Below are 72,089 nucleotides of genomic sequence, written 5' to 3' on the forward strand. Positions count from 1 at the left end.
CTCATACCTAAGTATATGACTAGTATGCATGTTATGTGAATCACATGCTAGAGTAGATATAATGATAGCTTCAGGAATGGCATGATAGAATGGCCTGATTGTGATGCTTTGTAGCCTAGGAGGAATTAGATGATATGTTATATTGGAAATCTATGTTGGTAGAATTGATTGCTAAGTGTATGTTTATAAAATTATATACGATTAGGATCATATAGTCCTAGAATGACTGATTTAGCCTTATTTCCTGTTCCTCGTCTGCTTTTGGGATTAGGGTTGAATCATTTATTTGACATTTTATTTGATCCCGTATTGTGTATAATTTGCATGCATAAGGCAACCAACATTGTTGGTAGAAGTTCCTAAGCAAGTGAGTTGGAGGATGCCTTTTGTGATTTGTGGCCTATAGAGTGTTATTGCAAGAATGTTGCTCGCTCTGTGATTTTTGGGACTCTTATTGATTTGAGTTAACTATAAATGGATATCTTAAGTTACATGTTGCGAAAGTTAAATAATCTTAGAGTGGTTGATTTTGCCCTATTACTGTCACACCCCCGAACCAGACGGCGGAAACGTCCGAGGGCTTGATGTGACTTTCAACATTGTAGTATCATTACAGAGTATATAATTGAAACATAACATCATCATCATCACACACGTAATATAACAACATTCATTGTTTACATCGAGTATTGTATTTGAATATTACATGCCAAAATAGTCAGAGTATGATGAAACAAAATATCCATTAGTTTGTTTCGTTCATCCTGCTTCAACGGTTTCCTGAGAATACAAGTTAATTTAAAAAGGTCAACATAAAAATGTTGGTGAGTTCATAAGCATGTTTGTGAAAATGATTTGTATAACTTTGAAACCACCAAAAAATCCTATATTTTCTCAAAACTGTTTAGTACGTTTGTGTCAGATCTTGTATTAATGCATGTATGTTATTGTTTATTTGAATAAAAGGGTAAAGAGAACGTAGAGAGAATGTAAAGAGAATGTAAAGAGAATGTCCCCAGACAACCCGATGTTGTCTGTAAAAAAAAGAAAGCTGCCATACCAACCCCCGAGGTTGAGTACCAGTACGAGTGTGTTTCCGAGTAATCCAAGAGAAAAGAGAATGGTCTTCCGTAAACTTCATAACGTTAATTCCTCTAAGTGAGCCGTCATAACCATACTAAATAAAGACAATTTCGCCTGTCTTGGCGTTGTTGGACGCCGGTTTTCATTATAAGGTTTTCGTCACCCTAGACTGAGTTAGTCTAACTGTAGCGAACCGCTCAGGTGTGGGGTGTCATCCCCGTATAGATCTATACACAAATCCCCGCTCTCCCTCCGAGAGACTCTAGTTATAACTACAGGCTACAATCGTACACTTAATAGGTGCCAACCGACAAAACTCACTACATCCTTAATCGAATTTACGCGAAGAAAAGTATAAACTCATTCCAGGCCCAATGAACCATGTAAGTGAACCACTAAGGCATCGCTAAACATGTAAATCATTACAAGGCCCAAATGGAATGAGATTATATAATCATGGACCCGAAATATATATGAAAGGACAACTAATGACCATTTCACATGTAAGGTATTTAAAGGCCCAAATAGCACACAAATAGTATCCAAGGTCCGTCGCACATGTTAATGGGTCAATGAGGCCCAATAAACATATAAATAGTATACATGACCTATCAAACATATAAATGGGCCACTAAGGCCCAATAACCTAGAAAATGATCAAATTAATCCGTTTGTTAGTTTATCGTTGGTTTTGGTTCAAGTATTCACTAAAATAGCATAAAAGCCCACTTTTTGTAAAAATGACGTTTTTGGCCCAATAAGCCAAAAATTTACAATTAAGGCCCAATTTTTGTAAGAATAACACTTTAGTCTCCATTTTGTTCAAAACTTGTGTTGATGACTAGTTTGTGGTAAAAATAACATTGTAAACCCATTTTTTGTCAAAAATATCATTTTTGGCTTGATTTTTGTGAAAACACACATTTTTCTGGTTTTGGGCTTTTCTGACCTAGTTGTTGGAAAATTTGTAGAAAAATCACCGTAAGTCTAAATTTGGATCCGTAAATTCCGGACGTTTGGAAATTTTGTTTACTTTGTTCACAAATTTGCTCATAATTTTTAATGACTTCTAACAAGTGTGGAATTGCTCACCTTCACAGGCTGGTCCGAAATTATTTCAAATCTGATAGGCAGTTTTGTAAAATTCACCAAATATTGTAGAAAACTCGTATGAAAACGTGAGAGTAGTTATTTTAAAGGTAGAAAGCTGAACTTTTTGAATGTAAAACAGTTTTGAAAAATATTATCATTTAGGTGGTCAAAAATAGTTCGAGATTGGACCAAAACTTTTCTATGAAGGGCTGATTTTTGAGTTTAGTTTATAGATCTTGGAACACAACACTCATTTTTACTATTTTAAGTGTATAAATCCCAGATCTACTAGTTTACATGTATTATATGTGATAACAGATACTTTTCTCAAGGTTTTCATGTAGATCCAAGTGATAAACTTAATATTCTTAGCATATTTTTAGAATTACAAAGTAAATAGCACATAATCACCAAATAAGTCATGAAAAACACACATACTCATGCATATACACATAGATCTACATAAAGCAACTTGTATTCTCCCCCAAAACCAAGTAAAAATAGAAAATAGGGGGTATGAACTCACCTTTGCTTTGATGTTTCGGTTTGGTGAAGAAAAGAGAGAGATTTCGGCTCTAACAAGCCTTCCTTGAGTAGATCTCGAGTTCTATGAAGTTCTAGAGTATGGATCATGAAATAATGTGGGTTAAGAAGAGGTTTTTGATGAATTCAAGAAGTTAACCCATAGATCTAAATAAGAACTTACCCAAGATGATGATTCTTGGAGAAGATTTCTCTTGAAGCTACACCCAAAAACTCGAAATCTTGGAGGAAAAAGGAAGGTGATCTAGAGAGTATTTTGAAGATGTTTGAAAGGAGAAATGAGAGAAGTGTGGTGGGGGTTTCAGCCAAGGGTAGTAGAAGAGGGGGCGAAAGAGAAGAGATTGAGGTGATGTTTGCATGGATACCCACCATGCAAACATGAGGTGTCAATACTACATAAATCCTTCATTTCCCTTTTTTTGTCTAATAATTCCTTTGGGCCGAGAATTGGGCTATAAGGAATGAAAATGAATTGGTTTGGGCTCCTTTTTCTTGGCTTGTTCGAATTCCATAAGCCCAATATTATTTTTCGGCCCATTGGGCTCTTAAGGAGATTCACGTCCCAATATGGTATAAAAGAATAGATTTATGGCTTACTAGGTTTAATTGGATTAGCTATGGCCCAATAAGACCCATTAGGGTTAGAATGAATCATTCTAGGCCCAAATGGTCCAAAATGTTATAGATTTGTGAATTGGGTCCAATAAGAGAGTCGTAGTCCATAAAGAACTTGAACCGGCATTTCTAAAGTTCCCAACCCTTAGTTGAACATATTGTTGGATTAATGTCTAAGTCCATAACTATATTTGGTATGTACTTGACCCGACCCGGCATGGTCCATTTGGGTTGCACTTCACCGGCACAATTTATATGGATAGTCTTTTGAGAATAGTATATTTATGATTTATATTAATATATTATAAGTTCTAATATATTAATATGGAATCATATTATTTAATTAGTATTGATCAAGAATTAATTTAGAATTAATTAAGTGATCAAAAAGAACTAATTATATATGGACTCTTATATATATGGAATGGGCCAAGTTCATTTAGGTTGGGCTAAGCTTTCATGGATGGTCCATGGAGCTTTTAACCTATGGATCCTATGTAAATGAAAGATCATGGGTATTAGGGTTTACATGGATGTAACCCTAATCCTCCATAATATATAAAGGGGTCCTTGGCTAACAAAATGGGCACAAGTGTGTGAAAATAAGAGTGGGCCGATTTTAGTGTGCATAAATATTCTCTCAAGTTCTTCCAAGGTGTTTTGGTGATTTGTGATTCCATTTAAGGCTTCCACACTATTGGGGCTAAGCTCTTAAAGCTTGAAGACATCAAGCTACATCAAAAGGTATATCATCTAACTAGAACTTTGTAGTATAGGTGCTTCATAATATGCTAGTTAGGATGAAACCTTGGAATAGTTAATATTTGCATGTATAATAGAGAAAACATAGATCCAAGGTTTATAGGGTTGTATGTACACCATAGGAGTGTTAGAATGCTCAAAAGCCAACAGTGGTATCAGAGCCATGGGTTGTTTTCTGTTATATTGATGCAAATGTTTTATTTTCAAGTTGAAGAAAAAGGAAAAAAAAAACATGACGTTTGTCAAATTTTAAGATAATTACTTGTTTTGTGAAAAACGAATTATTTGTAAAATTTGAATCATTTGTTATATGAATTGAATTAGGTCAAATTTAGTAAAAGATAAAATGATATGATTATTTTATTAGTTTTAAAAGTTTGATCTAAATGTTTTAAGGAGTTACATATTTTGTCATAAAATTTTGGAGCTCAAAAGTTTTTTTTAAAGTTGTGATCTTAAGGGTTTTTGAAACTTCCATACGTTATGGATATGAAAGTTTTAAAAAAAAAAAAATTTTGATTCAAAGTTTTTATGGAGTGACAAAATTTGGTGTTAATGTTTTAAAGAATTCCATAACTTGTTCTTAAGTTATGGAACATGGAAAGTTTCATCATAAAACACCATTAATTCCATAAGTTATGGAATCCAAAGGTTTTCAAGAATTACAAAACTTTCCCTCAAGTTTTGGAATTTGAGAAAAGTTTTTTATGAAAAAAAGAATTGAATTCTAAAACCCTTGGGTTCATAACTTAAACAATTAATTAAATGGTTTTAATTTTGAGTTTAATAATTGGAATTATGATGTTTTGTTGAATAGTTCAAATTAACTCTTATGGACTTTATTAATAGTTAATTAAAGCGTTTAATTAAAAGAGTATTATTAATTCATAAATATATGGTTTGAGTTTAATTAAATTAAAAGTCTAGTTTAATTAATAGATTAAACCACCAAGTATTTCAAATGTCTAAAATACACCCTTATACTATTATAATATTAAAAGTTTAATATATTATATGTATAAGAGCAAGTCGTCCTACCATTAGTAGGCCTCATTCATGAAGCCGGTCTATAAGGGGGGTATAAGGTTACTGCCTATAAAATGGCAGTTTAATGGGTGTTCACTCTCACTCACCGCTTCCTTGACCGGTGGAGGGTCGTTAGCCGAACAGGTAGGACAAGGACTATAATTCTCCCTTCATTATAAGTATAATGATAAATACTAAGTAACTAAACACTTATAAATTCGCAATCTTAGTTACTTAGGAAAATGTGAATAAGGTGCTAATCCATGAAATTACACTTTGCACTTTGTTTAAGCTGTTAGTGGAGCGTGTGTGGTTAACCGGCACACTAACCTGGACTTAACAAGGTAGGCAAAGGGTAACTTAATGTTTATCATAGTATCGTTGGAGCGTGTGTGGTTAACCGGCACATCGATTGAGGGGTAAATATTAAGGGTACCAAGTATATTTGCATGGTTACTTCACACCTTGTTTTGTGATCCTCGGCATCCCAGTCACAAAACTTGAAGGGCACACTCGAGATTGAAACATGCCATTGAAAAGTTTAATGAATCTCAAAAGATCTAGGTGTTTCAAATCCAAGTAAAAACCTAATTAAATTATTTCGTTTTTCATGGTGGAAATTGGTAAATCGTCATTTACCTACCTTCAACTATTTTATAACTCGGATTACAGCATCCCTCTTCCAGTTATAAATATGTTGTTGGATCCTAGCCTTAATATTTCATATTGGGTATTATATTAAGGACTTTAGATCAACTATCTTGAATATCTCCCAAAAGATGTCTAGTTCAGACATCTATGATCTTCCCAAATCTCTTGGAACTTTACTTCCTCCACCTCCTCCAATTATTCTCCCTAACCCACAAGTTCAAGGTCACTCAAGCCCTAATGGCAAGCAAGGTCTATGTGTGATCACATCTTAGAGATGAAGTCACATATTGACAAGCCGGGAGAGTTGGGTGTCAAAGTCTTCAGAAAGTTGGATGTTCAATCACTTTCTAAGTCACATAGTGAGTTCCTTTGGGACTACTATGAAACAGACTATGACATGAACCTTAATGATCATATCTATTTGCTTGGTGCTGCTGAATCAGCAATGATCTGGAACGATAGTAAAGCAAATTTGATTAGAAGATCAACTTCCCAAAAACTTTATGGACAGTGACAATGGTGACACTGGAAATCCAGAAAAAGCATTCTCTTCCCAATGGAAAGGGATTGGCCATAGTCAACCCGGTTGACCAAATGGTAAAGAGAAAGGCTAAGTCTGAGATAGTCCCATTACCAAAGGGTCCATATGTTTATTTTGCCAAAGGAAGGGGCGTTGATTGCAAAGCTGCCAAATTTACCTAAGGATGTTAAAGTCAATAAGTTTGACTCTACATCAGGTAGAGCCCATTATCTAACTCTGTTAAGTTCTATTCTGAGATCCTCATTACATGATGTGACTGGGTCACATGTTGATGTTTTAAGAATCAAAGAATAGAGAGAAATCTTAAAGGAAGTATATGTTGATTCTGATCGCGAAGGTGGATTTCGATCGCATCAGAATTTTGAGCAGTTGCTTAAGAAGTTATGATATATTGCTAAGGAATAGATAACAACAATTTTCCATGTGGATTGTAAGGATAAGTTTTTCTACAAAGTTTTAAAATAAAAGAAAATTGTTTAATTTTATTTATTTGAAGTATCCTTACAATGGCATTTGTGGAAAATTGTTGCTTATATGATTCCACTGACAACAATATTGGAAAAGGGATTTGATTCTTTCATTTGTGGTAGTGTCTAAATTTACCAAATCAGGAAAGTTCCTCATCGCCCAAGTTTCAATTGGACCGAAACTTGGAATCATGCAAGTTGAATAGTATGATGAATGAGAACTTTCAAGCATTGGAAAATCAAGACTAATTACTTGTTCACATGGATGTGTGAGTCAAGTGAAGGACTAAAGGGATCGAGTACACATTCTTGTGCACTGGTCATGTCCACCACAAAGCTCGTTAAGACTATTTGATTTACTAAAGTTTAGTAAATATGGTTATACTTACAAGTTTAAGTATAATTCTGAAACATTGGAAAAGTCTCAATGTATGGCAGAACGAATAGGAAGAATCAAATTAGGCAGAAAGATAAAAGTTTCTCAAATCTGAAAAGATGGGAGAGTACTTTAGTATCATGTTTGTGATCATCTTAATGATTTAGAAATCATATCACAATTAGTCCTCTAAAGGTCATCTTAGTGCATTCTTATGACTAAGAAGAGGAGTCATGAATTGTTGAAATGGTTAGATCAGGAAGATGAGTCATACTTCGTTCCAAAACAATTCTTAGAGTCATACTCCAAGATTGTAACTTGAGTGACATATCTTAAAGAAAGGTTTAAAACACTTGTCAAATGTAAGAGTAAAAGTGTCCTACTCTTGTACATTTGAAATTGGTAAGTTGTGATGTTTTGGATAAAACAAAGACCAACTAAGGCCAATTGTGTGAAGTGTTTGTCTTGATAAAGAATCCGCACTATCTCTTGAATATTTGGCAAGATAGTCTTATATGTCAAGAGGATAGTGGGAGTCTTAAAGATCCTAAAAAGAATTTCAAGAACTAATGAAGAATAAAACCTGAGGTTCTTCACTAGCACACGACTTGAGGTTTATAACCTATCGTGTTGACATATTCTGTGCCCATTCCAGTTAAAGTTGGCTTTGCATAGGAGTTCTGAAAGTTCTCAATTGGTTGCATAACAACTTGGAAGCAATGACAGGCCCTGTACTGCCAGGTGGCAAGAAGTTAAGATTGCATAAGTTCAGTCCATATGAGTTTGGATTTGTCATTATCCTTGTCTTGTGACTATGGTTTTGACAATTCACATGGATAAGAACACATACACCATAAAATCTAAGGGTCATAAGGTTTCTCTCCGATTCATGAAAATGATGGTGAGGAAACACTTCCACCAAGTAGATTTGAAGCAGATGGAAAAAGGTCTAAACAATTGAGACTATGATTACGGCATCCCTTTTCATAGTTATGAAATTGTTTAGACACACATGCATGCTATCTAAGGAAAGGTGTATGATTTTGATAAAGTTTTCTCAAAGCATCTCGTATCAGAAATATGAACTTTGGTAAGAAAGTCAATAAAGTATTGATTTCTAGAAGTCCAGCTGATTTCTGAGTACATGTCAAAGCTAGTGGGAGCATAAGTGTTATGCCAATAATCATCATGTTAGTGGGAGCATGATAATTATTGTTAGTGTTGAAAGTTAGCAATGTTAATTATAGAAAACAAAAGTTTCAATTCGTGAGGCTGCAGGGATTGAAAAAGTTGTTTTGCTATAATTAAGGGAGAGGATATACTTTATTTCAGTTCTAAAGGCTTAGATTGAGAACTTAATCATCTTTAGTCAAGAATATATATATGAATTTCATGTTGGATTGGTTCAACTTAAGGAAATTCTATATATTGCGTTTTTAAATTCGATTATGATTATGGCATCCCTCTTCATAGTCAAATTTTGAAAACATGGCAAATAAAAATATTGTAGCAAAAGACTGGTCTAGAATCATGTCTTTATGTGAGACATCATGAATCGTGTACCATTTGCTTTGGGTACAGGATCGATTGCATGTGCTATAATATTTGTCATTTCTAAATTTTTCCAAATGCCTAGAGGCATTAAGAAGGGAAAAGGTCTAGAATTGGATATGACTAAAATGATTAAGCAATTGTCGAGGACAATCTGAGGTTTACCAAAGATTGGTTGCTCAGGGACAGTTGGAAGTATAGTGCTAATTCTGGAAGGACCATATTGACATATTCTGAAAAGAGGCATCTCTTATTCAGAAGTGATAGTCAAAATGAGAATATGGAGTTGTCTCCATAGGTGGAAGTTATCTGTGTAAGATTAGAAAACTTAATGCAAGAAGCATGTCCAAAGCAATGTACTTTGAATATGAGACTTAGTTTCCATGGAGTTGATCTCCATTGGAATACCTTATAATGACTGTTGACAAGTCTTTGTGACTTTGTACATATTCATTACAGGAGGGTCAGTGCATATAAGTTTAAAATCTAAACAGATTTCGATAAATGATAGGAATTTGAAATTCTCACATTTTTCGATAAGGATTTGGGAGCGTGAAATTAGAATCATTGAAATTATGTTCAATTGGTTTATTTCACAAAGTAAGGATCATAGACAAATATAGAGTGCATACTTGGTGTATGGCAAAACTATTGTTTAAGAAAAACATAGTGTACATGCTTGGAGCATGGGACAACTAGTGTTTTTAATTCAAGTATAAAGTTGATAAAACCGAAACAATGAATAATGAGTAATCAGTATGGTGATAAATAAAAGTGTTTATTTATATTCATAGGGTTTGATACCATATTTGATTCATTTATTCTTGTGTTTCACTTTGCATGTTTTGACTTCCAGAATAACTAAGTCGCTCTTCCTGAATGATTAAGTTATTCAATTCATCCACAGTCGGTCATATGTTGGAAGTAGATATGAATCAAGACTGTCATGGGTTGGTTTGTAGAAGTCCAAGTTGGTGGGCAAAGTGGTGCTACAACACTCATGAGTGCTCATAAGTTCTGAGTATTGGATTTAACCCGCGCTCATTTGAATCACTTCATGGATTTTATCATGAGTGATCATGAGACGATAATATCTTATATTCTTCAAACCTAGAGATATGAGTTGTTACTATGAGTTGGTTATACATTGATTGCACGAAAACGCATTTGGTAACTCGATGTTATAAAACGTGCATTTATGTACGATTCAACAAGTAGTAGAACAAGCCATATGAGTCGAAGTTTATCCATTCCTTTTACCTTCGGGATAAAAGCGATATCTGTGGGCCCCTCGATGATTTAGCGATGACACATGTGAGTGCTTGGCCAAGCCAGGACTGATTTGATTTGTTCAATCAGTCAGTCATCATAAATCGAAAATCAGGAAACAACAAATGGACAGAGAGAATGATTATAATCCATGTCTCAGTCCATATGATATCTAGAATGGAGGAATATATGATCCCTTATCTAATGGACAAGTCATTGACAAGGTCAGAGTTCGACAGCGGCTTTAAGAGCTACGATTCCCAGTTAGGTTTTGAAGTCATACTCAATAATAGTTTTAGACTTATCCAAGTGGGAGACTGTTGGATTAATGTCTAATTCCATAACTATATTTGGTATGTACTTGACCCGACCCGGCATGGTCCATTTGGGTTGCACTTCACCGGCACAATTTATATGGATAGTCTTTTGAGAATAATATATTTATGATTTATATTAATATATTATAAGTTCTAATATATTAATATGGAATCATATTATTTAATTAGTATTGATCAAGAATTAATTTAGAATTAATTAAGTGATCAAAAAGAACTAATTAAATATGGACTCTTATATATATGGAATGGGCCAAGTTCATTTAGGTTGGGCTAAGCTTTCATGGATGGTCCATGGAGCTTTTAACCCATGGATCCTATGTAAATGAAAGGTCATGGGTATTAGGGTTTACATGGATGTAACCCTAATCCTCCATAATATATAAAGGGGTCCTTGGCTCACAAAATGGGCACAAGTGTGTGAAAATAAGAGTGGGCCGATTTTAGTGTGCATAAATATTCTCTCAAGTTCTTCCAAGGTGTTTTGGTGATTTGTGATTCCATTTGAGGCTTCCACAATATTGGGGCTAAGCTCTTAAATCTTGAAGACATCAAGCTACATCAAAAGGTATGTCATCTAACTAGAACTTTGGAGTATAGGTGCTTCATAATATGCTAGTTAGGATGAAACCTTGGAATAGTTAATATTTGCATGTATAATAGAGAAAACATAGATCCAAGGTTTATAGGGTTGCATGTACACCATAGGAGTGTTAGAATGCTCAATACCCAACACATATGAGATGTATTTGGATGAGCATAGAGTATGATATTCTCTTAGAGTACAAGTTATTACACTAGGTGAATGATTACATGAGAGTAGAATTTTCTTAGCAAAAATGTTAGTTGTGACATCATCACCCCGTTAGAGGGAATTTCGTCCCGAAATTCTTTCGAAAGATAGGTTCATGAATGAGAGAATAGGTGAGGGTACTTCTGTTTTATCTGGTCCTTGCGTTCCCCTGTGAATTCCGGTCTACGCTTAACGTTCCATCGAATCTTCACAATCGGAATGCGACTTTGTTTAGTATGCTTCACTTCCCTGTCCATAACCTCAACCTGTTCTTCGACAAACAGAAGATTCTTGTTTATCTCGATCTCTTCCAAAGGAATGACAGGAGTCTCATATGATATGCATCTTTTCAGATTCGAGACGCGGAACACGGGGTGTACGTTGCTGAGTTTGGCAGGTAGCTGCAGCCTATAAGCCATTGGACCAATCCGGGCAAGAATCTCGAACGGTCCAATGTATCACGGGTTCAATTTTCCTCGTTTCGCATAGCAAATCATTCCCTTCCAAGGAGAGTCCTTTAATAACACGCGATCTCCGACTTGACATTCTAATGGCTTACGCCGCTTGTCAGCATAGCTCTTCTGTCGGTCTCGCGGTGCTTGAAGTCGATCTTTGATTTGGATTATCTTCTCTGTCATTTCGCGAATGGTTTCTGGTCCCATGAGAGTACTGGCGAGTGATCTGCACTTTCGACCATAAAGAGTCTCGAAAGGATCATCCTTGATGCTCGTGCGATAACTGTTATTGCGTGAGAATTCAATCAAGGGCAACCGGGTATCCCATGACTTGCTGAATTCAAACACTCAGGCTCAAAGCATTACTTCGAGTGGTTGAATGGTCCGTTTGCTTTGGCTATTGGTTTGAAGGTGGTAAGCAACGCTCCTATCTAGCTATGTTCCCATAGCCCTCTGAAGTGACTGTCAAAGTGTTGAAGGAATTCCGTTATCTCGATCCGAGATAGTAGATATCGATATTTCATGGAGTCTAACGATCTCCTTGATATAGATCCAAGCTAATCTTTCCGTCTTGTTTGATTTCTGTATTAACAGGAAATGGGCAGATTGGGTTAACCTATCGACGATCACCCGGATAGCGCCCAACTCAACTCTTATAACAATAAGCTTCATCCTTCGACTTCGAGAGTTTTATCCATCCATGTAGTGCTTTCTTCGCAATATTCTCCGGCTTTGATGCCTTCAAGGCTGGTCGTAGATGTTGACAGTGTTTTGTTCTTGCTTCGTGAGCAGATGAGTATGTTATCGATGAAAATAATTAAAAAGGTTGACTAGGAATGGTTGGGAGAACTCGGTTCGTAGGGTCCATGAATACCGTGGGGGCATTCGTTAGACCAGAGGGTATTACAATGAATTTGAATTGGCCGTATCGAGTTCGAAATGTAGTTTTTGGAATGTCCTCTTCTCGGACTCGGAGCTAATGATATCCGAATCTTAGCTCTATTTGGAGAAGTAACTAGCTCCTTAAAGCTGGTCAAATAGGATGTCAATCCGAGGAAGTGGGTATCGGTTTTTGATAGTGAGTTTATTCAATTCCCTAAAATCGCTACACATTCTGAAGGATCTATCTTCTTGACGAACAAGACTGGAGCTTCCCAGGGTGAGAAGCTTGGTCCGATGGATCCTTTGGTCAAAAAATTTCTTAATTGACTGGATAACTTCTGAATTTCGGCGGGAGTCAACCTATAGGGTGAATTGGCAATTGATGTGGTTCCCGGTATGAGGTCGATTCGAAACTCGACCTGTCTCTCTGGGGTGTTCTCGGAAGTTCTTTGGGAAATACATCCGAAAAATCGCATGCTACTGGAATACCTTGTATGCTTACTTCTTCCTTGGTCTTGTCCACAACATGAGCGAGGAAAACGTAGTTCTTCTGATGCAGGCACTTCTGTGCTTTGATGCACGAGATAGGACGAGGATTGGCGCCAAGTTTATCACCATGGATTATTAGAGTTTCGTGATTGGGAAGGTGAAGCCAAACGGCCCTCTCGCGACACATAGTATCAGCACGGTGGGGGCTTAACCCAACCATACCGATTATCACATCAAAACTCCTAATATTTACTGGTATTAAATTTATTTGAAATGAATGGTTGTTTAGTGTTAAGGTGTACTCTACATAAATATCCTAGGTTAATTCGGTTTTTCCCATTAGCCATATCCACCGTGAAGGCTTCGTTTATCTTTTGGGGTTGTTGTCTTAGTAAGTGCTCGAATTTGTTATTGATGAAGCTTCGCTCAGCTCCACTATCGAGTAAGATGCAAGCAAAAGAGTTGTTAAGTGGGAACGTACCAGTAACAACTGTCGGGTCTTCGACTGCTTCACCTTGACCCAAGGTCAGGACCCTTCCTGATCCTTCTGCTCCTTGATTGTTAGCCTTGGGGCAATTGCGCCTGAAGTGACCAATTCCTCCACACCCATAGCATGTGTGACTGGTCTCATCATTGGTGTTGTTGTTAAGGTTGTTGCGATTGTTGTTGTTTTTATTTGGCTGACGATTCTGTCGTGGATAAGTTCTACAGTATTTGGTGGTGTGACTCTTTCGGTTGCATTTTTACAATGCAACTCCCGGCAGGCTCCCTTATGATGGAAATTTCACTGGTTGCATTTTGGAAGGCTTCCAGCATATGGTCTCGCTGATGTTGATGTAATAGGGGTCATGGCCGCATGAACAGCAACAACATGTTGCTTCTTTGAGAACCCTTGAGTTGGCTGTCCCTTTCTCTTACTTCCAGACTTTCGCTTCCTGCTCTTAAGCTTGGGGTTTGGTGTGCCTTGATCAACTGTGACTTGTTGGTTTCCGTGCTCGTTCCTTCGGCTGGAGTTGTAGATACTATTTCCACCTCTATTAGTGTTGTTTGCGTTGAGTTGTGTCATAGCAGCGGTTACTGCCGCTGTTACAGCAGCTTGGAATGTAGCAGAATCCATCTGCAGGAGCGGTGTCTCGTGGGTGTATTTATGGTAAGCCAGATCGTAAGTAGTGATTGTCATTCCTGGTTGTACTCTATAAATTTCGCGTATTGTCGTATGATTCTAATTGTTTCCATCTACATCCCTATGATGTATTTATGGTAGTAGGTATTCGTGGATTTGGCATGAATATTAAGTCTAACCCTAGATTTCATAGATTATTTTGGTTTCTAGATCCTTGAGTATCTAGCGGTTTTAGGGCTTCGGTTGTGCATATAAGTGAATTCGTGCAATAACATGAAATAAGGAAAACACATAATTGCCTCATTAGTAAATACCATCATAGCACGCGAAAGAGAATCATAAAAAATGGTAGTGGGGGTGGGGGGGGGGGTAAGTTGATCCTAATCGTGGCGGAAAGTGTCTGGTGGTGGTTTTGATGAAGTGGATGCACCCTGAAGATGAGCTACTTGTCGCTCGGTGTCTCGTAGTCGTGCCTCCCGAACTAACTGCCTCGTTTGGGAGTCCTGGTCACTTCCTCAGTTTGTCTCTCAGTTCTCTCAACAATAGCTCGCATTTGGTCCATTTGATTGTGGGTGTCCTGATCTCGGTTGCCAATGTCTCGAGTGCGTCGGACCATGCCTGGGAGGGCCCGGTCAGCTGGTCCTATATGAATAAGATCGAAGAAACCTCGGTTCCTACCGTAATGTGGTCATATTCCCTGCTGGTGACTCCATCTCCAAATATCGTGTGCCCATGGGGCGTGGGGCCATCGGGGCCCTTACGATAATCCGGTACTCTGGCCATGTATGGAAGATTGATGACATCAGATTCTGCATCTGAGTCATCATCATCATCGCCCTCGAGCTCTTCCTCTTTGAGTTTCACTACTGGCTCGGCGGGTTCATCTGTAAGTTCTACTTCATGTTCCTCCTCTGGTTCTTCCTTTGAGTCTTCTTCTGAGTCAAGCCACCCTGCATTCCCCTGACTAGGGAAATATGGGTCTCCTGGCTAATGATGCCCGTCCATAGTGTATTGCACGAAGGGGTATACTTACTAGAAACAAATAGCACACCAAATACTCCTATAGTATTTAAATTTTGTTTAGGTTTGATTCTATAAGCTCTTTGGATGATTAAATGGTAAGTTTTTGATTCATTGTCCATCACAATTACTCCCGAACACATGTTGGTCATATTTTGAATGAATGTAGTTGATCAGGCTACATTCACCCCCAATACGACTACATAACTGTCCGGGTTTAATAGCTATGTTCAAATCCTCCAAAGACTTTTACTGTTCTTGTTGTGTTATTGATCTAAAATGCACACATAAGTATGTATTTTAATTATTATGTTCAGAGTAGTTTAGTCCCATTGTATTTATAGTTGCATACCCTGTATGATTAGATATGCTAGTTCACTATAAACAATGCTCTGATACCAATCTGTCACACCCCCGAACCAGACGGCGCAAACGTTCGGGGGCTTGATGTGACTTTCAACATTGTAGTATCATTACAGAGTATATAATTGAAACATAACATCATCATCATCACACATGTAATATAACAACATTCATTTTTTACATCGAGTATTGTATTTGAATATTACATGCCAAAATAGTCAGAGTATGATGAAACAAAATATCCATTAGTTTGTTTCGTTCATCCTGCTTCAACGGTTTCCTGAGAATACAAGTAATTCAAAAAGGTCAATATAAAAATGTTGGTGAGTTCATAAGCATGTTTGTGAAAATGATTTGTATAACTTTGAAACCACCAAAAAATCCTATATTTTCTCAAAACTGTTTAGTACGTTTGTGTCAGATCTTGTATTAATGCATGTATGTTATTGTTTATTTGAATAAAAGGGTAAAGAGAACGTAGAGAGAATGTAAAGAGAATGTAAAGAGAATGTCCCCAGACAACCCGATGTTGTCTGTAAAAAAAAGAAAGCTGCCATACCAACCCCCGAGGTTGAGTACCAGTACGAGTGTGTTTCCGAGTAATCCAAGAGAAAAGAGAATGGTCTTCCGTAAACTTCATAACGTTAATTCCTCTAAGTGAGCCGTCATAACCATACTAAATAAAGACAATTTCGCCTGTCTTGGCGTTGTTGGACGCCGATTTTCATTATAAGGTTTTCGTCACCCTAGACTGAGTTAGTCTAACTGTAGCGAACCGCTCAGGTGTAGGGTGTCATCCCCGTATAGATCTATACACAAATCCCCGCTCTCTCTCTCCAAGAGACTCTGGTTATAACTACAGGCTACGATCGTACACTTAATAGGTGCCAACTGACAAAACTCATTAGATCTTTAATCGAATTTACGTGAAGAAAAGTATAAACTCATTCCAGGCCCAATGAACCATGTAAGTGAACCACTAAGGCATCGCTGAACATGTAAATCATTACAAGGCCCAAATGGAATGAGATTATATAATCATGGACCCGAAATATATGTGAAAGGACAACTAATGACCATTTCACATGTAAGGTATTTAAAGGCCCAAATAGCACACAAATAGTATCCAAGGTCCGTCGCACATGTTAATGGGTCAATGAGGCCCAATAAACATATAAATAGTATACATGACCTATCAAACATATAAATGGGCCACTAAGGCCCAATAACCTAGAAAATGATCAAATTAATCCGTTTGTTAGTTTATCGTTGGTTTTGGTTCAAGTATTCACTAAAATAGCATAAAAGCCCACTTTTTGTAAACATGACGTTCTTGGCCCAATAAGCCAAAAATTTACAATTAAGGCCCAATTTTTGTAAGAATAACACTTTAGTCTCCATTTTGTTCAAAACTTGTGTTGATGACTAGTTTGTGGTAAAAATAACATTTTAAACCCATTTTTTGTCAAAAATATCATTTTTGGCTTGATTTTTGTGAAAACACACATTTTTCTGGTTTTGGGCTTTTCTGACCTAGTTGTTGGCAAATTTGTAGAAAAATCATCGTAAGTCTAAATTTTGATCCGTAAATTCCAGAAGTTTGGAAATTTTGTTTACTTTGTTCACAAATTTGCTCATAATTTTTAATGGCTTCTAACAAGTGTGAAATTGCTCACCTTCACAGGCTGGTCCGAAATTATTTCAAATCTGATAGGCAGTTTTGTAAAATTCACCAAATATTGTAGAAAAATCGTATGAAAACGTGAGAGTAGTCATTTTAAAGGTAGAAAGCTGAACTTTGTGCATGTAAATGAGTTTTGAAAAATATTATCATTTAGGTGGTCAAAAACAGTTCGAGATTGGACTAAAACTTTTCTGTGAAGGGCTGATTTTTGAGTTTAGTTTATAGATCTTGGAACACAACACTCATTTTTACTATTTTAAGTGTATAAATCCTAGATCTACTAGTTTACATGTATTATATGTGATAACAGATACTTTTCTCAAGGTTTTCATGTAGATACAAGTGATAAACTTAATATTCTTAGCATATTTTTAGATTTACGAAGTAAATGGCACATAATCACCAAATAAGTCATGAAAAACACACATACTCATGCATATACACATATATCTACATAAAGCATCTTGTATTCTCCCCCAAAACCAAGTAAAAATCGAAAATAGGGGGTATGAACTTACCTTTGCTTTGATGTTTCGGTTTGGTGAAGAAAAGAGAGAGATTTCGGCTCTAACAAGCCTTCCTTGACTAGATCTCGAGTTCTATGAAGTTCTAGAGTATGGATCATTAAATAATGTGGGTTAAGAAGAGGTTTTTGATGAATTCAAGAAGTTAACCCATAGATCTAAATAAGAACTTACCCAAGATGATGATTCTTGGAGAAGATTTCTCTTGAAGCTACACCCAAAAACTCGAAATCTTGGAGGAAAAAGGAAGGTGATCTAGAGAGTGTTTTGAAAATGTTTTAAAGGAGAAATGAGAGAAGTGTGGTGGGGGTTTCAGCCAAGGGTAGTAGAAGAGGGGGGAAAGAGAAGAGATTGAGGTGATGTTTGCATGGATACCCACCATGCAAACATGAGGTGTCAATACTACATAAATCCTTCATTTCCGTTTTTTTTGTCTAATAATTCCTTTGGGCCGAGAATTGGGCTATAGGGAATGAAAATGAATTGGTTTGGGCTCCTTTTTCTTGGCTTGCTCGAATTCCATAAGCCCAATATTATTTTTCGGCCCATTGGGCTCTTAAGGAGATTCACGGCCCAATATGGTATAAAAGAATAGATTTATGGCTTACTAGGTTTAACTAGATTAGCTATGGTCCAATAAGGCCCATTAGGGTTAGAATGAATCATTCTAGGCCCAAATGGTCCAAAATGTTATAGATTTGTGAATTGGGTCCAATAAGAGAGTCCTAGTCCATAAAGAACTTGAACCGGGATTTCTAAGGTTCCCAACCCTTAGTTGAACATATGAGATGTATTTGGATGAGCATAGAGTATGATATTCTCTTAGAGTACAAGTTATTACACTAGGTGAATGATTACATGAGAGTAGAATTTCCTAGCAAAAATGCTAGTTGTGACAATTACACAACTCTTGTCTGAGTCCAATCGTTGTAGGGTTGGGTCTTTTGGTCGAAAGATTATTTAAGTTTTGTTGCATGTAATTGTATTCATGAAGTAGTTAGTTGACATTATAAGGAGTCCTTCAGCAGCTGATGGTAGGGTGAAGTGGGGATCCTAGGAGAGCCTAGGAAGTGCCTTAGAGGAATTGGTGCGCTATTTAGTAGTGTATATACATTTGAGAGCGGGTATATGTTATTGGATCAAATGGTAGTGTACATGAGTAGTTACTTAGAGGATCCATAACGATTCTTGAGGAAAGTACGAATAGGTGTGGAAGGTAGTATTGGGATCGTACTATTGAAAACACAGCATTTGTACTTGAATAAAGCAAATTTTCAGGGATTCTATGGAGCTGATTAATGGTAGATTGTATGGTTTGGCACCATGATTCATTGTAGTGTATTCTTGTCTTTGATTGGCCTTTTGGTTTTGGTTATTCAGAAGGAGAATAGGCTTGGTGATTGTTGGGGCCTTAGTGGCCATGTCAGTTAAGGTCTAAAAGGTGAAGACCTAGGTGAGCTATTTGATTTTGAGGTCTCGAGGGCCTTTCTCGAGGTAGTTCCAATTGAGTCGTGGGAATCAAGAAGGTAGCGATTGTGATGATTGACTCGAGGATTGCAGCCGAAGGCTGAGGGATTGACAGATGGATTGGGATGTCACAATCTATAACAGTGGTTATGTTCTTCCAGCTTTCCGTGTTCGAGGGAAAGAGACAAACACATGATTCTCAGAGTTGGGATGTAGACCCAACATGGGGATAGATAGTTGTGGTTTTTGGCAGCTAGTATGGTAGTGTAGGAATGCACAAGAAGATTCTGGTGGTATAGTCTCCTCGAGATGAGATGTAGGGTCTGCTTTCTTTGATGATAGTAAGGTCAGGTGCTAGTTGATGGTTTCATGTGATCAGAGGAAGTGAATCAGGAATGACAACTTTTGTTGTCTCTGATGTATCCTGACGATGACAATAATTCCTTTTGTATTTATGAATGATTCTCGTGATGAATTGATGGTTGGGGATTTGTAGACGAGGTGTGTGGTAGTCCATTTGTTTCTAGATAGAGAATCGGTGCTATGAATAGAGTGCCAATATTATTATACATGGGATTCTTGATGTTAGAGGCGGTTATGATTAGGAAGTATATGAGGTCTCGATCTGAGATTCAGAATCTCTTTGAGTTTTCTTGTTCATTATCTATAATATCATTTTGCGGCGTATTATACATTCCAAGGGTCAGGGATGCTATATATATGGTTGAGCCGATTTGAGATTTGGTATGCTTGCAATGTCAGTTAGTGGTAGTTCGAACCCTAAGTAGGGGAGAATTGGGTATTTCTGCTTGAAGGATCATCGATTTGCTCGAGTTTATGGTTTTAGAATAATGGATCATAAGAATTGTGGATCGGGTATGCGAGACTTTGGTTCAAGATTTGGTCGAGACGAGGGTGTAGAAGAAGTTGCCCTCAAATGTATATGCTCAGGAATGCATGAGTTGACTTAGCGGAAGGAAGTTGTTGGACAAGGAGCTCGTTGTAGTCAGTGGCTCCTTTTGGGAACACCGATGAATAGGTTATGAGGTGTTTGGATCGCTCAGGTTGAGTATCGCTTGTAGAGGGATTTTCAGCTCGTTGTATAGATTGCTATCTATAGTCTAGGATGGACAATTTTTGATCGGTCAATCGTCTTCAGAGTTTGGTGTGTTTAGTTCCACATGGGATTTATTTAGTATTGTATTGGATCATTGGACTACTTGTCAATGCATTCACGTTCGTTGGCCATTTTGTTCATTATCAATAGCGAAGGTTCTTCGAAAGTTTTGAGCTCTATCAATTGAAGTTCAATGGATGTGTCAACTTATCGTCAAGTTCTGTACGTTGTGTATTTTTGGCATCTGGTACGTTTAGCCTTAATTGTCGGTTGTAGAATTATTGTTCATAGTAGGCTCGAGTTTGGTAGATGTCCTTGGTTATTGGAAGTTCAAATGTTAGGGCAACGTTGTTCAGTTTTCCAAGTGTGACTTTAGGTCTACGTAGAATCTAATTTTGGTATGTCGTGTCGGCAGGGTTGGTATTTGGATTGATCCGACCAGGGTCTTAACAACATGTATGTATAACTTTGAAAGTTTTAAGGAGCTAGTTATGTATTGGTGGAATCTGTTCAATCAAGGCGAGGGATCTTGTTTCAGTTGTTCATGAGGATGTTTCTACTAGCGGTTAAGGTGTGTCATCTTGTTAGATCTACTAGTACTTCTCCCTTTGGGTAAGGTTGTGAGGAAGTAGGAATGCAGTAGGTCTAGGGTTGGTTATGTGTTTCCCCTTGGGGGAGTATATTGTGGTAGTTCATCAAATGTGGTCATGAAGGGGTGTATGTGGACTGAGTAAGATAGCATGAGAACTCTTGGTTTGAGTTATTAGCATGGTCCTTATTTTGTTTATAGCTTTTGAATTGGAACAAGAGTACAACTGCCTATCTCATTCTATGGTTGTGTACCATGTTTTCGTCTACTTATACGTTGGTAGCAGTCTGTTATGTGAAAGGAATTATGCATTATAGAAAGGGATGGCTCGTGTTGTGTTGAGAGGGATGTTGATTGGGTTTTTGCAAGTCGGTGGGTTGATGGCTGAGTACCTTTAGACCCCTGCAGTGTTGGTCGTGATTCTTCAGTCCAGTGAAATAATGATGGCAAGATCGGCGTGGTACCGTGAGCTTATCGTCCTAGTGGTTAGATGGTGCCACGATGTATCGTGAACCAGTGGTTGTATGACCCATATGGGTGGGACCTAGTAATCATTTGATTAAGACTCTTAGGTCTCCATTTCGTTAGTCTTATTTGCATGATTAGGTTTAGGGACAATTCAGGGAGTCGGGAGGCTTAGTGACCAGTTGGTTTGGATCATGTGGATAGTAAAAGTTGGTTTTGTTTGATGTATTAGTTGTGCATCGAAAGTCACTTGCTGAATGGTTGCCTTTGTGGGTCTCTACTTTCTTGTGGTGACCAGAGATGGGTATTGGATCTGAAACGTCGGGTCATGAAGATCGTGGATAATGTCTCGAATAATTTGTCAAGTGGTTGTACACCGAGCTGATGAGGGATTTGGATGCAATGTGAGATTCTAGGATGGACCATTGCTTTGCTGAAGACGTTCTTTAAGCTCCTTCCAAATGGCAAATGCAGTAGTCAAATATATGACAGAAGCGGAGATCTATTTTGAAAATGAATTTAAGATCCATGAAATAACAATGTTGTTATTTCGATTCCAAGACTTTAAGTGATTATCTTCAGTATGAGGAGGTCATAGTAGATCGCCAATAACAAAATCGAGTTGTTCTTGACGGATAAAGCAATCATCAGCAAACGTGACCAGGAGGCATAATTTTCCCCTATGAGAACTTGATTAACAAGCAGTGCACCAGGATTATCATAATGGTGGATATAATATGGATCATCAGATGATCCAACACCATTTTATGAAGAACTAGAAGAAGAGATTTGAGAGATCAAATAAAAAAATCAAAGAAAAGCATAGTATGAATCACGAACAATCAAAGCTTGAAAACTAATGATCGTGAATCAGAATAGTAATAGATGTGGAAGCACAACGAACAAAAAAGCTCTGATACCATATTATCAAAATGAAATCAAAGAGATAAGAAAGAGATTGTTCATTGTATTGAACCTTGAAAATGAATACAAGTACACAACTTTTATACAAACTCATCCTAATTAACCAATTATCTAACAACTAACTAATACTGCTTCTGTTAACTAACTACGGTTAGACCACCTTCTAACAACCCAATATAACCGCTTCTAAGTTCTAACAAACCCAATTTAACGTATTAGATGGATGACATAATAACGAACATAACGGTCAAAAAGTCTACCATGACTCCCAATATTATGCAATATGTGGTTGTTCACCTCATCTAGTTCAATGAACATAATCATGTTTATTTTTAGGTTATGATTATATTTTAGTTAAAGGTGTTTATGTTATTGTCAATAAAATTGGTTTTAAAACATGAGACTACGTTTTGATAATAAAAAAACAAATAAACAAAAGGCCTTATTTTTTATTTTATTTTATTATTTTTCTTTTGCTTTTTCAACAATTTAGGTCAGATTCTATACAAATGAACATAATGGCATAGTCTCTTTTACTGTTTTTGTGTTCTTTTCGTGTTGTGGAGGTTAATTGAGAATTTGAGTGTGTTTTGTATATAGTTTTTAGAATTTTTTAGATTTAACAGAAAGTTTGGAAAAAAAAATTTGTCACCTAATGAAAGCTTCTAACTTTTAACTAAGTAAAAAAAATCAAATTCAAAAACTACAAGTAGCTTTTAACCGGAAAAACCTAATTTTTTTATTTTGCAAATTAATTTAATTAACCATTTTTTAAAATCAATATTTGTTTAGATAACTCATTTTATGAAACTTTATGTCTTAAAACCTTTAATTTTTTTATGGTACATTTACATACAAATAAAAACCATAGCTATCAGCTACCAGTTTTCAATTATTGTTGCCGAACACGTCATTTATGTCTATTTTGGATTTTTTTCCCGTATAAAAAGTTGAAAAAGAGAAAGAAAGAAACAACAAATGTGTACTTTCAGTTCACTAATCTTGTGTTATTTTTATTGATATAAACTGATATTAAAATCAGGGCCGACCCCGAAATATCTTAGGCCCTGTGAAAAAAATTAAAAATCAGGCCCATCTAATAATTAAAACTACTACAAATAAATAACAGGTAACTTAATTCCATTTAAATAAAAAATACATAAAATAATTATTTGGTATATATCACTGTAGCCCAACTATGTTACAATTTTTGGTTTAAATGGTCATTTTTGTTTTTGTTTTTTTTTTTAGTTTTTAAGGGATACAAAATGTTGTTTTATCCATTATTAAAGCCCTTATGTAAAAAGTGAAGGGGTGTGCCGGTTAACCCCGTCCTAGTCAGCAGATACTGTGCCACACGTCAATTAAACTTATGCCACGTAATCCATCACCATTGCCACACATACCTTATCAATAATTGAGTTTGCCCTACAAAATCTTGAACGTATTCCCCGTCCCTGTCTTCTTCCCCTTTTTGTCTTACTGTTCCTCCCAAAAATCTCAAATATGGCCATTTATATGAAGATTGAAATTCATTTCGTTGGTAGTTTTACAAGATACCCCACGATTAGTTACGTAGATGGAGCGGAACAACGGTTCGAAGATGTCGATTTTGTTGGAATGAACATGAATGAGTTTGTGTTGTTTCTTGAAAGATTCACAAACGAGATGTGTGAGAATGTTTACTTTTGCATGCCCGATATTGAGTTTCCTGCTGGATTGAGGATATTAGCTAGTGAAATGGAATAACAGGAATTCATCGAAGTAGGGTATGCTTGTGGTTGTGTCGTGGATGTATACATGGATCATCTTGGTGCTAATGTACATCAATGGATTATTGATGAGCTAGCCGAAGTTTGTAGTCTTTCAGACAACGATTCTGGTGTAGCTGAAGTTAATGAGGAAGTACATGTTGATGGAGCTTTTCAGAATGACCCAGAAGAATTGAAAGGTAATATCGACGATGATCTTGAACATGTTGATTGCATTCCTATGAATAAGACCAGAAATGATGTTTTTTTGAGCAAGTTATTCCCTAAGGAGCAGTCAACCCAATACAGTCCACCTCATGAGGATCCATATATTCAAATGGATGAAAATGAGTCAAATCTTGAGGAGGAAACTACTTATAATGAAAATGTCCATTGGAAAAAAAGAAAAACCTGTGTTAGGTATGCAATTTGAAAGTACAAAACAGTTAAAGCATATGTTATGTAATTACGTTGTTGCTAATAGGTATCGGTTGTGCTACAAAAAAATGATACTAGGAGACTTTTAGTTAAGTGTTGTTATGGGCAGTGTAAGTTTAGACTGTGGGCATCATGGATGAGTAAAGAACATTCAGATTAAGTCTCTCATAGATGAGCATAATTATGCAAGAAATTTCAAATTAGGATCAATTGTTAGCTATGCTTGGATTGGCAGCCATTTCACAACTAAGTTCTTAAATAAACAAAAAATGAGTGTTAGGCTACTTAGGGAAGAGGTCAAACATATTTTTAGAATTAATGTGAGTATGGTTCAATGTAGGAGAGCAAAAATTCATGCTATTCAACTAATTGAAGGCACATTGGTTGAGCACTATGCAAAGATTTGGTCATATGGTGAAGAGATAAGAAGATCAAACCCTGGATCTACTGTGAAAATGGATGAGAATAGTATGCCAGATGAGAAGTCCTATTTTAGTAAGTTTTACGTATGTTTTGGGGGACTAAAACCAGGTTGGAGAGGATGTTGTAGAAGAGTAATAAACCTGGATGGTTGTTTCTTAAAAGGGTTATGTTTTGGAGAGTTAATATTTGCAGTTGGAAGGGATGCTAATAATCATATTTTCCCAATAGCATGGGCGGTTGCTTGTGTGGAAAACAAATAGATTTAGAAATGGTTTTTGGAGAATTTAAAGGATGACTTAGAAATGAAAAATGGTTTTGGTTTTACTTTGACGATAGATCAACAAGGTATGTCACTTACACTTTAATGCATATTCACTACATTGAAGTTCTATTGATTTTACAAATGAAAATTATTGTGTAGGGGCTATTGGAAGCTGTGAAAGAGATATTGCCTACTTTTGAACACAGACAATTTGCAAGGCATATTCTTTCCAATTTCAGGAAAAGATTCACTGGAGTACACTATGAGAAGATGTTCTAGAAGGCATGCCAGGCATCCACTGAGCCTTTATTCAATGCAGCAATAAAGGAATTCAAGTTTTTAATCATTGCATCCTTTGATTATCTTATGGAGAAGAACCCACAGTCACGGTGTAGAGCTTTCTTTCAGGTGGGCAAGATGTGTGATGCAGTAGAAAATGGATTATCTGAGAGCTTTAATAATGTCATAAGAGACGCAAGGAGAAAAAATCAATCATCATAATGCAAGAAGAAATTAGATAGTATGTTATGGAAAGGCATTTTAATTTGAGCATGAAAGGTAGTACATGGTCTGAACTTAAACCATGTCCAACAATCACAATCTTATTCAATCAGATGAAAAAATCTCAAAGGTATATAATTTACTATTATATTAAATATGATCAAAACTATTAGCATAGACTAACTACTTTATTATTTCATTAGATATTGGCACGTGTTACCAACTGGTTTAAACCTGTTTGAGACAAGGAACTTGGCAGAGTCCTTTGTGGTAGATTTAGACAAGAAGACATGTTCTTGTATAGTGTGGCAGTTAAATGGGTATGGATGTGTGCATTTAGTTGCAACCATGTCCTACGTGAATAAAGATGTTGGAAATTATGTTGATCCCATGTACTATGGAGCATTTACAGGAACACTTACAAATATCCAATGCATATGATGAATGGAAGCAATATGTGGCCTTCTACTGAATTCATCCCACCACTGTCACCTTTGAGGAGGAAAATGCAACGCAAACCAAAAGTTAATAGAAGAAAAGACCCAAGTGAAAAGACTACAAGACACACTGTGTCAAAGGTTGGTAAGAAAATTCTATGCAGTGTGTGAAGAAAGTTGGACATAACAAGGTTACATGTCCTCAAGTTGACAAGCCCAAAAAGCTCAAGGTGAAGAAGAGAAAGATACCAACTAGTAAATATGGTAATGGAGGGGAATTAAATAAGTGGAGCAAAACCAAATGAAGATGCAAGACCTGAATAGAAATGAAAAGAGGGTACACGAAAAAGGAAGCTTTCTGAAAGGATTATCCAGAAAAAACTAGCTAAAAGGGTTAAAGGGAAAAATGGAGAAAGAAATTCTGGTGATAAACCTTTGTTGTTGAATAGGGAAAAAGTGTCATTTTGTATTAATATGTCCTAATGGTTGAATTATGTTGGATTTAAGTTTGAATGTTTGATGCATGTTATGTACTAGAGTTAGTTGTTACAGTAATAAGTGTGTTGTTTGCATGTTTGAATCTATGAATATATGCAATGTAATGGATGCTTTTTGTTTTAATTTGATGCATGTTCCCATTAGTAGTGCAAATATGTGCATGTTCTCTATTATTGTATGTCTTTGTGGGTCCAAAGAATGTACTTACTATACATCAAAAGAAATGGCATTTTCATTAATGTTAAATACGATTACAGACACATAAGTCACTTATTAAGCATCACAAGAAAATCCCAATACAAATCCCTTACAACTTGCAAGCTATTATCACAAAGAAGACAACTGTAACGCTCCATTTTCTATCTACTTATTTCGAAATAGGGTTATTAAACAATTTGAATAACAATTTCATTCAAGGATAATTTTTATGGTGAAATAAGTGGAATTAATGAGTAAAAGACATTTTTATAATCGAAAGGAGATGAATTAGATTAACTAAATTGACATTTTCTAATTTAGAAAATTGATTACATGCATTATTAAGGTTAATATATAACAATTATAATTACAATAATAATAATAATTTGATTATCTATGTCCATGGGTTGGATTGTAATTTCTAGAAGTTGTTTATCAAAGAAATCTCGAATCAAGGTATAAGGCGACGTTAGAACAACCCACAGAGACCATTTCTGCCAGTTTTTGAAATTCGTTTATCTCCTTCTTTTGATTCGATTTCAGCGTTACAAGAAGTGGAACATGTTGTTTCTTTCATATGGTGAAGCCAAAACTCGAATTCTAAAAAATCCTTTTGATCATAACCATGATTGTAATTATCTCAATCATCTTAAAACCAATCACCTCCTTCATTGAGCTTGAATCCAGGAGAAAATGAGAGAATATCAAAATGCTCATTGGATCGATAAGCATCCAGGATATATCTTCATATGAACGTGGTGTGTGTGAGTGTGCGTGTGTGTGGATGAGTGAAGAAGAGAGATAAAGATCGAGTGAAGAACAAAGATGTGAAGCAGTAAAATATTGTTGCTGTTGGAGATCGATGACGATGGTGGCGCTACAACTGGAAGGGAGAAGCTTCAGAGAAGAAGGGAGTAATGAAGCTGGTTCTTGAGCATCTCATGTCTCTTTCAACCACTTTTTCTGGTCAATGTTAGACCTTGAAGGAATTGTTGCTTCTGGTATTGAGACCTTGGCATAAATGGAAGGCGCCGCTGGAGGAGGTGGACGTCGCCAGAGATGACCATGTCGTCAGAGAAGAAGGTGGCGCCGACCACCAGATCTGGGATGGGGAATCAGCGTGGTGTGTGTGTATGAGAGAGGTACTCCTCCTTAACCTAATGGGCTTTTCAGTTATTGTATTGGGCTTTTATGTGGATTTTATGCTATTTGATCAAATAATCGGGCTTTGAGATGGGTTTTAAAAAAAATTGGTTCATAAATTCAGATCAATTGATTGGGTTTATTAAACTTTAACACATACATACACACACACACACACACACACATATATATATATATATATATATATATATATATATATATATATATATATATATATATATATATATATATATATATATATATATATATATATATATATATATATATTAGGCTATTGAATGAATGAGAAGGGGCAAATTTCATGGACTAATAATTAATAATTAAAAATAGTTTCCAGACTTCAAATGTTGGGTTAAAGGACAAACCTAGCTAAGCCTTATTAAAATTTATTAATGTGTGTTTAAAACTATATTTCGAGTATCTAAAATGATAACTTTATGTGGTTAAAATAAATGAGGAAATTAAAAATATTATTTTGGCAAGATGGTTAATTATAAATAATTAAATTATCTAAGGCCTATCCTATACTTAATGGTGGAGGGTGAAATAGGTATAACAAAACAATCGAGACACTTATGGCATTTATATTAGTCACATAGGTTTATTGGCGAGTGACTATGACTTTAGGAGTTAATTATTCCTGACACGATAACAATGAAGATATATTATGTATTGTTCAACCGACTTTGAGGCTAAACCGGATGTGACTACTTTCTGGTGCGCACCTTACAGAGATTTAAGTGCGTTTGTGATCAGGTGATCTTCCTTCACTGTATCTGTCGAAGTCACCAATATTGGCCTACTAATTTATATTGTAGTATGATGGTTGACTTCGTGACAACTGTCAGTTATGTCTGTGTTTGATAAATGACTCTATGATTCTTTTTTATGATATTATATGGTAGTGGTAGGGGTGAAATAGACTCGGTATCCAGTTGAAATAGACCGAAGAGGATTGCAAGCACCTATAGGTTGAAATAGACCGAAGGGGATTGCAAGCACCCACATATGCTTAGCACTATCCGGTTGAAATAGACCAAAGGGAATTGCGAGCACCCAAATATGCTTGACAGTATCCGGTTGAAATAGGCTGAAGGGGACTGCAAGCACCCATATATGATTGACTGTATTTTTATATGGTATGGGGTATTCTGGGGGAACTCACTAAGCTTTGTGCTTACGTTTTTCATTTGATGTTTCAGGTACTTCCGGTTTGAAGTGGAAGAGCTCGTGATGATTGTAGTGCGTGCACCACGGTGTTCCACATTTTATATGACTCTGATTGTACTTGGATGTTATTTGATATACTATGATTTCACTTTGGTTTTATGATATTGTTATGAATAATGGTTTTATTAATATAAAAATCAAAATTTTTGGTCTTAATTTTTGGGACGTTACAAGTTGGTATCAGAGCCTTGGTTTGAGGGATTCGGGTATGCTCTCGGGTGTGCCTGAACTCAAATCGAGGAATTGGTAGATTTTCCATATAAAGAAACATTTTAATTAAGGAATTTTAATAAAAGAAGAGGGTGTGATGCGTGCAATCATCCGAGCTCAAGTAAGTCTTCCCAAAATACCCATACATGTTATATGTTTTGTGTTATGATATGTAAATCACATGCTAGACTAGGACAAAGGATCTACTCAGGATTGCATGATAGTATGCTAGGAGAGATGCCTATATATGCCTATTGTTTGAGCTTTTAGAACTGGATGCTAGTATGGATTCATATAGTGGATAGAATGACTTGATTAGGTTCTGCACTAGTTTGGATAACTCGATGCTCGAATGCTGCTTGCTTTGTGCATTTAGAGACCTCCACTAATGTCAGCTAACTATTAAGAGAATACTTAGGTTTACATGTTACAGGGATCATATAATTTTGGAAGGTTAGGTTTAACTCTATTTCGCAGCTCTTGTCTGAGTCCAACCGTTGTAGGGTAAGACCTGACAGTCAAAGAATTATCTAGTGTCTGTGGCATGTAATTATATTCATGAGGTAGTTAGTAGGTACTAGAGGGAGTTTCTTCTGTAGTGATGGTGGAGAGAGGTGTGAAGGGAATCCTCGGAAATCCTAGGGTATCTTTAGCTCGATGCTCACACTGTTTAGCGTTGTGTATTCGTTCAGGAACGGGTGTATGGAATTAGATATGACAGATGTGGAAAGGAGTTGTTACTTACAGGACCTGAGATGGTTCTTCAGGAAAGTATGGATAGGTGTGGAAGTTAGTATTGGGCCCGTACTACTGGAAGCAAAGGATCCGTACTCGAATCGAGGAAAATTTCGGGGAATCTAAGGAGCTGGTTGGGGGTAGATTGTTTGGTTTGGCACCATGATTCACTGCAGTGTGTTTCCATCCTTATCGTTTTATCGGTTATGGTCGTTAAGTTTTACGATAGGTCCGATGATTGCTTGGGCCTTAGTAGCCATGTCAGTTTGGGTTTGAATGGTGCAGACCTAGATGGTTAGCTGATTATGAGATCTTGAGGGTCTTGCTCGGGGTAGTTCCAGTTGAGTCGTAGGACTCTAGAAGGAAGCAATTGTGATGGTCGGCTCGAAGATTGTAGTATGCGGTTGAGTGATCAGAAGATGGCTTAGGATGTCATTTTTATGACGAGGATTCTATTCTTCCAGCTTTCTGTGCTCGGAGGAAAGAGAGGGCGAGGGTATAATTCCGGAATTGGGAGGTAGACCAAGAATGGGGCTAGATGGTTGCTGTTTTTGTGATACTTATGGAAATGCACAAGATGATTCCTGTGGTGTGATTGCCTTGAGATATCTCATATGTGGGAAGGAGAGTCATTATTTTTGAGCCTATAAAAGATGAGAGCAAGGGTATGCTTTCTTTGAAATTAGTTAGGTCATGTTCTAGCAGTTTGTTTGAGATGATCAGGAGAAGTGAATCGGGAACGATAACTTTCGTTGTCTCTTATGTATCCCAACTATGAGGATAATGTATCTTGTATTCATGAATGATTTTCATGATGAATTGTTTGTTTGGGGTTTGTGGGCAAGGTGTGTGGTAGTCCATTTGTTGCTAGATAGAGAATCAGTGCTATGATAGGACTATCAGAATTATTGTTTGTGCATCTGCATGGGATTCCTGATGTTAGAGGCGGTTATGTTTGGGAATTTTCCGACGTCTCCATCTGATATTCGGAATCTCATTGGGTTCTGTTGGTCTTTATCTGGATGATCATCTTCCGTCGTGTTATACATTCCAAGAGTCAAGGATGGTATATATATATATATATATATATATATATATATATATATATATATATATATATATATATATATATATATATCTGGTTGAGTCGGTTTGAGATTTGGTTTGTTTGCAATATTAGTTTGTGGTAGTTCGAACCCTAAGTGGGGGATAACTGGGTATTCTGCTTGGAGGATCATCGATTTGTTCGAGTTTATGGTTTCGACATAATGGGTCACAGGAATCCACGGTTCAGGTATGCGAGACTTTGGTTCAAGATTTGGTCAAGATGGGGGTACAAAGTGAGTTTCCATAAGATTTATATGCTCAGGAATGCATAAGTTGTCTTCATGGCAGGAAGTTGTTGTACAAGGTGTTGGATTAGGTGTCTAAGCCCATAACTATAATTGGTATGTACTTATGTACTTGACCCGAGAGTAGCATGGTCCATTTCGGGTTGCCTTCACCAGAACAATTTGACAGGATGGATATTTGAGAAACAGGTTATTTGTGATTTATTAATATATTATAAGTATAATATATTAATTGATAAATCATATTATTTAATTAATATTGGTCAAGAATTAATTTGGAATTAATTTAGTGATCAAAAGAGATTAATTAAATTAAGGGGACTGATTAAGTAAATCAGTAACACATATAGTTTGGGCCAATGATCCATGATTGATTAGTGATGGACTAAGTTTATGTGGGAGTCCATGAAGTGTTAGTCCATAAGGCTTATCATATGGATTATTGGATTTAAGGCCCAAGTAATGAATTAGGGTTTACAAGTTGAAACCCTAGGAATTCCACACTATAAAAGTAACCCTTAGCTCCAAATTCACTACCCCAAAAGGGTTCTAAGAGAACCATAGCCGATTTTGGTGGTTCCAGCCTCTCTCTCAAAGTCCTCCATTTGTTCAGGGTGTTTGTGACTTGTTTGAGGCATCACACTTGAGGTGCTAAGCTCTTGAAAGGCCAACAACTACAAGCTACAAATAAGAGGTATTCTTCTAACTAGTTTTATGATTCATGTACCAAATTTGTATGCTAGATAGGTTTCATGCTTTGGATAATTTTTTGTTTCATGTATAACTAGAGAAAACTTAGATCCAAAGCAATAGGGTTGAATATGCACCACAGGAGTGTTATAGTACATAAAACCCAACACAAGGAGCTTGTTGTAGCCAGCGGTTCCTTTTGAGAATGTCGATGAGTAGGTCAAGAGGCGTTTGGGTTGCTCAGGTTGAGTATCGGTTGTTGAAGGATTTGTCATCTCGTCGTATAGATCGCCATCTATAGTCTAGGATGGGCAGTTGTTGATCTGGAAATCAGCTTCAGAGTTGGAATGTGTAGCCCTCGTGGGCTTTGTGTAGTGGTGTATTAGATCAGTGGATTAGTTGTCAATACATTCTTGATCGTTGGCCATTTCGTTCATCGTCAATAGTTGAGGTTCTTCGAAAGTTTTGAGTTGTATCAGTGGAAGCTCAATGAATGCACCAGCCTATTGTCAATTTGTACATTGTTCCTTTTTGGTTTCTGGGTATGGGTACCCTCAGTTGATGATTATGAAAGTATTGTTCATAGTGGGCTCCGACTTGGCAGTTGTCCTAGGTTTTTGGTAGTTCGCGCGTCGGAGCGGTATTCTTTAGTTTTTTAGGTGTGACTTTGGAAATTTTATTGAGCTAGCTACATAGTGGTGGAATCTATTCAGTTTCAGTCAAGGGGTAAGATCTTGTTTCAGTCACTATGAGGATGTTTCGGTTAACGATTGAGGTTCATCACCTAGCACTTCGCCTTTTGGGTAAGGCTGTAAAAAAAATGTGTAGCAGATCTATGGTTGGTTATGGGTTCCCTTGATGGTGGGTATGGTGATAAGTTCATCAAATATTGTTATGAGGGTTGTATGTAGACTGAATAAGATAGAAATAGAATACTTGGTACAAATTTATTGGTATGGTTCTTATTTGGTTCATAACCTTTGAATTGGAACAATATTATAACTGCCTATCTCATTATCTGGTTGTGTGTGACCATGTTTTCGTCTGATTCTGCATTGGTAGCAGCATGTACTGTGGAAGGAATTATGCATTACAGAAAGGCAGCTCGTGTTGTGTTTGGTTAGTGTTGTGAGGGATGTTGATTGGGTTCCTGCAAGTCGATGGGTTGATGGTTAAGTACCTTTAGGCCCTTGTGGCGCTGGTCGTAAGTCTTCATGCAGTGATGGAATGACGACAAGATCGACGTAGTACCGTGAGCTGATCGTTCTAGTGGTTAGAGGATGTCATGATGTGTCGTGAACTAGTGGTTGTATGATTCACATGGGTGGGACACAATACTCATTTGATTGAGACTCTTAGATCTCAGATTGTTAGTCTTATTGACATGCTTGTCATGTTTGGGTGTTAGTGCATTGGTGGTAGTCGGGAGACTCAGTGACCAGCCAGTTTGGATCACATGGGCAGTGAAAGTTTGTTGGGAGTATTAATTGTGCATCAGAAGTCTCTCGTTGAATGTTTGCATTATAAACCCCATTTGCTAGCAAATTGTTTATTTGGAGTTTAGTTACCAATGTTAGGTATTATTTCTAAAATCTCAACTCATGGAGTTTGTCGTAAACGTCTCAAGTGTTTTGTCAGGTGGAGGTACACCTGAGCAGATGAGGGATTTGGAAGAAACGTAAGATTCTTGGATTGATCGTCATTATACTCATGGGAGCCTCAGGTTAGTGACAAATTATCAGGAAGTCAAATGTGTATTTAAGGTTTTTGGGCACAATTTATGAATTTTGAATTGCATGAAATTTACGATCATGATGTTTTGAGTATTCTTTTTGCATGGTTAGGTAGTGTTCCTAGTCAGGGAACTAGGGGTAGGTATGACGATTGGATGACTATCAATCCTAGTATATGATCTCTCAAGTTTAGACTGATGGGTTAATGTTTTCAGAAGACTATATTCACGAAGTGGTTGTGGTTGTAGTTCCGAGTTCCCGGTTTAAGTGGTTTTTGCTGTGAGTTGGGTCTTACAATTTGGAAGAGAGATAGTTGTTGTAGTTGAGTATTTTTCAAGTGGTTGGGTTGGTTGTTGGTATCAATTGGGTTCTGAGTGGTCCCTCAAATTTCCTTAATTGATGCTTTAATTTTATGAAGTGTTTGGAGAAAGCATATGGATTGGAGTGATGCTGTTTCCAGAAGTTATAACTGAGATGGATTTCGAGGACGAAATCTAATTTAAGTGGGGGAGAGTTGTAACACTCCATTTTCTATCTAGCTATATTGAAATAGGGTTATTAAACATTTCAAATAATGATTTCATTCAAGGATAACTTTTATGGTGAAATAAATGGAATTAATGAGTAAAAGACATTTTTATAATCGAAAGGAGATGAATTAGATTAACTAAATTGAGATTTACTAATTTAGAAAATTGATTACACGCATTTTTAAGGTTAATAAATAACAATGATAATAACAATAATAATAATAATTTGATTATATATGTCAAGGGTTTAGATTGTAATTTCTAGAAGTTGTTTCTCAAAGAAATCTCGTATCAAGGTATAAGGCGACGTTAGACCAAACCCAGGGACCATTTCTGCCAGTTTTTGAAAGTCTTTTGTCTCCTTCTTCTGATTCAATCTTAGTGATGCAAGAAGTGGAACATGTCGTTCCCTTCATATGGTGAAGCCAAAACTCGAATTCTGAAAAATCCTTTTGATCATAAACTTGATTGTAATTATCCCAATCGTCTTAAAACCAATCACCCCTCTCATTGAGCTTGAATCCGGGAGAAAACGAGAGAATATCAAAAGGCTCATTGGATCGATAAGAACCAGGTTATATCTTCATATGAACGTGGTGTGTGAATGTGTGTGTGCGGATAAGTGAAGAAGAGAGATAAAGATCGAGTGAAAGACAAAGATGGGAAGCAGTAAAATATTCTTGCTGCGGGAGATCGATGACGACGGCGGCGCTTCCGTTGGAAGGGAGAAGCTTCAGAGAAGAAGGGAGCAGCGAAGCTGGTTCTTAAACATCTCGTGTCTTTTTCAACCACTTGTTATGGTCAATGTTAGACCTTAAAGGAATTGCTGCTTCTGGTATTGAGACATCAGCATAATTGAAGGTGTCGCCGGAAGAAGGTGGCGCCGACCACTAGGTATGGGATGGGGAATCAACATGCACAACTGGTGTGTGTGTGTGTGTGTGTCTGTGTGAGGTACTCCTCCTTAATCTAATGGGCTTTTCAGTTATTGTATTGGGCCATTATGTGGATTTTATGCTATTGGATCAGATAATCGGGCTTTGAGATGGGTTTTAAAATAAATTGGGTTCATCAATTCAGATCAATTGATTGGTTTTATTAAACTTGAACACACACGCACACACACACACACACACATATATATATATATATATATATATATATATATATATATATATATATATATATATATATATATATATATATATATATATATATATATATATATATATATATATATATATATATATATATATATATATATATATATATATATAAGGCAATTGAATGAATGAGAAGGGGCAAATTTCATGGACTAATAATTAATAATTAAAACTGGTTTCTAGGCTTCAAATGTTGGGTCAAAGGACAAACCTAGCTAAGCCTTATTAAAATTTATTAATGTGTGTTTAAAACTATATTTCGAGTATCTAAAATGATATTTTTATGTGGTTAAAATAAATGTGGAAATTAAATATATTATTTTGGCAAGATGGTTAATTATAAATAATTAAATTATCTAAGGCATATCCTATACTTAATGGTGGAGGGTGAAAAAGGTATAACAAAAAAACCGAGACTCTTATGCCATTTATATTGGTCACATAGGTTTATTGGTGAGTGAGTACGACTTTAGGAATCAATTATTCCTGGCACGATAACAATGAAGATATATTATGGATTGTTCAACTGACCTTTAGGCTGATCCGGATGTAACTACTTTATGTTCTGCACCTTATAGAGATTTAAGTGCGCTTGTGATCAGCTGAGCTTCCTTTACTGTATCTGTGGTTGACTTCGTGACAATTTTCAGTTATGCCTTTGTTTGATTGATGAATCTATGATTTTTTGTTATGATATTATATGGTAATGGTAGGGGTGAAATAGACCTGATATTCGGTTGAAATAAACCGAAGGGGATTGCAAGCACCCAGATATGCTTGACAATATCCGGTTGAATTATACCTAAGGGGATTGCAAGCACCCAGATATGCTTGACAGTATCCGGTTGAAATAAACCGAAGGGGATTGCGAGCACCCAGATCTGCTTGACAATATCTGGTTGAAATAGGCTGAAGGGCACTACAAGCAACTATATATGATTGGCTATATGTTTGTATGGTATGGGGTATTCTAGGGAAACTCACTAAGCTTTGTGCTTACGGTTTTCAGTTTACGTTTCATGTACTTCTGGTTCGGAGGGGAGGAGCTTGGGATGATTGTAGTGCACGCACCACGTTGTTCCATATTTTATATGACTCTGATTGTACTTGGATGTTATTTGATATACTATGATTTCACTATGGTTTTATGATATTGTTATGAATAATGGTTTTATTAATATAAAAATCAAAATTTTTGGTTTTAATTTTTGGGACGTTACAACAGCCTAACTAAGAAGTAACAAAACTTTAAGCTTCTTAACATCAGACTGAAGCTTCTTATTTGACCTAACCAAACTTAAAATCAACCGTGCCTCACCACTTGTGTTTGTAAAGTCCACTTCGTCTACCCAACATACAAACCATCACGGGGACCCTGACATAAAACATTTGCGAGTAAGATAAAAAAAGACAAATAACCATTTTCAAGTCTAAGGCTACAGTTGAAGTTAAAAGAAAGTGCAATCGAATGTTACCTTTTTGGGGAAAGCATAAAAGGGGTCGTCCAGGATTAGACTGGGTAGTTGATGTTCACAATATGACATCAAATCCACATGAACATTCCACTAATTTCATCAATCCCTTCATGTTCGTAATTTTACTTGCAAAGAAACAAGAACAACAGAGCGCAAAAGAGGGTAAAAATGGGCAGATAGGAGTCTTATATATATATATATATATATATATATATATATATGAGTGTGTGTGTGTGTGTATATATATATATATATATATATATATATATATATATATATATATATATATATATATATATATATATATATATATTCGAGACTAAAAGGTGAAAGGACCAAATTACCCTCAACGGTAGTGAATGAGGGTTAGTGTCTTAATATTAAACAAACACATTCCATAAAATAACATAAAACATAGCCTAACTTTAGTCAGGTCTTCGATTCCATTTTGTTGAACAAGGGTACATTTACTTAATTTATACAAAATTGCTTGTACTTTCACAGGTCTTCAAGCTCGACCATCACAACATGAACAAGACACCACTAACCAACAACATAACACATTAACACTAACACCAACACATAACTATATAAAGAACATAGACATAGCCATACCTAATAAAAAAAAACATCGACACCTAAAGATCACTTGCTCATTAGATAGTGAACTTTTTCCACCACGAAACCAAACATCAACACTACCATTCCCACTACCAACACAGTAAACAATTGCACCTTTTTCTCCGTACGCTCTAAACGATGCTGCATAGCGAGCGAATCGACCCTTGTAATGACCATATCGTGACTCATTTCCTCCTTCATTCGATCGACTTCGATCTTCTGCTTGGCAATCTGTCCCCCAAAGTCGCAAAAGATAGTGTGCAAGTCGCCAAAGTTGAGCCTATCACGAGAATTTATCGATATGGAATCAGGTGATTGTGGTGGTGGGGTAGCCATCTCGTGATTATCATGAAAACAAAAGCTGTCTGTTTGTCTTATTTGGTTTGGCCGAAAATGGGAATAAAATATTAGGGTTTGGTTGAAACTACCATTCCTTTTAAGAAGATAGGGTCCACAGTAACCCTTAGGGCCCAAACAAAGAATCGATTTCAACTTAGTGACATGTACATCGAGTTGACTCAGAGTTAACTCAGTAGCTTACATGGATTGTGTCTATGTGACATCCCCATTTTCACGGCCAGAAAAGACCGATTTTGTTTATGCCTTATAAAAATCAGAGTTCCCTTTTAATAAAAATATTGCGGAATTTGTTCCCATAAAATACATGATAAATACGTTATCAAAGCATCTCCGAATAAATGTATTTTATTCATTTTAAAACATTGGGATGTCATCGTCAATATAGAAACATAAGCATAAACAGAATTCACAATAATTATCACTAGTGATTTATGTCTCCTTAATCTCTCAGTGTAATGTAACTTCATATCGACACCTGTGATACAAATAAACTAAGTGGGTCAGGTTGGGAAACCTGGTGAGTACATATGGTTTTCAATCCACAATAATATAATTATTATGTTTAATCATCAAACAATTAACCCAATTACCCATCCCCATTATCTTCGTTACCCTTAAGGGTCTACCCTAAGAATCATCTATCCTGCATTCGTTTATTCCGAAGTCCATCGCTTCCAGGGTTCATATGACAGGCACTAAGTCCATAGCTGCCAATGCTCGTTCGTAAAGCACTAAATCCATAACTTCTAATCTTCATTTATCGGGCACTAAGTCCATAGCTACCAACATTTATCTAACAGGTACTAAGTCCATCGCTACCAGCGTTTCTCTAACAGGTACTAAGTCCATAGCTACCAGTGTTTATCTAATAGGCACTAAGTCCATAGCTGCCGATGTTATTTATTAGGCACTAAGTCTATAGCTGCCAATGTTTACTCATACCATCTTTCATCTCTCATCGTTCATCTACCCATGTTTTACCCAACATATTCGTAGATATAAAATACATATACATTTTCAATCATTTAAAACTTGTATAAAATCGTTCATCCATCATAGAAAGCAAGTATTCAAATAATATGCACACATAGCACATAATTTATATAAAATACTATGCACTCACTTGTGAAAGTAACTATGCACTCACTTGTGAAAGTGACAACTCGAAATTCAAGCAGCGCTTCGCATTATTAGTCTAGATTCATCATTAACTCAGAGTCTACTTCATGATCTATCGAGTAAGGAACAACCAGGTAGGATCATATCGGAGGTAGGGTTCGTTTTGTATATGAAGTATACTGTTTGGAAATCCCAGTTTAAACACCTCACTAAATCACAACCTAGACATCATCCCCGTAAGTAGATCAATAAGTATAACGACTTTGAATCACTGATAAATTTTATTTATAGGTTCATAATAACGATATTATAAGCTATATTTAAAGTAGGGTAGCATAACTTACTTAGCTAGGAATCGGGCTCTGCAGGGGCAGAACTTCGTCGCTGAATCTTTCTAAGAAAGATTCTTGCAGCGCTTCAGCACTCACCTTACTATACTAAAAAACTACAGAAAGAGAAGTCGAATCATGAGGGACCGAAATATTCGGGGGATAAGAAGAGAAAGACTCTTGAATCAAGAGAATGGTGCAAGAAATATGAGAGGCTAGAGGCTCTTATTTATAGTAATTGAATTTTCAAAAATCACCCTCTATATTTACTTAAATGACTAAACACCCCTTTATAATACTATTTTAAATAGATTTAATGATATTTGTACTAAACTAATGTCGAAAATACTCAAGATTAGTCTTATAACAACCGCATCGTCGATACCTTTCTAATGATATATACATATGTATATATATATATATATATATATATATATATATATATATATATATATAGACGTATATATGATTTACGCTTTATTTTAATACGTAAATGTGCTATTAAAAATTATAACTCGTTCATACGAACTCCATTTTTGACATTCTTTATATCCACGCGTTAGTATTTACGAGTACTACAACTTCCATTTAGACGCTGTTAGCATATTCTCATTCTTTCTCAGATTTACAAAACTGTATCCAATTTATCGCGCTCGAAGAGTATGGACCAAGTTTCGTCCATATCTTTAACATACGAGCTCTATTCTCGACGTTCTTTATATCCACGCGTTGGTATTTATGAGTACTACAACTTTCATTTAAACTTCGTCGGCTAATTCTCATTCTATCTCGAATTTACAAATATGTATCGAATTTGTCGCGTTTGAAGAGTAGGGACTAAGTTTCGTCCATATCATTCACATACGAGCTCCGTTTTCGACTGTCTTTTTATCGTTTTAACGATATCTTAAATTCTCGTTTATATTGTTTTTGTTAAAAATCGACCGGTCTAAAATTCAAATTTCGGGTTGTGCACTGCTATGCTAAATCTTAGAAAAATCATAACTTCCTCATACAAAGTCAGATTTGGACGTTATTTTTATGCACACTCTCGGTTTAACATATACTACGACTTTTGTTTATATCGCTAAGGCTAGAAAGTATTTTATCATAAATTCACTTTTTACGATTACCGGTGTCTTGCCGGTTTTGCCGTAAAACTTCGACAGGTCATAACTTCTTTGTTACAACTCGGATTTCAGCGTTCTTTATATGTACGGAACCCTTGTGACATATACTATAACTTGGTTAAGATTATTTATTCTAAATAATCTTATATCAAAAAAAGTTATTTTTGACGCTTATTGTCTCTAAATTGACTAGCCCGAATCTGCGGGTGTTACAATTGTCTCTCCCTTAGGATGATTACGTCCCAGAATTATCAACAAAATAGGGATTTTATAATGACTACATACATTATCTTTTCATCCTAGGTAATAACCGTAACTTTTATGTTCCTTCGGAAACAGTCTTTACTTCGATTACCGTAACAGACCGATGGGACATGTTCTAATGACATCTCGTCGTATGATGCAACGCTTAGACTCAGGTCTTTTAGAGTCAAATTGCAGAATGTAATATACCTTCCTTCATGTTGTAATGTGATATAATCACATTCTAGCATGTAGCACTTCTAGGTACAAGCTTCTAACCTTAATAACGGTTGCGATACTTCTATTCATCGCTTCGATTATCTTTCACTTCAATCTTCTGACTTAAGTCAGATGCTACATCGATCTTGGTTTTTTGAACCACGTAACATACTCATCTTAGTCAGACTCGATTTGATATGGCCACTAGGGTCGAATTAACAATCATCTTCTTCGTCATTACCGAAACGATGGTAACGACAGACATGAACAAAACATAATCAATTACTAATTCCTTGGTAACCTTGTGACTTTCCCTAATCCAAGCGTGAGTCATGTGCTTCCGGTAGTATAGGCCTCTACTACCATTCACACCTACTCATACTCGTCCCAAGTATTGTCTCGCAGTTCTCCAATTCATTATCACAAAAACAATTTGAACACCTACAAATGTGTCCAAACAATCATATAATTTTCCCTAGACTCTACTAGGACTTCTTCCATGTGTATCTTCAATCATCAATTCTGCTTCAACTCAGTTGGTGATGGAAATGTCAGGCGATGGGATAACTTCGTGGATTATACCAAAAATCTTTCTTTCTGCTAATCGAAAGTGTACTTCTCCCGTGCTAGACGTATTATTTATTAGACGCATTCTAAAGGCAGGATATCACTCTTACGATATATTCCGATAGGTACCATTCAGTATCATAAGCCTTCTCATTTCCTCCATTTACTCGATTCACTACGAGTCTTCACCATGATGTTCTGCACACCAAAGCAGTCGTTTGGTGTATCGAGACGAGAGTATAGATAGAGAAAGGTTTAGACGTGTATTCCTCCTTATTACTTCGAAAAATTACATGTCAGTTCTAATATCGTAATTAAGCGTTTACAAATCTGAACACATAAAGTTTCCAGATTCGGTCGCAACAGACCATAAATCCGATCAAACGATAGCATCATAAAGCATTACCATTCATTTAGCACATAAAAGCAATTTAGGCATCTTCCCTAAATGAGCTAGTGCTTGTGTCTATTCAGGTGTACTTCCTAAAATATATTAGACACACTCCTTACGATCATCGCTTAGCATTCTAAGTTTAAGTCTAGAAATAAATCCTTATTCCTAGTTCGCTTAAACTAATGCTCTGATACCAACTGTGACATCCCCATTTTCACGGCCATAAAAGACCGATTTTGTTTATGCTTTATAAAAATCAGAGTTCCCTTTTAATAAAAATGTTGTGGAATTTGTTCCTAGAAAATACATGATAAATACGTTATCAAAGCATCTCCGAAGAAATGTATTATATTCATCTTAAAACATTGGGATGTCATCGTCAATACAGAAACATAAGCATAAACATAACTTAAATTCATTATCACTAGTGATTTATGTCTCCTTAATCTCTCAGTGTAATGTAACTTCATATCGACACCTGTGATACAAATAAACTGAGTGGGTCAGGTTGGGAAACCTGGTGAGTACATATGGTTTTCAACTCACAATAATATAATTATTATGTTTAATAATCAAACAATTAACCCAATTACTCATCCCCATTATCTTCATTACTCTTAAGGGTCTACCCTAAGAATCATCTATCCTGCATTCGTTCATTCCGAAGTCCATCGCTTCCAGGGTTCATAGGACAGGCACTAAGTCCATAGCTGCCAATGCTCGTTCGTAAAGCACTAAATCCATAGCTGCTAATCTTCATTTATCGGGCACTAAGTCCATAGCTACTAGCATTTATCTAACAGGTACTAAGTCCATAGCTACCAGCGTTTCTTTAACATGTACTAAGTCCATAGCTACCACTATTTATCTAATAGACACTAAGTCCATAGCTGCCGATATTATTTATTAGGCACTAAGTCTATAGTTGCCAATGTTTACTCATACCATCTTTCATCTCTCATCGTTCATCTACCCATGTTTTACCCAACATATTCGTAGATATAAAATAAATATATAGTTTAAATCATTTAAAACATGTATACTTCATATCTATGTGTAAGATGAAAGTTACTATGCACTCACTTGTGAAAGTGACGACTCGAAATTCAAGCAGCGCTTCGCTTCTTAACAAGATGATATCCTTCGACGAAACGTAGTATTATTACCACTAGATTTTAGTCTAATATTTATTGCGACAAATTATTAGTCTAGATTCATCATTAGCTCAGAGTCTACTTCATGATCTATCAAGTAAGGAACAACCAGGTAGGATCATATCGGAGGTAGGGTCCGTTTGGTATATGAAGTATACTGTTTGGAAATCCCAGCTTAAACACCTCACTAAATCACAACCTAGACATCATCCCCGTAAGTAGATCGATAAGTATAATGACTTTGAATTACTGATAAATTTTATTTATAGGTTCATAATAATGATATTGTAAGCTATATTTAAAGTAGGGTAGCATAACTTACTTAGCTAGGAATCGGGCTCTGCAGGGGCAAAACTTCGTCGCTGAATCTTTTTAAGAAAAATTCTTGCAGCGCTTCAGCGCTCACCTTACTATAATAAAAATTACAGAAAGAGAAGTCGAATCACGAGGGACCGAAATATTCGGGGGATAAGAAGAGAAAGACTCTTGAATCAAGAGAATGGTGCAAGAAATATGAGAGCCTAGAGGCTCTAATTTATAGTAATTGAATTTTCAAAAATCACCCTCTATATTTACTTAAATGACTAAACACCCCTTTATAATACTATTTTAAATAGATTTAATGATATTTGTACTAAACTAATGTCGAAAATACTCGACATTAGTCTTATAACAACCGCATCGTCGATACATTTCTAATGATATATACATATGTATATATATGTAGACGTTTATAGGATTTACGCTTTATTTTAATACGTAAATGTGCTATTAAAAATTATAACTCGTTCATACGAACTCCATTTTTGACGTTCTTTATATCCACGCGTTGGTATTTACGAGTACTACTACTTCCATTTAGACGCCGTCAACATATTCTCATATTCGGGGGATAAGAAGAGAAAGACTCTTGAATCAAGAGAATGGTGCAAGAAATATGAGAGCCTAGAGGCTCTAATTTATAGTAATTGAATTTTCAGAAATCACCCTCTATATTTACTTAAATGACTAAACACCCCTTTATAATACTATTTTAAATAGATTTAATGATATTTGTACTAAACTAATGTCGAAAATACTCAACATTAGTCTTATAACAACCGCATCGTCGATACCTTTCTAATGATATATACATATGTATATATATGTAGACGTTTATAGGATTTACGCTTTATTTTAATACGTAAATGTGCTATTAAAAATTATAACTCGTTCATACGAACTCCATTTTTTACGTTCTTTATATCCACGCGTTGGTATTTACGAGTACTACAACTTCCATTTAGACGCCGTCAACATATTCTCACTATATCTCAGATTTACAAAACTGTATCGAATTTATCGCGCTCGAAGAGTAGAGAACAAGTTTCGTCCATATCTTTAACATACGAGCTCTATTCTCAACGTTCTTTATATCCACGCGTTGGTATTTCTGAGTACTACAACTTTAATTTGGACTCCGTCGGCTAATTCTCATTCTATCTCGAATTTACAAATCTGTATCGAATTTGTCGCGCTTGAAGAGTAGGGACTAAGTTTCGTCCATATCTTTCGCATACGAGCTCCGTTTTCGACTGTCTTTTTATCGTTGAGCTCCTATTAATGAGATCTTAAATTCTCGTTTAGACTGTTTTGGTTAAAAATCAACCGGTCTAAAATTTGAATTTCGGGCTGTGCACTGCTATGCTAAATCTTAGAAAAATCATAACTTCCTCATACGGAGTCATATTTGGACGTTCTTTTTGTGCACACTCTCGGTTTAACATATACTACGACTTTCGTTAAGATCGCTAAGGGTAGAAAGTATTTTATCGTAAATTTACTTTTTACGATTCCCGGTGTCGTGCCGGTTTTGCCGTAAGACTTCGACGGGACATTTACCATAATTATTTTCAAGATTGTGAAACTTATTGTACATTTAATTGAAAAAAAGGGAACTAAAAGTTTCGAACACGTCTCTTTTGAATTAGCAAACAGCCGCTAACCAGTTGAGAACAATTGACCTTCATGAAATAACACATATTTATATGTTATATATATATATATATATATATATATATATATATATATATATATATATATATATATATATATATATATATATATATAGAGAGAGAGAGAGAGGAATGATCATTTGAGAACTCAAAGTTTCCTGAGAACCAGAGAACCAAACGAGGGCCGTTAGATCAAAATAATAGATGGTTAAGATGTTTTGTGGCATTTTTGTAAATAGTTAGGAAAAATAAGACACGGGGGTAAAGAAATTGGAATGAATCGGGGGCATTTTAGAAATAAAATAATTATTTTAATTCCCCTGATTAAACCTCTTATCTACGTCTCCCTCTCTCACGTCGTCGTCTTCACAGTTGTCTTCCTCACCGTATCTCTTCCCTCTTCGTCCCTTCTACCTCGATCGACCACCTCTACCACTGCAAACTACTATCAATCCACCGCCATTAATGTCTAAATCATCGACGAATACTCCATGATCCAAGAAATTGATGACAGTCATTACCGGAGATCGATCTCCTCCTCATCTCCGACGGATGATTCACATCTCTTCCTTATCCCGATGATTAATTCACGTATCCTTATCTCTTACCGTTCCAGATCGATGTTTTAATCAAATCAACTTGTTAAGAAATTGAATCCAGGTAACACTCGTAGATTGATTCTAGTCATGATGTAAAGCTATATCAATTCATCTGGTATCGATTTATATGTTGATGATTGTGTCAATTCTTTGAAGCTGATATAATAGATAAACAATGTGTAGATAAGTAACATGTAACAGAAGAAGTATAAATGTATCAAGTATCACCTCTTGACAGAATATCTTTCTATGAAGTTACTACTTATGGTATGTTCATAATAAAAGTAAAAGCAATAACGAGATCTTAGTAATACCTGTAGATAGGACATTTCCACACTATCAGATGTTGGAGATGCACTAGTGTCACAACTAGCATTTTTGGTTAGGAAATTCTATTTATGTATGATCAACTCTTGATGTGTCTTGAAACTTTAAGATTAATATTATACATGTTAGTCATTTCAAAAACAGCTATTCAAATCAGAACTCACTCATGAAAGCCAAAAATCTAATACAATACATTTCATACACTCAACTTTGGGTTGTAACCCTAATTCTTCCCAGTTCAAACCCTTTTTGGGCTAGGAATCATTTATTGGGCCTAATGGGCCAATAAGCTCACAACTTGATTATTTTGGGCTAAGAATCCTTATATGGGCCCTAGTTGGACCCACATTCATTAAACTATAACATTTTGGGTCATAAGACTTTTTATGGGCCTTATTAAACCTAAAATGTCTCACTTTGTTTTATGGGCCTTATTGGGCCGTAAACAACTTTCTTGAATCTTATTGGGCCGTAAACCCAATTCCTTTATCATTTTGGGCCGTAAACCCATAAAGAGGGCCCAATGGGCCGAAAACTTCCATATTGGGCCTTATGATTTCGAATATGTTCAATATTAGCCCAAACTTCCATTTTCTCTTGTTCTTACCCCTCATTCTCGGCCTCTATATATAAAATAAAATAAAAAAAACTTATTTGAACAAAAACTTGACACCTCACCATTAACTAGAGGATTTCTATGTCATATTACATCACATACTTCTAGGATTATTACACTAATCCTCCATGTATTACCCAAAAACTAACCCACCCCTTTCCTCCTTAAACTCTCGGTCGAGACCACCACCCCATCACCATCATATTTACTCTCAAACTCACCCAAAGATATCTCTCTAGAGCTCTCAAGAAAATCTCATTTCCCTCTCCAAATTCGGGTGTACTTGTGTGGTATTCTAGAACACTTCTTCAAAGATCATCACTTTTGGGTAAGCTACTCTCTAAACAAGATGGTTAACTTCATTTTATGATAAATCCTTCACTCCTTAACACTCTATTTCATGATCCATGTTCCTTAGAAACCCCATAAGTTCGAGATCTACTCAAGGGAGCTTGCTAGGGACGAAATCTCTTTCATATCTCTTCACCAAAACTGATCCAAACCCCAAAGTGAGTTCATGCCCCCTATTTTCGGTTTTTACTTGGTTTTGGGGGAGAATAAAAGTTTCTTTGTGTAGATCTATGTGTATATGCATGTATATGTGTGTTTTTCATGATTTGTGTTGTGATTATGTGTTGAAATCTTCATAAACTCGAAAAATATGCTAGCACATGATGGTATTTGTGAAACAAACTACTAGATGCAACATAATATGAAAATGAAAGGATTAAATCATTTCAAGGATGTTTAAAACTAAGAAAAATCGTGTAAAGGGCCAAAAATTTACAAAGTAAACAAAAAGTGAGGATCTTTTGTCAACCCACGGTTTTAAGAGGACTAAAAGAGTCATTTTTAAACAAAAGGGGGTCTTTATGATATTCATGGTTTAAAAGGGCCAAAAGTGTAGATTTTCACAAACTGGGCCTCAAATTGGGCCTTCACGGTTTTATGGGCTAAACTTGTAAATTTTTGGCTTTTATGATTTAAATTGTCATTTTAGACAAAATTGAGACAAAAATGTAAATTTTTGGTTAAAAGGGCTGAAAATGTAAATTTATTTAAACTTGGGCCGAAAATGTCAATTTTTATAAAAACTAGACCAAAAGTGTTAATTCTAACAAAAGAGGGCTAGAAATGCTATTTCGTTTAAAACAAGCCCTAAAATATAAACTTTTGGTCTTAAGGGACCTAAAGTGTCATTTTTACCCAAAATGTGCCTTAATTGTAAATTTTCGGTTTTAAGGACCAAAAATGTCTTTATACAAAAGTGCGCCTTTTATGTCATTTTGGCAAATAATTGAACAAGAACAAACAATACAATAACAAACGAGTTAATTACAACAAACTCACTTCTATTGCGCCTTAGTGGCCCGCTTACATGCATATTGGGCCTGGAATATACATTACATGTCTATTGGGCCTTAGTGGTCCATTTACATGCTTACTGGGCCTGGAATATACATTACATGTTTATTGGGCTTTTGTAGCCCATATACATGCTTGTTGGGCATGGAATATACATTACATGTTTATTAGGCTTTTGTAGCCCATATACATGCTTGTTGGGCCTAGAATATACACTTACATGTTTATTGGGCCTCTGTGGTCCATTTATATACTCGTTGGGCCTTGTAACCTTATAACACACTCGAAAGCATTAATTATTACATTTAACAGTGTGATACAATACTCACGTGAATATAGTTAAGGTTCTGTGAGACACGTTCATTCATTCGTACCTACCTAGTATACAACCTTTAGCCTGTAGTTATAACCAGAGTCTCCTGGAGGGAGAGCGAGAGTTTGTGTATAGATCTATACGGGGTTGACACCCCACACCCGAGTTGTTCGCTACACTTAGACTAGGCCAGTCTAGGGTGACAAACCTTACCTTAAACAAGTCGGCGTCTGAAAAACGTCATGACGGGCGGATCAGTCATTATCAAGTATGGTTATAACGACTCACAAAGAAATTAACTCCACTGTAAATTTACGGAATACAAAAACAATTCTATCATTACAACTTTATACAAACACCAACTTACGGTATTTGAGTATTAATACTACAATACTTTTGCAAGCAGAAAATATCGGATTTTCTGGGAAAAACTTACCATATACATCACTTTTTACTTACACAGAAAACATGGGATTTTCTGGAATACTTTCCTTATACCTTTTCAAAACACACATGCATTAACACATTTGATACAAAGCGTTCAAACCATTTACTTCATTTACAGAAAATATTAGATTGTCTGGTGTTTACAAAGTAATACAAACTTTTCATACAAATACACTTATGAACTCACCAACATTATATATGTTGACCGTTTTCAAAATAACTTGTATTCTCATGAAATCGTTAAGCAGGTGGACATCAAGGTCATGTGGAAATTTGTTGCATTTTGTTGCTATTATAAACATTGATATTTTGGAATGTAACTCTTGTAAACGATTACAATGATGTAAACTCACTATTGTTGTATTATTTCTCGTGTGATGATGATGCATGCTTTGTTTAAATTATATTCATTGTGATGATATTACAAAATGATGTCACCTCAACCCTTGGACGTTTCCGCCGTACTTTTCGGTTCGGGGGTGTGACAACTAGCAATCATGTGCTCTAAAGCCCTAACCATAATTCCTCTCTCATATGTATCATCCTTTCCCAATTTGCCAAGTGTATAAGTTTTGCCAGATCCTGTTTGACCATAAGCCATAATTGTTCCATTATACCCATTCAACACAACCTGCACAGGTAAATTGAAGAGCTTTGATGATGACATACACATATCAGAATACAGTGTTCAAAATATCAGCATCTTTCAAACAAGCATGATTGAGTTTTTAAAAATCAAGCAATGTTCACATACCTTAACTACATGTTTTACTACTGCTTCATGGACACGCTTTTGAGATGCAGATTCTATAAATACTTCATCAAATATTGTGTAACGTCCCAAATTTCGAGTCCAAAAATTTCTTTTAAAAACATTACTAATTCATAGCGTTAAGTCATTCAACATACTAAAAGGGTTTATATGACAATTCATAGTTTCATTTCCAAAACACTTGTTTAATTATCAGAGTAAACATCCCAGGCTAACTTGTCATAGTGTGTGCACTGCAACCCTCCCGAGCTCCTCTTCTGAAAACTGAATACCTGAAACCAAAACTGAAAACCGTAAGCACGAAGCTTAGTGAGTTCCCCAACCTACCGCATACCATACATATCTACTGATCCATACATGTCATACATAATACTGAGCACATAACCACATACTGGGCTCCCGCCCGCTGCATTGGGCCTCGCCCGCTGTCGGACCCCGTCCGTCACCAAGACCCGTCTGGCTTCGAGCCCCGCTCGGCGTACATATCTGTTTTCCTTAGGCCCCGCCTGTCTCCGGGCCCCGCCCGCTAACATATACTAGCATACAATCATATCACAACACATAACAAACATAATCTACTGGATTACTGTGCTAAGGCCTCACCTATCTTGGGCCTCGCCCCTATCCTCCTACTGATGAATCATGGAACCCCGTCGACGCTCCTACTGATAGTGAGATACGGGCCCAGCCCACACTCACTCTTTTCCTAACTTGGGCCTCGCCCCTGCTCTGCTGCTAATGAGGTATGGAACACCGTCCACACTCTGCTATTGGTGAGATACGGGGCCTCGCCCACACTCACCTCCCTACCAGGCACATACATGTATCACACGGACAACAAGTATAACTATCATACAAACCATTCCTTGGGCACCCGCCTGCTAACATTGGACCTTAGTCCCGAATGTCATACTAGCATACTGTGCCTAGGGCTAACCCCCGAGTCTTCCTACTCATAACTACATGGGCCGGCATTGTGGCCGTAAACCCATTCACACAAAGGGAAACTCACCTGCACTGCTGAACTTTGCTGATAACCCTCTGGCTGCTGTCCGACAACTCTCTGAACCGCTGCTCCACTAGCTCCCCGAGCTACTGTTATCAATATAACACTTAGTTCCAAACTGAACTCTAGAAGTCAAACTAAGTCAACTCCGGTCAAAGTCAAAGTCCTGGTCAAAGTCAACCTTCCAGTTGACTCGACTCGCCGAGTCAACTCGTAGACTCGCCGAGTTCTTAAGCTCAGAAACTCTCAAAATACGACTCAACTCGCCGAGTCACACCAATACTCGTCGAGTTCAACGATCTCTAAGTCCCATCCTGTCCAACTCGTTGAGTCACCACTCAACTCACTGATCTGCGTCTTAACCAGAAAAGGTTGAGGTTCTGCGACCATACTCGCCGAGTCCAAGAACAGACTCGTCGAGTCCAAGCCAATCTTCAACGAACTCTCCGAGTTGTTCTTCCAACTCGCCGAGTCCATGCTCATGTTCATAATACTCGCCGAGTACACCCATGTGACTCGCCGAGTCTCTTCGGATCTCAATCCATACAGTGGCTTTTCGAGCCATGCAGGGGCTCCAATTCATAGATCCACTCTTCTACCGTCTATCCCCACGTAAAGTTGCAAACTTTACGTGAAACCAAGGAGCTAAAGGCCCAAAACACTCTAGGGCTAGGGTTTAAGAAAAAGGGGCTTCACCAACAACTTATTGACATCAACTTTATGACCTTCTGGACCATCACAAGTCTAGATCTGAGGTAGCAACCTCAGATCTAGGCCTCTAACTCGACATAGATCTCAATCATGCCGAAAATGCCCCAAATCTCAAACATAAGATAGATCTATTTGCAATAAAGCCAAAACAATAGCTTATTACCTCCAATATATGCTCCAACTGAAGTAGATCCCTGATCTACACCACTCCTTTGCAGCAAGCCTCTTGATCTTCAAGCCCCTTTCCACCAAAATCACTTATCTAGGTTCTAAATTGCTTCCAAGGGCTCTCACTCACGATTTAGGGTTTTTGGATCTCAAAAGGGGAGTAAAGAGGCTGGGGAAGGGATGTAATGTTCTTTAAATAGGGCACAGCCCCCGGGATTAGGGTTTTTCTCGCCCAGACTAGACTCACCGAGTCCACTAGCCGACTCGCTGAGTCGGTCACTTACTCTATACCCCGGATCCCGCTCCGACTCGTCGAGTTCCTCCCTGGACTCGACGAGTTTACTCATGACTTAGAGCTTTTCCTTTCTTTTCTTGGTCTTTCTGATTCTGGGTGTTACAACTTTCCCCCACTTAAACTAGACTTCGTCCTCGAAGTCCGCTACGGCCAACTGTCCTGCAATCCGCTCACATCGCCCCTGCCTGATGAATATAACTCCGGCCTACCACTCTCATGGACCTTCCGCCCGGTTACCCAGAATAAAACTAGTCCTCGTAGTTATCAATCCTCAAGCGCATTCAAATCCCACCAATCCTGAGCACACAACTCTCTCAACTGACAATCCTTCCAGTACTCCCCGAGTACTTATGCTGAAATCCTAGGGGTTCACCCCCTTTGTCCTTGCGCGTTTTCTGGCCTTCCCAAGGCAACGTTCCACCACGAACCCTCCTCTACCACTGTGAAAGACATATCCTTCATGGTATCCATTACTCCAGCCACTCCCAGTGTTGGTCACTACTGTCGATACCCACCGAACACTTCATGCTACTATAACTTGGCGCTGAGCACCCAGCCCAGCATATGGACCAGATAATCCTACGAGTAAAATATTCATCTGTAACGGTTAGACTCCAACGAGAGCTGCGCAACAGGGTCAAACCCTTCCCTCTGAGATTACCCAACCCTGCTACGAGAGGCGTAGCACTCCTCAGTCAACTAGCTGTCCCGCGCCATACTTCTCTGTCGTCACTTCCCTGCCTTAAAGTCCTGCCATTTCTCATTCGCCTTCCGAATGGACCTAGACCACCCTGGTCCCTCTACAGATTCTGCCGATAAGTGGGTTACCGGATACTCACCGGTCACTACAACTAGCACAATCTCTTAGTCGCTTCCAACGACTTCCGAAGAAACTTCGGCTATATACACTGCTCTATCAATCCTGCCACTCTGGCGCTACAAGTCTTGGGATCCTCGATCCCCTATCTTGACCCTAAGGTCCCTACCAGGTCCCACCTGTGCTGCTATAATCTCACGGGCCTCGCCCATGGGTCTCACCCGACTATATCCTAGAGCGATCCTCCCCTCTAGTCTCACCTGCCTAACTACTGTCGTACGGGCCTCGCCCGCGGGTCTCAACCAAACCATACTACTGAGCAATCCTGCTCCCAGGTCTCACCTATACTATTGCTAACATACGGGCCTCGCCCACGGGTCTCACCCAACTGCATACTGGAGTGGCCTCACCTAACAAGGGCTATGCAGGCCAACTCCATACTAAACCTCAACGACTTAGCCTTTCCTGATCCCCATCGCTGACTAGGAGATACGGGCCTCCGCCCATACTCCGCGAACTAGGAGATACGGGCCTCCGCCCACACTCCGCGAACTAATCTGCCAATGAATGCTACGGCCTACCCGCAGTCTTACATCACTTTCCTCACGACTTGCTGCTGGGGAATGCTGCGGCTACCCCACAGTCTTATATCCCGCCTAAACTCGCACCTGGCAAAGGCTCTGCGACCTGGGTTTCCTGAACCAGTCACCTGCTAGACATGAATACACAACTCAAGGTTATAAAGTTTCTCCAACTCCCAACTAACCTGATCCTCCATCCAAACAGCCACTTGAGCTGCTTCCTTCCTTACCAAGACTGCGGAACCACCCCAGTCTTGTACTTACTTCTATCCTTGGCCACACGGATGGCTCTCCCCCACTTCGACTTGACTAGCTCCTCACAGCTCACAGCTCAGAAGAATTTCCAATTCTTCCTACCATCCCCTGGTCACTTTGCTGAAAACCCGACTTACCACAATTGGGGATCTAACCGCTCCATTTCCAATCGACACCTTCCCGAACTAGCAAGGCACTACCAAGCCCCTCACAGGCATGCTACAGTTAATGCATCCTAAGTAACCCGGTCTAAAGGAGACGACCTCCAACTATCATTCTAACATCCAAGGTATGTAGATGGCATATAAATTAATCACAAGCAGACCGCAAAATTCCAAAATATCATTATCAATACCGATGCAGAACCATAACAATAAGACCATAACATAAGCTGATGGAGAAATGAAAGAAGATATGTAGCTGACACATCAGACTGCTCACACCTCATCTGAAACCAACTGATACGCCCTGCTCCTCGCTGCAGGCGTCTCTGCCCGGCCCTGACGGCTGTCGGTGATCCTCATGGTTGCAGGGGCAGGTGCTATCACCTGTCCTGCTAAATGCAAACTCGGTCATTGGGCCTTCTTGTTGCCCCTCTGACTGCAATGGAAACATAACAGGTCTGATCCCTGGGTGGTGGTAGCAGTACAATCTCTGCTGAAATGACCAATCCGGCCGCACTTGAAGCAGCCAGAATCACCACCGCTGCCACTCCTACACGCACCCTCGTGCGTCCTGCCGCACTTACCACAGCGGCCCCGGTCCTGAGGACCTCTCGGTCTAGAGTATGATGTCTTGGACCTCTTGCCCGATCCCGTAGATACCTGAACCTCCTCCGGCTTCCTCTTCCCGAGGTGCTCCAGATCGATCTGCCTTTCCCTGGCCCGAGCAATCATATCCTCCAGCGTCTTGCAGCTGGACCGACTCACAAACTCTCTGATGTCGTCTCTCAGCATATCGTGATATCGAGCCTTCTTCATCTCCTCATCCGCGACATACTGCGGAACAAGAAGAGCCCTCTCCCTGAACTTGGCGATGATCTCCGCCACCGTCTCGGTCGTCTGCTGTAGATCCTGGAATTCCCGGGCTAACTGTTGCACCTCAATAATCGGTGCAAACTCGGCTTTGAACCTGGCCGAGAAATCACCCCATGTCGTCGCGTCCAACGCGGCATCATCCCCGATAGCATGACCAACTTCCTCCCACCAATCTCGTGATCTGTCCTTCAGAAGATAGGAGGCGAGTCTGATCTTATCCCCCTCGGGACACCGGCTCGTACGGAATGCATTGGCGACATCGGCCAACCACCTGCTGTTAGCAATGGGGTCCCTAGCCCCATGGTAATCTGGTGCTCCGCAAGCTCTAAACTCTCGGAATGTCAAGGTACGCGCTCCCATCAAGGCCATCATCTCGGTACGGAAGGCTCCCAGCCTCTCATCCAAGATCTCCAGTATACCCTCCTTGACCGTGTCAAAGATCACAGGAGTCTGATCTAGTATGCTGCGCGTAACCTCCGCTGATATAAACTCTCTTATACGCTACTCGAGCTGCTCGGTCCCTGAACCTGAGCCTGATCCCTCTCCGGCGCCTGACCCGCCCACTGGCCTTTCACGCAACGTCACCATGCTGAAAGCACATCACAATAACTATCAAAATACACTTCACTGCTGAGGGATTACATATACACACTACAAGTTCCCTGGCTTTGTCTTGGCCCCTCTTGAATCGAGTACGGATCCTCTGCTTTCAGTAGTACGGGCCCATACTAGCTTCCACATCTATCCGTACTTTCTTCAAGAACTGCCTTGACTCTACCAAGTCCCTTCTACTGCTACTGATCTCTGCTACTCTCATCCTAGGCTTGCCCTAGGGAAAATCTCTGACTCCACCCAAACCAATCCTTAGCTACTGAAGGCCTCCTTGTAATGCCAATTAGCCACCACCTGAATACCATCACATATGACGAGGCTCAGATAATCCTTCGAGTAAAAGACTCGTCCCTACAACGGTTAGACTCAGACGAGAGCTGCGCAATAGGGCCAGATCTAACACTCTGAGATTATTCAACCCTGATCACATGTGACGTGACGTATTCACCTGATGGCTAACTCCCATCACTCAAAGTCCTACAAAGCACAAAGCAAGCAGCATTCGGACACAGGAAACTACTCAAGCAAATCTATCCTCATAACGAGAAATTGTACTAGCATACAATGCTAAGCTCATACTATCAGGCATAACCTAAACAGGCTATCCTATTACTGTCTAACCAGCACTATCATGCAGCTCAAAAGTACATATAACAGGCACATAAGGCATCCTCCCTAGATCCTTAGTCCTAATCTAGCATGTTGATCACATAGTCATAACATATCATAAACTTGTATGGGTATTTTGGGAGAACTTACTTGAGCTCGGTTGATTGCATGCACCACACCCTCTTCTCTTATCAAAGTTCTTTTCTTTCTGAATTCTTTTCGCTTTTCTAAAACTGTTTCCTTTCTCAAAACTCTTTTTTACAAAACTATCTTTTCTCTTTGAAAATTTCTATACCAATTCCTTAGTTTGAGTTCAGACACACCCGAGAGTATGTCCGAATCCCTCAAACCAAGCTCTGATACCAACTTGTAACATCCCAAATTTCGAGTCCAAAAATTTCTTTTAAAAACATTACTAATTCATAGCGTTAAGTCATTCAACATACTAAAAGGGTTTATATGACAATTCATAGTTTCATTTCTAAAACACTTGTTTAATTATCAGAGTAAACATCCCATGCTAACTTGTCATGGTGTGTGCACTGCAACCCTCCCGAGCTCCTCTTCTGAAAGCTGAATACCTGAAACCAAAACTGAAAATCGTAAGCACGAAGCTTAGTGAGTTCCCCAACCTACCGTATACCATACATATCTACTGATCCATACATGTCATACATAATACTGAGCACATAACCACATACTGGGCTCCCGCCCGCTGTCGGACCCCGTCCGTCACCAGGCTCCGCCTGGCTTCGAGCCCCGCTCGGCGTACATATCTGCTTTCCTTAGTCCCCGCCTGTCTCCGGGCCCCGCCCGCTAACGTATACTAGCATACAATCATATCACAACACATAACTAACATACTCTACTGGATTACTGTGCTAAGGCTTCGCCTATCTTGGGCTTCGCCCCTGTCCTGCTACTGATGAATCATGGAACCCCATCCACGCTCCTACTGATAGTGAGATACGGGCCCAGCCCACACTCACTCTTTTCCTAACTTGGGCCTCGCCCCTGCTCTGCTGCTAATGAGGTATGGAACACCGTCCACACTCTGCTATTGGTGATATACGGGGCCTCACCCACACTCACCTCCCTACCAGGCACATATATGTATCACACGGACAACAAGTATAACTATCATACAAACCATTCCTTGGGCACCCGCCCGCTAACATTGGACCTTAGTCCTGAATGTCATACTAGCATACTGTGCCTAGGGATAACCCTTGGGTCTTCCTGTTGGGTTTTGAGCATTCTAACACTCCTATGGTGTACATGCAACCCTATAAACCTTGGATCTATGTTTTCTCTACTATACATGCAAATATTAACTATTCCAAGGTTTCATCCTAACTAGCATATTATGAAGCACCTATACTACAAAGTTCTAGTTAGATGACATACCTTTTGATGTAGCTTGATGTCTTCAAGCTTTAAGAGCTTAGCCCCAATAGTGTGGAAGCCGCAAATGGAATCATAAATCACCAAAACACCTTGGAAGAACTTGAGAGAATATGTATGCACACTCTTATTTTCACACACTTGTGCCAATTTTGTGAGCCAAGGACCCCTTTATATATTATGGAGGATTAGGGTTACATCCATGTAAACCCTAATACCCATGACCTTTCATTTACATAGGATCCATGGGTTAAAAGCTCCATGGACCATCCATGAAAGCTTAGCCCAACCTAAATGAACTTGGCCCATTCCATATATATAAGAGTCCATATTTAATTAGTTCTTTTTTGATCACTTAATTAATTTTAAATTAATTCTTGATCAATACTAATTAAATAATATGATTCCATATTAATATATTAGAACTTATAATATATTAATATAAATCATAAATATACTATTCTCAAAAGACTATCCATATAAATTGTGTCGGTGAAGTGCAACCCAAATGGACCATGCCGGGTCGGGTCAAGTACATACCAAATATAGTTATGGACTTAGACATTAATCCAACAGTCTCCCACTTGGATAAGTCTAAAACTATTATTGAGTATGACTTCAAAACCTAACTGGCAATCGTAGCTCTTAAAGCCGCTGTCTAACTCTGACCTTGTCAATGACTTGTCCATTAGATAAGGGATCATATATTCCTCCATTCTAGATATCATATGGACTGAGACATGGATTATAATCATTCTCTTTGTCAATTTGTTGTTTACTAATTTTCGATTTATGATGACTGACTGATTGAACAAATCAAATCAGTCCTGGCTTGGCCAAGCACTCACATGTGTCATCGCTAAATCATCGAGGGGCCCACATATATCGCTTTTATCCCGAAGGTAAAAGGAATGGATAAACTTCGACTCATATGGCTTGTTCTACTACTTGTTGAATCATACACAAAGGCACGTTTTATAACATCAAGTTACCAAATGCGTTTTCGTGCAATCAATGTATAACCAACTCATAGTAACAACTCATATCTCTAGGTTTGAAGAATATAAGATATTATCGTCTCATGATCACTCATGATAAAATCCATGAAGTGATTCAAATGAGCGCGGGTTGAACTTATGAGCACTCATGAGTGTTGTAGCACCACTTTGTCCACCAACTTGGACCTCTACAAACCAACCCATGACATTCTTGATTCATATCTACTTCCAACATATGACCGACTGTGGATGGTTTGAATAACTTAATCATTCAGGAAGAGCGACTTAGTTATTCTAGAAGTCAAAACATGCAAAGTAAAACACAAGAATAAATGAATCAAATATGGTATCAAACCCTATGAATATAAATAGACCACTTTTATTTATCACCATACTGATTACTCATTATTTCATTGTTTCGGTTTTATTAACTTTATACCTGAATTAAAAACACTAGTTGTCCCATGCTCCAAGCATGTACACTATGTTTTTCTAAACAATAGCTTTGGCATACACCAAGTATGCACTCTATGTTTGTCTATGATCCTTACTTTGTGAAATAAACCAATTGAACATAATTTCAATGATTCTAATTTCACACTCCCAAATCCTTATCGAAAAATGTGAGAATTTCAAATTCCTATCATTTATCGAAATCTGTTTAGATTTTAAACTTATATGCACTGACCCTCCTGTAATGAATATGTACAAAGTCACAAAGACTTGTCAACATTCATTATAAGGTATTCCAATGGAGATCAACTCCATGGAAACTAAGTCTCATATTCAAAGTACATTGCTTTGGACATGCTTCTTGCATTAAGTTTTCTAATCTTACATAGATAACTTCCACCTATGGAGACAACTCCATATTCTCATTTTGACTACCTCTTCTAAACAAGAGTTGTCTCTTTTCAGATTAGGTCAATATGGTCCTTCCAAAATTAGCACTATACTTCCAACTGTCCCTGAGTAACCAATCTTTGGTAAACCTCAGATTGTCCTCGACAATTGCTTAATCATTTTAGTCATATCCAATTCTAGACCTTTTCCCTTCTTAATGCCTCTGGGCATTTGGAAAAATTTAGAAATGACAAATATTATAGCACATGCAATCGATCCTGTACCCAAAGCAAATGGTACACGATTCATGATGTCTCACATAAAGACATGATTATAGACCAGTCTTTTGCTACAATATTTTTATTTGCCATGTTTTCAAAATTTGACTATGAAGAGGGATGCCGTAATCATAATCGAATTTTGAGAATGCAATATATAGAATTTCCTTAAGTTGAACTAATCCAACATGAAATTCATATATATATTCTTGACTAAAGATGATTAAGGTCTCAATCTAAGCCTTTAGAACTGAAATGAAGTATATCCTCTCCCTTAATTATAGCAAAACAACTTTTTCAATCCCTGCAGCCTCACGAATTGAAACTTTTGTTTTCTATAATTAACATTGCTAACTTGCAACACTAACAATAATTATCATGCTCCCACTAACATGATGATTATTAGCATAACACTTATGCTCCCACTAGCTTTGACATGTACTCAGAAATCAGCTGGACTTCTAGAAATCAATACTTTATTGACTTTCTTACCAAAGTTCAGATTTCTGATACGAGATGCTTTGATAAAACTTTATCAAAATCATACACCTTTCCTTAGATAGCATGCATGTGTGTCTAAACAATTTCAGAACTATGAAAAGGGATGCCGTAATCATAGTCTCAATTGTTTAGACCTTTTGCCATCTGCTTCAAATCTACTTGGTGGAAGTGTTTCCTCACTATCATTTTCATGAATCGGAGAGAAACCTTATGACCCTTAGATTTTATGGTGTATGTGTTCTTATCCATGAGAATCGTCAAAACCATAGTCACAAGACAAGGATAATGACAAATCCAAACTCATATGGACTGAACTTATGCAATCTTAACTTCTTGCCACCTGGCAGTACAGGGCCTGCCATTGCTTCCAAGTTGTTATGCAACCAATTGAGAACTTTCAGAACTCCTATGCAAAGCCAACTTTAACTGGAATGGGCACAGAATATGTCAACACGATAGGTTATAAACCTCAAGTCGTGTGCTAGTGAAGAACCTCAGGTTTTATTCTTGATTAGTTCTTGAAATTCTTTTTAGGATCTTTAAGACTCCCACTATCCTCTTGACATATAAGACTATCTTGCCAAATATTCAAGAGATAGTGCGGATTCTTTATCAAGACAAACACTTCACACAATTGGCCTTAGTTGGTCTTTGTTTTATCCACAACTTACCAATTTCAAATGTACAAGAGTAGGACACTTTTACTCTTACATTTGACAAGTGTTTTAAACCTTTCTTTAAGATATGTCACTCAAGTTACAATCTTGGAGTATGACTCTAAGAATTGTTTTGGAACGAAGTATGACTCATCTTCCTGATCTAACCATTTCAACAATTCATGACTCCTCTTCTTAGTCATAAGAATGCACTAAGATGACCTTTAGAGGACTAATTGTGATATGATTTCTAAATCATTAAGATGATCACAAACATGATACTAAAGTACTCTCCCATCTTTTCAGATTTTAGAAACTTTTATCTTTCTGCCTAATTTGATTCTTCTTATTCGTTCTGCTATACATTGGAACTTTTCCAATGTCTCAGACTTATACTTAAGCTTGTAAGTATAACCATATTTACTAAAATTTAGTAAATCATGACGAGTAGTCTTATCGATCTTTTGTGGTGGACTCTGATCAGTGCACAAGGATGTGTACTTGATCCCTTAGTCCTTCACTTGACTCACATATACATGTGAACAAGGAACTAGTCTTAAATTTTTCCAAAAATGAAACTTTTCATTCACCATACTATACAACTTCCATGATTCCAAGTTTCGGTCAATTGAAACTTGGGTGATGACAATCTTTCCTTACTTGGTAAATTTAGACACTACCACAAATGAAAGAATGAAATTCATTTTTCCAATGTTGCTAGAAACATACGAACATCAAGTTTTCATAAATGCCATTGCAAGGAGATATAAAATAAAGTAAAACTTTTATTTATTTATAAAAATACGGAAAAACTTATCCTTACAATCCACATAGAAAATTGTTGTTATCTATTCCTTAGCAATATATCATAACTTCTTAAGCAACTGCTCAAAATTCTGATGCGATCGAAATCCACCTTCGCGATCAGAATCAGCATATACTTCCTTTAAGATTTCTCTCTATTCTTTGATTCTTAAAACATCAACATGTGACCCAGTCACATCATGTAATGAGGATCTCAGAATAGAACTTAACAGAGTTAGATAATGGGCTCTACCTGATGTAGAGTCAAACTTATTGACTTTAACATCCTTAGGTAAATTTGGAAAATTTGCAATCAACGCCCCTTCCTTTGGCAAAATAAACATATGGACCCTTTGGTAATGGGACTATCTCAGACTTAGCCTTTCTCTTTACCATTTGGTCAACCGGGTTGACTATGGCCAATCCCTTTCCATTGGGAAGAGAATGTTTTTTCTGGATTTCCAGTGTCACCATTGTCACTGTCCATAAAGTTTTTGGGAAGTTGATCTTCTAATCAAATTTGCTTTACTATCGTTCCAAATCATTGCTGATTCAGCAGCACCAAGCAAATAGATATGATCATTAAGGTTCATGTCATAGTCTGTTTCATAGTAGTCCCAAAGGAACTCACTATGTGACTTAGAAAGTGATTGAACATCCAACTTTCTCAAGACTTTGACACCCAACTCTCCCGGCTTGTCAATATGTGACTTCATCTCTAAGATGTGATCACACATAGACCTTGCTTGCCATTAGGGCTTGAGTGACCTTGAACTTGTGGGTTAGGGAGAATAATTGGAGGAGGTGGAGGAAGTAAAGTTCCAAGAGATTTGGGAAGATCATAGATGTCTGAACTAGACATCTTTTGGGAGATATTCAAGATAGTTGATCTAAAGTCCTTAATATAACACCCAATATGAAATATTAAGGCTAGGATCCAACAACCTATTCATAACTGGAAGAGGGATGCCGTAATCCGAGTTATAAAATAGTTGAAGGTAGGTAAATGACGATTTACCAATTTCCACCATGAAAAACGAAATAATTTAATTAGGTTTTTAATTGGATTTGAAACTCCTAGATCTTTTGAGATTCATTGAACTTTTCAATGGCATGTTTCAATCTCGAGTGTGCCCTTCAGGTTTTGCGACTGGGATGCCGAGGATCACAAAACAAGGTGTGAAGTAACCATGCAAATATACTTGGTACCCTTAATATTTACCCCTCAATCGATGTGTCGGTTAACCACACGAGCTCCACCGATACTATGATAAATATTAAGTTACCCTTTGCCTACTTTGTTAAATCCAGGTTAGTGTGCCGGTTAACCACACACGCTCCACTAACGGTTTAAACAAAGTGCAAAGTGTAATTTCATGGATTAACACCTTATTCACATTTTCCTAAGTAACTAAGATTGAGAATTAATAAAAGGTTTAGTTACTTAGTATTTATCATTAATACTTTTAATGAAGGGAGAATTATAGTCGTTGTCCTACCTGTTCGGCTAACGACCCTCCACCGGTCAAGGAAGCGGTGAGTGAGAGTGGACACCCATTAAACTGCCATTTTATAGGCAGTAACCTTATACCCCCTTATAGACCGGCTTCGTGAATGAGGCCTACTAATGGTAAGACGACTTGCTCTTATACATATAATATATTAAACTTTTAATATTATAATAGTATAAGGGTGTGTTTTAGACATTTAAAATACTTGGTGGTTTAATCTATTAATTAAACTATACTCTTAATTTAATTAAATTTAAATTCAAAATTAAAACCATTTAATTAATTGTTTAAGTTATGAACCCAAGAGTTTTAGAATTCAATTCTTTTTTTCATAAAAAACTTTTCTCAAATTCCAAAACTTGAGGGCAAGTTTTGTAATTCTTGAAAACCATTGGATTCCATAACTTATGGAATTAATGGTGTTTTATGATGAAACTTTCCATGTTCCATAACTTAAGAACAAGTTATGGAATTCTTTAAAACATTAACACCAAATTTTGTAACTCCATAAAAACTTTGAATCAAATTTTTTTTTTTAAAAAAACTTTCATATCCATAACTTATGGAAGTTTCAAAAACCCTTAAGATCACTACTTTAAAAAAAACTTTTGAGCTCCAAAATTTTATGACAAAATATGTAACTCCTTAAAACATTTAGATCAAACTCTTAAAATTTGACAAACGTCATGTTTTTTTTTTCTTTTTTTTTTCAACTTGAAAATAAAACATTTGCATCAATATAACAGAAAACAACCCATGGCTCTGATACCACTGTTGGCTTTTGAGCATTCTAACACTCCTATGGTGTACATGCAACCCTATAAACCTTGGATCTATGTTTTCTCTATTATACATGCAAATATTAACTATTCCAAGGTTTCATCCTAACTAGCATATTATGAAGCACCTATACTACAAAGTTCTAGTTAGATGACATACCTTTTGATGTAGCTTGATGTCTTCAAGCTTTAAGAGCTTAGCCCCAATAGTGTGGAAGCCTCAAATGGAATCACAAATCACCAAAACACCTTGGAAGAACTTGAGAGAATATGTATGCACACTAAAATCGGTCCACTCTTATTTTCACACACTTATGCCAATTTTGTGAGCCAAGGACCCCTTTATATATTATGGAGGATTAGGGTTACATCCATGTAAACCCTAATACCCATGACCTTTCATTTACATAGGATCCATGGGTTAAAAGCTCCATGGACCATCCATGAAAGCTTAGCCCAACCTAATTGAACTTGGCCCATTCCATATATATAAGAGTCCATATTTAATTAGTTCTTTTTTGATCACTTAATTAATTCTAAATTAATTCTTGATCAATACTAATTAAATAATATGATTCCATATTAATATATTAGAACTTATAATATATTAATATAAATCATAAATATACTATTCTCAAAAGACTATCCATATAAATTGTGTCGGTGAAGTGCAACCCAAATGGACCATGCCGGGTCGGGTCAAGTACATACCAAATATAGTTATGGACTTAGACATTAATCCAACACTTCCTACTCATAACTACATGGCCTGGCATTGTGGCCGTAGACCCATTCACACAAAGGGAAACTCACCTGCACTGCTGAACTTTGCTAATAACCCTCTGGCTGCTGTCCGACAACTCTCTGAACCGCTGCTCCACTAGCTCCCCGAGCTACTGTTATCAATATAACACTTAGTTCCAAACTGAACTCTAGAAGTCAAACTAAGTCAACCCCGGTCAAAGTCAAACTCCTGGTCAAAGTCAACCTTCCAGTTGACTCGACTCGCCGAGTCAACTCGTAGACTCGCCGATTTTTTAAGCTCAGAAACTCTCAAAATACGACTCAACTCGCCGAGTCACCCCAAGACTCGTCGAGTTCAACGATCTCTGAGTCCCATCCTGTCCAACTCGCTGAGTCACCACTCAACTCACTGATATGCGTCTTAACCAGAAAAGGTTGAGGTTCTGCGACCAGACTTGTTCTTCCGACTCGCCGAGTCCAAGGCAATCTTCAACGAACTCGCCGAGTTGTTCTTCCGACTCGCCGAGTCCATGCTCATGTTCATAATACTCGCCGAGTACACCCATCTGACTCGCCGAGTCTCTTCAGATCTCAATCCATACAGTGGCTTTTCGAGCCATGTAGGGGCTCCAATTCATAGATCCACTCTTCTACCGTCTATCCCCCACGTAAAGTTGCAAACTTTACGTGAAACTAAGGAGCTAAAGGCCCAAAACACTCTAGGGCTAGGGTTTAAGACAAAGGGGCTTCACCAACAACTTATTGACATCAACTTTATGACCTTCTGGACCATCACAAGTCTAGATCTGAGGTAGCAACCTCAGATCTAGGCCTCTAACTCGACATAGATCTCAATTATGCCGAAAATGCCCCAAATCTCAAACATAAGATAGATCTATTTGCAATAAAGCCAAAGCAACAACTTATTACCTCCAATATATGCTCCAACTGAAGTAGATCCCGGATCTACACCACTCCTTTGCAGCAAGCCTCTTGATCTTCAAGCCCCTTTCCACCAAAATCACTTATCTAGGCTCTAAATTGCTTCCAAGGGCTCTCACTCACGATTTAGGGTTTCTGGATCTCAAAAGGGGAGTAAAGAGGCTGGGGAAGGGATGTAATGTTCTTTAAATAAGGCACAACCCCTGGGATTAGGGTTTTTCTCGCCCAGACCAAACTCACCGAGTCTACTAGCCGACTCGCTGAGTCGGTCACTTACTCTATACCCCGGATCCCGCTCCGACTCGTCGAGTTCCTCCCCGGACTCGACGAGTTTACTCATGACTTAGAGCTTTTCCTTTCTTTTCTTGGTCTTTCTTGGTCTTTCTGATTGGTTTCTTTTATGTTAAATAACCTATTTTAGAAAGAAAAAAAATACTAAACTACACATACTTATTTTTTTAAGGAGTATTTATTTCATGTACCGAAAAACTTAACAAGTCAACTATGATTCACATATAAATCATAAGTGAATCACATATGAATTACATGTGATTCACATGTAAATCACATATGAATTACATGTAATTCACATATGAATCACATGCGATTCACGTGTAAATCACATGTAATTCACATATGAATTACATGTAATCACATGTAATTCACATATGAATTACATGTGATTCACATGTAAATCACATATGAATTGCATGTGATTCACATGTAAATCACATATGAATTACATATGATTCACATGTAATTCACATATGAATCACAAACGATTCACTTGTAAATCACATGTAATTCACATATGAATTACATGTGATTCACATGTAATTCACATATGAATTACATGTGATTCACATGTAAATCACATGTAATTTACATATGAATTACATATGATCACATGTAAATCACATATGAATTACATGTGATACACATGTAAATCACATATAATTCACATATGAATTGCATGTGATTCACAAATTAATCACATATAATTCACATATGAGTTAAATGTGATTCACATGTAATTCACATATGAATCACATGTAATTCACATATGAATTACATGTGATTCACATGTAATTCATATTTTCTTTTTAATTTTCTTGTAGATTTGGAGGAAATTATAGTGAATATTGAAGAGGAGAAAAATGATAAATTTAAGAAAATATGGAAATATTGGCACGAAAACATAAAAACGCTTTGAAATTTTGTAGCATTTTTTTTTTGTTTTTTATATTTGTTTTTGTATCGAATAAAATATTTTAATGTATTGTGTTTATAGATTAATAAATAATATGAGTTTTTTTGTGATTTCCTTACAAATATTATAGTATATGAAATATGTATGTATGCATTTGTAAAAATATGCATAAATGCATCTAAAATGTTGATTTTTTTTGTTAAAAAATTATAGTATTTTTTAAATATTCCAATTTTTTTTAATAGTTTTATTGATTTTTAAATGCTTTTAAAAAAATGCAGTTTTTAGAAAAAAAATTATATTTTTCAAAAACTCATGTTATCTATAAAAAAAATTAAAAAATCTAGACTTTTTTTAATAAAAAATTGAAAAATACTATTTTTCAAAAAATCCGAAAATTTGATTTATTATGTATTTTTTTAGACATTTCTATTAATATTTACAATAACACAAAAAATTAAACATTAAATGAGGTTGATAAGATTACGATCATGCCCTTAATGAATTAGCTTTGATCTAACGCTCCATTTTTAATTTTCGGGTTCTCAACCGATTTCGCCCGTGTGTGTGTATATATATATATATATATATATATATATATATATATATATATATAATCGAGCCCACAGGCCTGTGCAACCAAACACTTTGAACTCTTTTGTATCGGCCGATTAACATGATTAACATAATTACATTTAATCATTCTAAACCTGAATGAATGAACCGAAAGTATAATGGGTAACTGCTGAAAGAAAAGGAGAAATTGGTGTGATCGTAGAGCTATATTGCAGTATTTAACAAGAGGGACTGAAAGTGACAGTATGGTGAACTGCAGGGACTAAATGAATCAACAAGGGATGTAAAAGGAAAATTAAGTGATGGAAGTGGTGTATGTACATATTTGTTAATGATATGAGAATCATGCCTCACGCTCTCTGTGGACTGTGGACTAAAACAGACTGCTTTTGACTGTCAGTCCAGGTGGCATACACACACAGTAAATAATTTGTTTTTAAGCTTTAGACAGATCGAACGAAAAAAATGATAATATGATTTTAGTTAAGTTTTTTCAAAATTTCATGATTGGTCTAAATGGTTTATACCAAGTAACAACTATCACAATTCACGACAGCTATACGGATTTTTTTTGAAACGGAAGATAAATATATATAAAAGAGGCCTTTAAAACTTATCAATGTAATTAACTTTTCAATATTTTACATTTGGATAAATAATTTTTTTTACACATCAGGTAACAAACTTGTTGAAAGTGTTCACATATGATCATTATGACCTGCTATAGCAGGTTACATCCTAGATGTGAACACTTTTGATAAGTTCATTACCGTACAAAAAAAATAGTATTTTGACGAAAAGTAAGAGTAAATTACACGAATGGTCCCTGTGGTTTGGAGGAATTTGTGTTTTTGGTCCCTAACTTATTTTTTTAACTCGGATGGTCCCTACTATTTATTTTTATTGCGCGTTTGGTCCCTGTCTTACCTAAAAAGACTATTGTGCCCTTATTAATTTATTTTTTTAATTAATTTTCTTATTTATGTATTTATTTTTTATACATTTAAAAAAATTAATAGACCCCACATATCTGTATCTCCTCGGATGATCCCTACTGTTTATTTTTTAATTAATTTATTTTTTTTAATTCGGATGATCTCTACTGTTTATTTTTGTACTGTGATTGGTCTCTGTTTTACCTAAAAAGACTGTTGTGCCCTTATTAATTAATTCTTTTTAATTAATTTTCTTATTTATGTATTTATTATTTATATATTTAAAAAAATTAACAGACCCTACATATCTGTATCCCCTCACCATCACATCTCTCATCCTCCTCAACTTCTATTTATTTTCCATCTTTAGTGATATCGACGCCTTCACCGTCCCTTCTTTTTTCGGTCCTTCAACTCCGTCGAATTAACACCACAACCCAGTGAACCCACTAAAGATGAAGAGATAGTGGGTTATGGTGTTGGTTCGCCAGAGTTAAAGGACCAAAAAAAGAAACATGGTGAAGACGTCGATGTCACTAAAGATGAAAAAGAAATAGAAGTTGAGGAGGATGAGAGATAGGATGGTGACCGATGAGACCCAAATTAAATTTCTCAAATGTGGTTTCAAGTTTACGGTGAGGAGATAAAGATATGTGGGGTCTATTAATTTTTTTAAATATATAAAAAATAAATACATAAATAAGAAAATTAATTAAAAAATAAATTAATAATGGCACAATAGTCTTTTTAGGTAAGACAGGGACCAAACGTGCAACAAAAATAAACAGTAGAGACCATCCGAGTTAAAAAATAAGTTAGGGACTAAAAACACAAATTCCCCCAAACCACAGGGACCATTCGTGTAATTTACTCTTACTTTTGTTTTGTTCATATTTGGGTAACTACTTTTTTTGTACACATCTAGGTAACGAACTTGTTGGAAGTGTTCACATCTAGGATGTAACCTACTACAGTAGGTCATAATGGTCATATGTGAACACTTCCAACAAGTTTGTTACCTAGATGTGTACAAAAAAAAGATAGTTACCCAGATGTGAACATACCGAAAAGTTAATTACCTCGATAAGTCATTTTCCCTATATTAAAAGAGGCACCAAGATTACCAAGTGGCTAAATTGAGGGCAAAAATAGAAAATAAGGTACAATTACAGAGAGATAAAGGTGGATGATATGGAGTGTGGGTTGGGAATGATGCCCGACGATATCGCCGGTACAGCCGTCGAAACGACTTGCCGATGAAATAGTTCATCAATCTATAACATGTTTTTTTTTAAATTGTTTGAATTTAATATTAGTATCTAACCTAATTAATCTTTTTGTTTTATTTTGTATTAATTTTATAGTTTGTGAATTAGATTTTTTTAATTTTTTATTGGTTTGTATAAATAAATAAAATAAACAAAAAAAATTGATTGGGTTGAGAAGGATGAGAAAAAATGAGTTTACATGCATCATGGGATGGAAGAAGTGGAATTGAGAGGAGAAAAAAATGGATGTGGCAGTAGTATTGTTGGAAGAGATGGATACCCTCCATCCTAATGGGAAAAAGAGAACAACTCTAGTTTGCCCAACTACAATTATTAAAAGTCCCTCCATATTTACACCAAGTGAAAGACGAAAACATAATGTTTTCAACAACTGTGGTGGGAGATGTGGTGAGAGATGAGACAGTTTTATTGAAAACATTGTTAGTACTAGCCGTCCAAATACACCATAAAAGACAATATATAATCGATACTAGAATCTTACGTTTCTTCGGACGGTTCCACCATCTAGCAACAAAGTCAAGAAGATCATCCACACCATAGACATAGTATACCAATTAAAAATACATCTCCTAGTTGATGAGGTGAATGCACATTCTAGTAGCAGGTGGTTCATAGATTCATTGGTTTCGCAACACATGGGTAATGGACATGAACACCTCCAACCACAAAGCTCAACAAATAAAACATAAGATTTTGATAGATATCGGTTTAACCCATAAAATTAAAGGACCAATGTAAGGGTTAAGTTTTGAGTCCAATAGTCGCCTCATGGATTCGACATTGAAGCGACCATCTGATGAAAAATTGAAACGCAACACGTTTATATGGCCGTTAAAGGGGAAAGCTTCAGTTAAGTCTTCCATCTTGCGTAGTTGAGAGAGCACAACATGATCTTGAGGGGTAGAGTTCCAGGCCCAAGAAAAGCCAAACGGAGATCACCTATCAACAACTTTACATTATTTTTTTAGATTCAAGAGCATATAGTGTAGGAAATTGAGTTTAAAGAGTAAAAGAGTCAAGCCAAAATTCCTTCTAGAATAGGTTAGAATTCCCACAACCAACTGTATAAGAAAAAGTAACATTTGGGAGTAATGTTTATTGATCCAAGGCTAGTGATAGCTTTAGATTTGTTGATCTAGACTCCATTTGCTGAATTTTTGGTGATGACTTCAAGTGGACGGTTAGCAAGGTTATGTATGTTGTAAATCGTGTTTTCCACACCCCTTCTTCACCTAATTTGAGCCGTCAGCACTATTTAGAAAGCAAGGGCATGTTTTGTGATTTAAGTGAACCAAACCAAGACCCCCATTTTTCTTGGAAGCATATACTCTGGTGTAACAACGTAAATTTTCAAACAAATTTTTTTTCATTTAAATCACATAATTCTCTTAACACATTTCACATAAATCTCATTTATTTAATTCACAAGTCACACTCCATAAATGTTTATTTAAGACTCCAGGATCCCTAAAACATAACTCTTTCTCTGGTGTGTACAATCAAGCTGACGCCTTCACGCGATCCTGAGAAAACCTGAAACACATATCACATAACACGGTAAGCACGAAGCTTAGTGAGTTCCCCAAAATACCACACCTAGCTCATTAGCCACTCGAGGCTATAACTCTGTAAGACCCTCCGGTCAATGTGTCTCAGTGGGACCCTCTGGTCCCACAACTCTGATGGACCCTCCGATCCTAACTCTGTGGACCTCCGGTCCTAACTCTGTAAACTCTGAATAACACATAGCATAAATCACACAGACATAATGCAGGATAACACAATACTCAATATCAACACATAATACATCTCAGTCACACAAAGATATCACTCATGATAAGGTATAGTGAGAAGACTCACCTCGGATGATGAACAACCCTTATAAACGCTGCTGCTATGCACCGGCCACTAACTCTGTGCCAAACCCACAATTATCCCAATTAGGAACTAAGTCCAAACTCTCACTCATTATGTCTAAAGGTAGTCCACTAACCAGCCCATCAATGACCTAAAACCCATTGGGCCCACCAAGGCCCAATAATAAATGGGCTCCCCCAAGGCCCAACTCTCAATATAAATGACAAGTCCAACTCAAGGGCCCAAAGCACAATATAATATTTCTCTGCTCAAAGTCACTAATACACAAGCCCAAAAATCCAGGCCCAACCCTTAAGGCCCAATAATAAATTCAGCCCAAAAGCTCACACAGAGGTTACGCAGGGCGTACCTCCCTTCGTACGCTGAGCGTACACTAGCATGCACGAATCTGATCGGGGACACCAACCCAGTACGCAGGGCGTACTGGAATTACACTGGGCGTATGCCCAGCTTTGCTTAGTCCATTCTCTTGGTCTTAACCCGTTAAGACCTTAGCTCATTTCTCAGATTTGGACTCCCTAATAGCTCTTACTCCATAAAGTCAGTGACTTTAAGCCTTTGCATGGCTGATATGGTCACCAACACACAAAACACCCAATCTCTTATCTCAAAAAGCTCATAACTCATGCATGGCTTGATACCAACGTCCAAGACCTCATTTTTATGGATCCTCTTTGCTAGAAATACTCTAAAGGACAAACATTAGGCTCTGGAGTGCAACAACTCATAAAGCTTCAAGCTTTGGGACCAAAAACCCTAAAATGGACCATAACATGCACAAATCAAAAGGATGGGAAAGCTTTGAGCTTTATACCTTCAAATGATGCTCCATCCACAGAAAAGATCAGATCCAAAGCCTGGACTCCAAGTCTATTCTCTTCCATTCTCCTTCTCCATTCCAAAATCTCACAAGAACACTTACAACACTCAAGGGCTCTCAAATGCATCCACAAACTCCACGAATGAAGGTTTAGGGTTTAGGAGGGTTTGAAATCTGAGGGTGGTGGCCAGGAATGAGGCCATCTCATTCTTTATATAGGGACACTCCTCCCAATTAGGGTTTTCCTTCTGTGCCTAGTACTCCC

This window comes from Lactuca virosa, chromosome 3, assembly GCF_052849685.1.
Source record: "Lactuca virosa cultivar CGN04683 chromosome 3, Lactuca_virosa_CGN04683_v6, whole genome shotgun sequence".
In the NCBI taxonomy this organism is placed as follows: Eukaryota; Viridiplantae; Streptophyta; class Magnoliopsida; order Asterales; family Asteraceae; genus Lactuca; species Lactuca virosa.